The 72,089-nt window shown below is 34.9% G+C and overlaps 4 protein-coding genes across 4 annotated transcripts; all 4 read left to right on the top strand.

Moving 5' to 3' along the window:
- The first annotated feature begins 11,043 nt into the window (after positions 1 to 11,043).
- On the top strand, positions 11,044 to 13,671 carry LOC141660305 (uncharacterized). Its single transcript, XM_074467280.1, has 6 exons — positions 11,044 to 11,089; positions 11,170 to 11,239; positions 11,296 to 11,388; positions 12,111 to 12,735; positions 13,001 to 13,136; positions 13,241 to 13,671. The coding sequence occupies exons 1-6, from the start codon at positions 11,044 to 11,046 to the stop codon at positions 13,669 to 13,671; spliced, it is 1,401 nt and encodes a 466-aa protein (XP_074323381.1).
- A 266-nt stretch (positions 13,672 to 13,937) lies between these two features.
- Positions 13,938 to 14,891, top strand: LOC141660304 (uncharacterized). The gene has a single exon (XM_074467279.1). It carries the CDS (start codon positions 13,938 to 13,940, stop codon positions 14,889 to 14,891), a length of 954 nt encoding a protein of 317 aa, XP_074323380.1.
- Positions 14,892 to 28,425: 13,534 nt separating this feature from the next.
- On the top strand, positions 28,426 to 48,021 carry LOC141660303 (uncharacterized). The gene is made up of 15 exons (XM_074467278.1): positions 28,426 to 28,566; positions 28,731 to 29,022; positions 29,100 to 29,196; positions 29,275 to 29,380; positions 45,294 to 45,335; positions 45,434 to 45,568; positions 45,682 to 45,970; positions 46,098 to 46,194; positions 46,294 to 46,436; positions 46,526 to 46,607; positions 46,708 to 46,846; positions 46,993 to 47,153; positions 47,276 to 47,396; positions 47,501 to 47,695; positions 48,013 to 48,021. The coding sequence occupies exons 1-15, from the start codon at positions 28,426 to 28,428 to the stop codon at positions 48,019 to 48,021; spliced, it is 2,049 nt and encodes a 682-aa protein (XP_074323379.1).
- Positions 48,022 to 53,186: 5,165 nt separating this feature from the next.
- On the top strand, positions 53,187 to 55,822 carry LOC141661407 (cell division control protein 48 homolog D-like). Its single transcript, XM_074468411.1, has one exon. The coding sequence runs from the start codon at positions 53,355 to 53,357 to the stop codon at positions 55,725 to 55,727; it is 2,373 nt and encodes a 790-aa protein (XP_074324512.1). The 5' UTR covers positions 53,187 to 53,354; the 3' UTR covers positions 55,728 to 55,822.
- Positions 55,823 to 72,089: the final 16,267 nt, after the last annotated feature.

Below are 72,089 nucleotides of genomic sequence, written 5' to 3'. Positions count from 1 at the left end.
TACATAAACTTTTGACTTGTCGATATCTTTAGTTCTCTACATGAGGATTTGACTTGTCAATATCCCTAGTTCTCTACATGAAAAATTAACTTGTCAATATCTCCAGTTCTCTACATGGACTTTTTGACTTGCCGATATCTCAGTTTTCTAGATGTAGATTGACTTGTCAATATCTTTTGGAACTTCTTTACAAGTAATTTTAGACTTCTCGACATACTTCTCGATATTTCTTGATCTGTGACTTGTCGATATCTGACTTAAAATATTTTTCCTACAACAACATTATTCAACTTCAAGATTCTACACTTCTCTCTGAGGCATGATCAGTAATGATCTTCTTCCAGATTTTATTCCTTAGCTTGATGGTTTTTCATGAAGGGTTTCTCTAGCACATAAACGCAATGAAAAATGTAATCTTAAAAATCGAAACCCTCCGCAGGATCCATGCGAAAAATAATATTTAATTCGTAGTTCAGTATGTTTACCTTAAGAAGCTTTACGTTAATGTAAAGATGGGGGTCTTGAATGATCACCATGTAGCCCGTCGCTGGAACGATATACGCCATGAAGGTATCCACACGAATGATCGGCCAGAGGATGGGTGTGTACTAGCACATTCTTGAGGCCGCCTTCTTGCTCTCTCTATCTCTCTTCAAGCTGCTAGGGTTTATGTTTTATCAAATAAAACGTGTAACCCTAATTCTATTAAGAAAAGATATTATGTAGGCAAGAGCTAATGGGTCTCCAACCCTAAACTGAATTTTGGAGTTATTATTATTATTAAATTCAAAATTCTAATTATTGTATTATTAAGTCTCACTTAATCATCCAATAATGTAATTTCGGATTTAATATTAAATTTGAATTTCCTATTTATTTAATTAATTAAGTCACACTTAATTAATAATAAATAATTTGAATTACTTACATTTAATTTAAATCCATTTAAATTAAATAATCCTCCAGTCATTCTTTGTGCGACCCTTTAGGTTATTATTATGTTGGCAATAATTTTAAATCTAATTTAAAATCATAAATAATGAGCGGCATCTAGTAATACATCATTATTATCCAAGTAATAATAATTAAATCGGTGATCAATTAAACCTTTCGTGAATAATGTACAATGTAATATAATCCCTTTAGCCTTATATTATAGATCAAACTCGAGGCATGCATTATGTCATCCTCTGCTAACGTTCAATCCTTCTTTCCTTGATCAATGAGTAAACTATTAAACAAATCAGTTTGAGCACGACCATGCATTTTATAGTCTTACTCAATCAAGAGGCCAATAATATCACTCCTTTAATAAAGGAGGGCTAAATCCCATCTAGATCATTCATATTTCTCATACGATTCATAATGTACCCAATGTCTACTTATATTATTACCCGGTCAAGGATTACTTTTAATAGTATCAAAGTATATTAATTCTCGTATAGAAATATAACGATTTCAGGTCAAAGGACCAATACATCATTATCACTGTGAGATTAACTTATGACACTATAAACATGTAGTATCTCACAACGGGTCAATCTAGCACCATGTATTTAATACATGTGCCTGTGTTTTGACTTTAGTATCACCATACCTATGATCAATGAGATGTGATCATCAGCCAACAAACACACTACTCTCAATGTATTTATTATCGTCCCTTAACAATAATACTTGACTAGGGACCTTTAGGAATATCAATATTATTCTCATAATCTCATTTCTAAGTCATGTACTTAGAGATATAGATTTACATATCATATTCCAAGAACATTTATTAATCTAACATCTTATCGCAGAAAATAAAGATATAATAAATTACTAAAGAATAATCTATATAATCATAATTAATTATCCAAATGTTTCATAATATAAACATAATAGTGTTGTCTCTAGGACACAAACACTAACAATCTCCCACTTGCACTAGAGCCAATCACCTATATATCTAATACCCATGGAACTAGTATGACCTTCGTGCTTTTGCTGCGACAAAGCCTTAGTCAGTGGGTCTGCAACATTATCATCAGTATGCACTTTACATATATGTATATCTCCTCTTTCATTAATCTCTCGAAGGAGGTGATATCTCCTACGTATATGCTTTGCCCGCGAATGGGACCTTGGTTCTTTAGCCTGCGTGATGGCTCCATTATTATCACAGTAAAGATCAACGGGATCTGTGATCGATGGAACCACACCAAGTCCCGTTATGAATTTCCGTATCAAAACAGCCTCTTTGGCTGCTTCACTGGCAGCAATATACTCAGCTTCCATTGTAGAATCAGCTACTATCTCTTGCTTTGAACTCTTCCAGCTTATAGTACCTCCATTAAAGCAAAACATAAAACCTGACTGAGATACTGAATTGTCTCTATCTGTCTGAAAGATGGCGTCAGTGTAACCCTTTACAACCAGCTTCTCATCTCCTCCATACACCAAGAATGAATCTTTAGTCCTTTTCAAGTACTTAAGAATATTCTTGACAACTGTCCAGTGACACTCACCAAGATTAGACTGGTATCTGCTCATCATGCTCAAGGCATACAAAACATCAGGATGAGTACATATCATCGCATACATTATAGATCCAATTGTCGAAGCATATGGAATTTTGCTCATACGGCCCTTATCATCTAATGATTTAGGGTAGTTGTCTTTTGAGATCAATATCCCATGAGACATTAGGACATATCCTCTTTTTGCCTCTTGCATCCCGAAATGATGCAATACTTTGTCAATGTATGTACTCTGACTTAGGCCGATTAATTTCCTTGATCTATCTCTATAGATCTTGATCCCTAATATATAGGTAGCATCACCTAAGTCCTTCATCGAGAAACTATTTCCCAACCAAGTCTTAACAGCCTGTAGAGAAGGTATACCATTCCCTATTAGTAATATGTCATCTACATATAGTACTAGGAATGCCGCATGGCTCCCACTAACCTTCTTGTAAACACATGGTTCATCTTCATTTTGAATAAAGCCAAATTCTTTGACTGTTTCATCAAAATGATGATTCTATCTCCTTGAGGCTTGCTTCAATACATAAATAGATCGAAGCAACTTACAAACAATCTTAGCAAACTTGGGATCGACAAAACCCTCAGGTTGTATCATGTATACATCCTCTTCAAGGCTCCCATTTAAGAAAGTGGTTTTGACATCTATTTGCCAAATCTCATAGTCGTAGTAAGCAGCTATTGCTAGCAAAATCCTGATGGACTTGACCATAGCAACTGGTGAAAAGGTCTCATTATAGTCTATACCATGAACTTGTTTGAAACCTTTTGCCACCAGTCGCGCTTTATAGGTCTGTACTTTACCATCCATGTTAGTTTTCTTCTAGAAAACCCACTTGCATCCTATAGGTTTTACCCTTTCAGGTGGATCAACTAAAGTCCATACTTTATTTTGATACATGGATTCCATTTCGGATTTCATGGCCTCTAGCCATCTCTCGGAGTCTGGACTGTTCATAGCATCTTGGTAGATAAGAGGCTCATCATTATCTATGAGCATTACATCATCATCTTGAGTCAAGAGAAATCCATAATATCTCTCTGGCTCATGACGAGCCCTACTAGATCTATGAACAACTTGTGTTTCTGAAGCAGGAACATCTTGATGTACTTCCTGCCCATTTTCCAACTCTGGTTCAATATTATTTTGTACAATTCGATCTTCATCGAGATCTATAGTCCTCCCACTAATTTTATTTGAAATTAACTCTCTTTCAAGAAATACAGCAGTTCGAGCAACAAACACTTTGTTCTCGGTAGGATTATAGAAATTATACCATATAGTATCTTCAGGATATCCCACAAAATAACATTTATCCGATTTTGGTCCCAGCTTGTCATACACCAAGCGTTTCATAAATGATTCGCATCCCCATACTTCCATAAAAGACATGTTGTGATGTTTCTCAGTCCACATCTCATATGGAGTCTTTTGAACCGATTTAGTTGGAACTCATTTTAATGTATATGCAGCTGTTTCTGGAGAATAACCCCAGAAACTTATTGGAAGATCTGCTAGACTCATCATCGATCGCACCATGTCCAACAAGGTACGGTTTCTCCTCTCAGAAACTCCATTCCATTGAGGCGTTCCAGGAGGAGTAAGTTGTGATACGATACCACACTCTTTCAAGAAACCTTTAAACTCGAGGCTTAAGTATTCTCATCCACAGTATGATCGTAGAACTTTTATATTTTCCCCTGTTTGCTTTTCCACTTCAGCCTTGTATTCTTTGAACTTTTCAAAAGAATCAGATTTGTTCTTCAAAAGATACACATATCCATATCTACTAAAATCATCAGTAAAAGTAATGAAGTAGTAAAAGCCACCTCTTGCCATCGTACGTATTGGACCACATACATCACTATGTATAAGTCCTAATCGTTCGGTGGCCCTTTAACCTTGTCCGGTAAAAGGAGCTTTAGCCATTTTTCCAATGAGACAAGATTTGCATTCTTCGTATGATTCAAAATCAAACTTATCCAAGTAACCATCTTTATATAATTTGGAAATGTGTTTCTCATTTATGTGACCTAAACGACAATGCCAAAGGTATGTTTGATTTGAGTCTTTCATCTTAACACGTTTATTATCATTATTTATGTTATAGACAGGAGTATCTATATCAAGAACATATAAACCATTAAACAAATGTGCAACCTCGTAGGTAACATTATTGAATGAAAAGCAACAACTATTGTTCTGAATCAAAAATAAAAAACCTTTCTTGTCCAAACAAGAAACTGAAATAATGTTTCTGCAAATCGCAGGAATGTAAAAACAATTATCTAGTTCTAAAACAAGCCTAGTAGGAAACGATAAACGATAAGTCCCTACAGCTAAAACAGCAACCTTTGCTCCATTGCCAACTCGTAGGTTAACTTTTCCCTTCGCCAATGTCCTACTTCCCTGCAGTTCCTGCATATTTATACAAATTTGAGAACCACATCCAGTATCTAATACCCAAGATATAGAAGTAGATAAATTGACTTCTATAACATAAATACCTGAATCAGAAGCAGTAACAACAGCCTTCTTCTTCAGATCCTCCAAATAAACATGACAGTTCCTCTTCCAATGACCTGGTTTCTTGCAATAGTGACAATCACCAACCTTTGTAACACCACCTTTAGGCTTCAAAGCCTTGGTCGGATCAGGTTTCGGATTGGCATTTGATTTAGATCCCATCTTCCTCTTGCCTTTCCATTTACCCTTTCCTTTGGCCTTCCCCTTATTCACCATCAACTTGGGAGCAGGGGATGCCTTCTGAACATTGGTCTCAACAGTTTTCAACATAGCCAACAGTTCAGTGGGGTTCTTATCTATTTCATTCATATTATAATTCATCACAAATTGAGAATATCTGCTGTTTAAATATTGTAAATTTAGGTCAATCTGGTGCTCCACAGCGATCGGGGCACCCAACTTGGCAAGGTACTCAATATACCCAATCATCCTTAGAATATGCGGTCCAACCAGATCACGTTCTCCCTGCTTACATGCATGGAACGATTTGAAAATATCAAACCTCTCCTGACGAGCCTGTCCTTCAAACATACGTTTAAGGTGCTCAATCATATCATAAAAATCCATATTCTCATGTTGTTTCTGAAGTTCAGCACTCATGGTCGCTAATATGAGACATTAAACATCCGTATCATCATCGATATGTTTCTGATAAACATTATGTTGAGCACGGGATGCTCCTTCAGGGAGAGGTGCAGGGCGAGGGATATCTATGACATAGAGCTTGCGCTCTTGTTTGAGGACAATCCTCAAGTTCCTCTGCTAGTCAAGGAAGTTTGTTCCTGTCAGCTTGTCCTTCTCAAGGACTGATCACACAGAGAAGTTGTTTGAATCGATTGCCATTTGATATCTAAAATGTTTAAAATGCATAAGATAAGTTAGTTTACAGATAATTATTAAATTATGTTCAAGTGATTATTCATATATATTTAAAATATATATCTCCCACTATTTTATCATATTAATAGCCCTAACTATTAATTCGGAAAGATTATCTTCTATATACTTTCTAGTGAGCCAAGATCCAAATTTTCACAACATTTTAGTTCAGCTTTGGCTTTACTCCTAAAACATGATTCAATAAGGTAGACAACATTTGTTAATTATATCAACTATATAACTCTTGGATAGTTTAGTGGAACAACATTTATTCTTATTTATCCAATAAATCTCACCAGACTATATGCCTCTAAGTTCACAATCCTATTGTGGTAACTTTGTTAAGTTAAACCCAAAGGTCTAAAAAGTATCATATACTTCAACACGCCATCCCACGATAGATGGGAGTACTTCGCTCTGGCAAACCCACTCCTTATCGATCTAGGGCTTAACGCGTTGGACATATTGGAAGGCATCTATATAACTTAATATAAACATTATGGTTTTGTTATTATTATAACGACCATGATCCCATCATAAAGAGATTTCCAATTTTTCCTTGAATAAAATACTTCAAATCAATACTCGTCAATGGTTTGATTTCCAGGTAGTGGAGGAGTCACATCGGTCTCGCTTAAAACCCACAGCCTTACAAGTTCTATAAACCCGTTGTTGACAAAATCACCCCATATCGGAAATAAAGAAGATTCGTATTTCATAAACACGAGAATCTCATAATCGTTTATAAATTTTAAAATCTTGAGTCTTTACAGATTTTATCTTGTTTAGGCATGGCATGTGTGACGTATCTAATACATACATTCATGCATCATTAATCAAATTAAAGCATGCATCATTAACTATTCTAAACATACATTCATACATCAATATGTCAAGTGCAATAAAGTAAATTTGTTTGGTTATGGCCCCATCCTATGTGATCTTTATCAAGCTCATGATAAAGATCAAGGTCAATCTAATGTGGTGATGGAAATAAATACAACTACTCATTACATAAGTCTTCTTCTTTGTTTAGACTTCTTGTATGCCTCGTCTTCTTCTTTGAATCACCTCCATTGGATAGCCTTCTTGAGTCTTCAATTACATTAAATGATTGAAAGTAAAACTAATCTATTGAACTTACAAGAATAACTCGAGTTACATTCGAGATTTATGAGTACAAAGATTGACGACATGCAAGTCGTATTTAAAATCAAAACCAAAACCATTACATTAAGGTCGAAAGGCCATAACCATCCACCATGCTCATAAAACACATAAAAGCATGTTAAAACACATAATCTGATCTTAATATATCATATTATCCATGATCTAATCATAAAAAGAAATATGACAAAAATCAGAAAAATCAGAATCAAATCAGAAAAACAAGAATCACTGTTTACGGGTAGTAAACGGCGTCAAACGCCTTACAGACGAGTCGATGATAGTTTTAGCTATCAGTTGTGTTCAGACGCTCGTTTACCTATCGAATAGGGTATTCGTTTGCGTAAATCGGACACCAGACCCAGATTTCAGCAAATCTGCAGCAGCAATTCAGAATCCATATCTAATATGATTCTCATAATTAGAACAAACATAAATCATGTATATATCAGTATATATATAGATTATATAATCATCTTATGATTATACAACTCACATGAATATCATCAATATATTCCTAAACTTTGCTAGCAAAGAAAAAAGCAAATTACACTAAATACCCTCCCATCCAATAAAAATTATACTACTCTATGCCCATTTTGGTAAATATACTTTCAGTTATGGATAGTCCAACTTTAAATGGGTAAACCAGCTCTTATATTTTTACACTTTTTTGGGTTAAAAGATGGATAATCTGGTTTCATAAATAAAACCCATGTCTATTAATGTAAAATCATATAAAATATTATGTAACAAATAACAAGATCATGCCTAAGATTACTCCTCAATTTAAGTTACATTCAAATTCAAAATACACTAAAGCTTCAATCAAGTTTAAACATATAATTCAAATTCAAATGTATTCTTTTTTCATATCAATTAACAATACATCAGTTACAATATTTGATTTTTTTGGATTCTATGACACAGTAACATATTGCCATGATTAAAGAGGGTAATTCAACTGCACAGAAACGGCGTAACAATGGTCCATTATCTCCTTCTTTTGCACAGAAAGGTAGTACTCTCTTGCCCGTTAAAATCATAATTGAATTATCATGTTTTGAATTTATTTATGGCATGATCTGTTGTAGGTTCTAGGAGAAAAACAACCAGTCAGTTATTTACATTTTTAGTTGGTAAAGAGAACTCTTCTATTAATTCTAAGGTTCGTGAGAAACACAATCACAATGTTCAAGGATCTTCTGTTTCACGTATGTCTAATTCATATTCTGTTTTGTGGCAATCTTAAATGATCTAATTCGTGTTCTGTTTTTGTAGGTATTAAACAAAATCCTCTTGGCCCGCTGTCTCAGACATATTCATCAAAAGGTTTGGTTATGATCTAATTCGTGTTCTGTTTTTTTAGGTTTGGGTATTCATCAAAATTCTCAGCATTTATAACTGAATTTTTGTAGGCTTGGACGAACGCTTCTTGCATGCCAACCACTCTGGAACAACTCAATTAACAGGTTCCAAAAAGGAAGGACATGTGAATCATGAATAATCATCAGGTTTGTTAGATGATATGTTGTTTACAATTTGTTTGCAAATTAATAATCTTCCTCCCTTTTACAATATGTCATAAGCAAATTTGTTTATAATAGGTCATAAGCGGATCTCTCCTGGACCATTGTCTCCTTCGTCTGCTCCTAAAGGTCTGCCATTTTTTAAACGTAGTAATGCAACTAACCTAGATTAATTCACAAATCAAACTAAAGAAACATTTTGGGCATATTTTCAACTTCGAGGAAAAAAACTCTGCAATCTTCTGAATAATCTAAATTGTTCAGTCAACGTTCACTTAATGAGAATGCAGACCCCAATGTTTCAGCATTAACTAAAAACGGTAAATATAGTATTCCATTCACTTGCATTTTGTTTGCCAACATATATCTTGCCCGTTCACGCATGTTTGACAATATTCGTATGTTAGGTTTTCTCCGTCATGCAAGTAATCCTGCAGTTACTACTACACTATCATAACGAAGGCTTAATTTATTTGATTTAACACCTCAATCTGGATTGACGCACATAAACTCATCGGCTACAACATATAGTCCTAAACAGTCATCGTCTTCAGGTATAACTATTACTTTTTAAAAACTTTATAACTTTCAGATAGTTAGTAGTAGTACTTTTAACTTTTTCAATCCATGTTTGTCAAGTCTTGCAACAAAGTCCAGTAGCTCGAATATTACAGAATAGGCCAACAATGGCTAAGAAATACAGTATGTTTGAGCTCCCTACATCTAGGATAATACCAAGCAATAATCTAAACTTAAATATGAACAATCCAGTTCATTTTGGTAAAAATATACGATCCCCGTCAAAGTTACACAATAAAGACAAAAAGGAGCAGATTGATGCTCGCATTACTGAAAATTCTATCATGGCTAAGAAAAGAGAACGACGAAATACAATATCAGTTACAATTCCGGAGACTGAGGATCTTGTTATTCCACTATAGGTCATTTTTAATATTAATATATTAATCATTTTATCTGTAGTTCTTTCATTATTTTTATATTGATATTGTTAAATTTAAAAATTGTCTGCAGACTGGTTTCCCCGTAATGAAGGTTAGTTATGTCTGAATATCTTTTTATTTTTAAAGGCATTTATTTTAGCATGATTTTTGTTTTTTCGGCAAATTTTCTCGAAGTGAATGTTTGATACAGAAGGAACCTCACAAGCAGAGTAAATTTGATGGATGCTTTCAATGATGCAAGTGATGTAGTACTGGAAGATATGCCGGAATATGAGCAATACGTAACTGGTAATGTCACATTCACAGATTGAATATTCTTCGAATAATTTTAGAAACATCCATGAAAGATGAATGTTGATAATTTTACATCCTGAATTTTTTTACAGATGATGAACTTGATACAACTGAACACCAAGGTGAAGATTTATCAGACTATAACGATGAATATATAGATGAGGATTTAGGTATATGGCAATTCAATTAATTCACCTATCCACTTTATACAAAGAAATTGATGTAAACATATACTAAGCTTTTTATATATTTTTTCCAGAATTTTGGAAAGAATACATAGATCTTGGACCACCATCGAAAATATGTGGAAAATGTAAAGCAATGATGTGGAATGAAGAGAGGAACAACAAATCAAATAAAAATAATCCACCTACATTCTCAATTTGCTGCAAAAATGGTCAGGTTGAACTTACTAAAGAACGTCCTCCTCCTCCTTTCCTCTACTATTTGCTTTCTGGAGGTGAAAAGACTGCTCATTTCCTGAAAAATATAAGGACATACAACTCCTTATTTCAATTTACCTCACTTGGAGGTAAAATAGATCGTAAAATCAACAATGGAGGAGGTCCGTATTGCTTTAAACTGAATCGTCAAAATTATCATCTGATTGGAAGTCTTAAACCAAAGGAAGGACAATCACCAAAGTTTGCTCAACTCTATGTGTATAACACTGACAATGAAATCCAGAATCGGATGAACGCGGTCCCTGGATCTGATGGTCTTGATCCAGAGATCGTCGAATGACTCTTAAAGATGTTGGATGAGAATAATAAGCTCTCTGATGGATTCGGTTATGCACGTGATCGCCTTAATATTACAGATACAGATGATTTTAGTTTGATTCTGGTATCTTCAAAATCTGCATCCGGCAGAAAAAATCAGGTTGGACTATCCAATGAAGTAGTTGCGTTAATATTGGTGACAATGATGATACGTGTCCATTCTGAGATATTGTAGTTGAGACAAAGCAAAAATTTCTTAAGAGAGTTTATGAAACATGCAAGCATTTCATGTCTCTGCAGTATCCGTTACTTTTTCCGTATGGTGATGATGGATTCCATCTCAATATACCGTTGAAGAACAAGAAGCAGAATGTGCCTGCTGAAGCGATTAATGATCAACATCCTGATGAAACCAAACACTGAACTATAATCACAATGAGGGAATACTATGCCTATAAGCTTATGATACGTCCTGATGAAGGTATTATCCGTTAAATTTTAATTCATGTTAAATCCAGGGAACATAATATTTCATACGTTATACTATATATATTGTTTTAGGAATGAATCTACATCTTGGTGGTCGTCTTTGGCAACAATTTGTTGTCGACACATTTGCTGCGGTAGAACAGTACAGATTGGACTGGATTAAAACCACCAAAGCACCATTCGTTCTGATTTGTACAGGTCTATTCGTGATTCCCTTACTAAAGGTGATACAAATCTTGGAAACATTGGTAAGAATGTCATATTACCAGCAACCAATTCAGGTTCTCAACGGTACATGAACCAGTATTTCAAAGATTCTTTGGCTATTTATCGTATGATTGGACATCCATCATTATTCTTGACAATGACATGTAATACTCAATGGCCGAAAATTAAAAAAATGATGGAATATCTTCCCGGAGTGGATGTAGCTAACAAACCCGATGTGATAGCTAGAGTGTTTAAGCTGAAACTTGATCAACTCCTAGACCTTATAAAGAATAAGAACTACTTTGGAAATGCATTGGAGGTTAGGCACAATTTTTTAAGTTCGCATGACACACACTCATTATGCCTAAACAAATTTAAATTTAACAGTAGTCTTTTATGCATTTAACATGATTTTTTTTATTTTTAATATCTGTTATGCATGTTATTGAGTTCCAAAAGCGTGGACTTCCTCATTTTCATATGTTAATATGGTTGCACCCGCAAAGCAGGCCAATGTGTAACAGATTGATCAATTGATATCAGCCGAAATACCAGACAAAAATATGGATCCTATCGGCTACAACGTAGTTTAAGCGCATATGATACATGGACCATATGGTAAAGATTTTTCTTATTCTCATTGTATGGTGCAAGGAAAGCGTGGATGTCATTTTCCTAAAAAGTAAGTGTGTATTAAAAATATTACAATCCAAGCAATGATTTTAATTTTAATTGAATACTACAATTTATCATATACGCGGAATCATGCATCACTTAATTTAGTCTTTTTTCTCTGCTTAAAGGTATAACGTGAACACTTTCTTTGATGATTGTGGATTTCCGGTGTATCGTAGAAGGCAGACTGAAGCAAGTGTTTTGAAGAAAAGAGTTCTTCTTGACAACCAGTATGTTGTACCATACAATAGAGATTTGTTGTTGCGCTTTCATTGTCATATAAATCTCGAGGTCTGTAACTCCTCGCGATCTTTGAAATATCTTTTTAAATACTGCTTGAAAGGTCATGATACTGCAACAATGCTTCTTAGAAAGAAAAATAAAAAAGATATACCGGATGAAACGACTACCAAAGTAAAGTCAACGGATGAGATCAAAAATTTCCTTGATGGTTGTTATATATGTGCTTCGGAAGCAGCTTGGAGATTGCTAGGTTTTGACATACACCATCGTTTCCCTTCTGTTGAGCGCTTACCGGTACACATTGAAGATGAGAAAAGTGTTCCGTTTAAGCCACATGATGATCTTGGAGATGTTGTTGAAAGAGCCAAAATTCGATTTACCAAACTTGAAGGCTGGTTTGAAGCAAATAAAACTTTCCCAGAGGCAAGACAATACACTTATACTGAATTTCCAACATATTTTACTTGGAAGGAAGACTTATGTAAGTGGAAGCCACGACAACGTGGTCAGGTGTTTGGTCGATTATCAGATGTTCACTCACATTCCGGTGAAACATTTTTTTAGGATGTTACTCATGCACATCAAAGGTGCCACATCATACCAAGATCTCAAGACTATCAATGGATTTGTTCATAATTTGTTTCAAGAAGCGTATGACACACTTGGACTTCTAAAGGACGATAGACAGTGGGATGTTGCTATGTTAGAAAATGCAGTTCATGCAATGCCACGTCAACTCAGGCAGTTATTTGTGCATATATTATGAAACAATCAGGTTGCTGACCCTTTAAAACTATGGGAGAAACATTGGGAATCCATGTCTGAGGATATTCTGTTGACCCGAAGATGGATAACCAACAACAATGAACTGCATCTTAATCAATCAGACATTCAGAATTTTGCTTTGGCAGGTATCTTCTAAATTAGTTATACTTCAACAAAATTCATTTTTAAAGGTATACGATACAATAACCTGTTTATCTTTTCATTAATTCCATGTGTAAATACATTGCAGAAATTGAAAAACTCTTTAACGATGTTGGGAAAAGTCTTAAAGAATACAATTCGATGCCTTTTCCTGATGACAGCTTTATGCATGGACTCAATAACAGATTACTATCTGATAAACTTTCTTACAACAAGGAACACGAGCATGAGGAACATGACAAACTTTATAAATCACTTAATAAAGAGCAGCTTCATGCCTACACTTCTATTATTGACAGCGTTGAAAATGGCAAAGGAGGTATTTTCTTTGTATACGGCAGTGGAGGACGTGAAAAAACTCTCCTGTGGAATACTCTTTGCTGTAAACTACATAGTGTTGGAAGGGTAGTTCTTCCTGTTGCCTCTTCCGACATTGCAGCTACGCTGCTTCCCGGGGGAAGAATAACTCATTCAAGGTTTCACATTCCGTTGAAGGTTGATGAGTACTGGGTTTCCTGAATCAAGCATGGTACTGAACTTGGTAAATTATTGAAGCAGACCAGTTTGATTATATGGGATGAAGCTCCCATGTAGCACCGACATGCTGCCAAAAGTGTTGATCGCAGTTTACGAGATATTATGACATCATTGGATCCTGAAAGAGCCAACCTACCATTTGCCGGTATAACTATTGTTTTTGGAGGAGACTTTCGGCAAATCCTCCCTGTGATACCAAAAGTTTCAAGAACACAGGTTGTGAGTGCTTCTTTAAATAGTTCAAAGATATGGGATCATTGTCGGGTATTCTTACTAGAAAAAATATGTGTCTTTCTTCTGCGAAAACAGAACAAGAAAAATGTGAAATTACAGAATTTAGCAAGTGGGTACTTGATGTTGGTAATGGTACTCTTCCTAATGTTCATCCAGATGATATAATCAGTGATCCGGAAGTAGTGATTCCGGATAAATTTCTGATTAGAGCAAGAGAGAACCCACTAAAGGTTGTTGTTGACGTAGTTTATCCCGATCTTACAAAGAACATAAAGAATGCCGACTATTTGAGGGAAAGATCAATTCTTACTCCAACGAATACCATTGTGGGTGATATAAATTCATACATTCTTGATCAGGTTCCAGGAAAGGAGAACTCTTATTTTAGTCAAGATTCCTTGGTAGACAGTGAAGGTGATAACAATGATTTTGGTTCTGCTTTTCCAATTGAATACTTGAATTCCATTAATATGCCTTGCCTGCCAAAATATCATTTGAAAATTAAAGAAGGATGCGTGATTATGCTTATGAGAAACCTCAATCAGATCACGGGAATTTGTAATGGGACAAGAGTGATTGTCAAAAGGGGTTTGCCCAATAGTATAGTATGTGATATACTTACTGGTTCTCAAGTTGGAACAACTCACATTATTCCACGGATAGAAATGGAACCTTCAGATACTCAATGGCCATTTGAGTTTAAAAGAGTTCAATTTCCAGTCCAGTTGTGTTATGCTATGACGATTAATAATAGTCAGGGACAGTCGCTTCACAAGGTTGGACTTTATTTGCCGAGATCCGTGTTTACACATGGACAACTTTATGTTGCTGTATCGAGAGTTACTTCTCCTTCAGGCTTCCATATTCTGATTGACAGTGACAGTGGAGGATATATAAATGTTACAACTAATGTAATTTTTGAAGAAGTTTTCTACAATTTGCCGAGCAAAGATAATCAAAATCGGTAACTGCACAATTTGCATTTATCTCTAATAACAACTTTTGTTAAAGAATATCTTGTTAATTTATAGGTTGGATATGTATCACTTAATTTCCTAATCTTTAAGTTATTCATAATTGCCATATTTAAAGCCTAATTTATAGTAATGTGAAATCGATATTTGATCTTCCATATGTAAAGTATTTTTATTGAGATTTGAACTTAATTCTTCCACTTTTTACTTATAGTGTTGATAAATATTTCTCTATCTTTCTACGAATAGTTAAAAAATATGTGTTATTCTATTATACATTTAATTTAGACAAAATAATCCATTGTGAGCTGCCTCCATACGCTAATCAAAATTAAACAAAGTAATCGAATGTAACATGATTTCAATTGACAATGCATAAAAATTTCTACAACATTCATAAAATGACAAATAAGCGGAGTATAATACTCGCACTTAGCAACATACTTTGAAATACTTGATAGAATTAGAACATAGTTTATGGAAATTTGTGAAATGCTAAAGTAATAGAAACCTTCACAACGTCTTTTCGAAATACCGTACATGACAAAAGCAAGTTCAATCAGCTTAAGAGATAACTTGTTACTTAATTTCTACCGGGAAAGCTAACAAGAAATACGATAGCATCTTCTTCCAAAAGGGTGAAAACCAGAGTTTCATTCAAAGATACATGGTTACCTCTTGCAAACTGGTTCTATCATCCTGACATCCTAAAAGTTCTACCAGATATCACAATCGCAACACTCCATTCACCGTCTGGAGTCCTCAGGACAACTCTGTCGCCAACTTCGAAAGACCGATTTCGTGGACTGATGTGTTTTGGGATATACTACAAAAAGAGAGTTTTTTATGAAACTGATCAATCTAACACAATATCAACAGCGAACTATAATTGTTATTTATAGAATCTTAGAATAATACAAATAGTATGATGTTACAGTGAACTATATTATTAACAGATTTATACATTTCACTTACCGGTCCATGAGTTGTGTTGTCCACTTGGATTGGCTCATCACAGCAGTAAAATTAATAGGATCAATGTTTAATCCTACTTGCTGTATTCCTGCTGCAATGTGCTCCATGCAAGCCTCCAGATCAAGCTCATCGTTTTCTGGTTCCTCAGGTTCGATATCATTTTCCATTTATGTCACATTCAAATAAACATTGATTAATCAATTTAAGTAAACAATGGTCATATTAATTATATCTAAAAAAATAATTAAGCAAATTGATAGATGAAAATAGATATATTCGTATAATGCAAATTCAGAATTTAAAATGAGTACAATGACCTGTATCACTTGAACGGTTGTCCATCGGCATAACTTTGACGTCTGAACTGTTAAATACCTTGATTAAAAAGTTCCCATTGCCAAAGTAAGTAAGTAGGATTTTATCAGACTCGGTTAAGCTATAAGATCCGTTATGCCATATATTTTCCGAATATTTGGGAAACAGGTTTCGTCATACTGATCTCCATTTCTCAGAAAAAATGATAAATTAGATGGAAGCACTTTTCCAAACTGTCTCTAGAATCGTCCCGGAATTGGCTGAAAAACACAGAGTTGTTAAAGCGCATTATACAACCTAGACAATATAATCCAACAAACAAATATTATGGTAGTTTTACACTAAAATTAATATTTAAAATCTTAAAAATATATGAAATCTTAAAATTTAGTTACATGAACACTTGCTGACAAAAACAACACAGAAAACACTGCTTTTCAGTTACTTATTATTTCTCCAAATTTAATTTCCTCACTGTTGAGAAACATAAGTATCTTCCATCCAAACCCATTTGTGAGATCTGAAATTACAATTTAATTGAAATTACAGGTTGAAAAGTATACTACTATAATAAAGAAGGTACAAATATAATTGAGTTTTGGAATTGAGAATGAGAAAGTCACCTTGATCATAAAATGTGCCACGTGGTATAATTCGATTCAGGAAATAAATCACCTCACTGAAGTCATCTTTCAAAAAACTTGCAAAGAACTTTCCATTTCCATTATAAGAGAAAATCATTATTGATCCAAACAAACCACGACAATCCCTATTAAATTCTGACATATGACAAAGAGATTGTTCTGTTTTCCTAAATCGAACATGTGACTCATGTCCATTGGCTATTTGTATTATAACAGTTCCCGGTATCATTGACCGAACAGCCGTAATGAAACTTTCCGGTAGCCTCTGCGATAGGATTAAATTTTTTTATAATTTAATATGGCATATGTATCAAAGACTTAATATGTTCCGAACATAATAAGAATTAAAATAAATCTCACCACAAGATCAACCTCTCTGTCCTCTCTAAATCCCGGCAGAAAAACAAGGAATGAATGATAGTCCTTGCTATAGTACTTGAGCTATAATGTAAAACATAAATTATAGAAAAAACTTCAAGTTGATTTGTGAAACCGATCTTACGGTTAAATGAGGTTAAACTATATATATATATATACTGTTAGGTCCCAATGTGTTTGTAGAAGGGGGGTTGAATACAAACAATACCGAATAATCGAATTTAGTGCGGAATAAAAAATTGAAACAAAATTCAAGTTAAATAAAAATATTATTAAACTTGAAAGGTGTTACAACAACGGTATCGATTACAAGGGATTAATCTCAAATTAATTATCACAAATCTAGAATAAATTCGACATGAACTTTTTCTATTTTTGCAATAAAAAGATTCAAATGCTAAACGCAATTTGAGATTAAGTTCTAGGGATTTTGATCCGCTAGATAGTTACACAAGAACAAGAGAATGATTTCTAGTTGTTTGGATTTAACTTTAAAACTAGAAATTGTGATCTTGAAATATGCAGATGAAAAGATGAAATATTGCTTCTGCTTCTTTTCTTTTTGTTCTTGGTTGGTTGACTTGTGTTCTGTTAGATAATTGTTTCTTCTGCTGCTTCTGTCTTTTTAATTCAATCAACAGAATCACTTGAACTAGAATGACAATCAGTTGAACTAGCAAGACAATCTGCTGAACCAGTAGAACTTTCGGTATGACAATCAGTTTAAGTTAGTATGACTTTCGGCAAGACTATCTGTTGAACTAGTATGACAATCTGTTGAACTAGTATGACAATCTGTTGAAATAGCAAGACAATCTGCTGAACCAGTAGAACTTTCGGTGAGACAATTGAAATGACCTGGCATGACAATTGGTATGACAATCCAGATTATCATGCTAGTTCAATTTCAATTGTCTTGCTGAATTAAAACTGATTTTAATCCAATTAAAATTCTGAAAATTCTTAATATTAATTCAGAATTAATTAATCAATTAATTCAATTAATCAATAAATTAATCTTTGCAGATATAATTTATTTTCTTAATTAAACTATATGACTTAATTAATTAATAGAGAATTAATACTAATCTTGAACATCAACCATTCTTCTGAAAATCTTCTGAAAATCACTGAGAATTATGAATCAATTCCACCACTTCAATATTGACACTCGATGTACTGTCTGGTTCATGAGTGACTAACTTCCGTGACGTTTCTTCATGTCTTGACTTTGATACTTGATTTTCTTCATATTAAATCCTTGTAATTCTCTGATACCCTAACAAGATCTCTGTCACTTGATTAAATCCACAATCTTGATTTGTATCACTGAGTCTTGATCAATTTCTTGAACTTCTTCCAGTGAATTAATTCCTCAAGTCTGTAGATGAACGTTGTTTCTGAATCCTTTGACAGATGTTACTTTGGGAGATCTCTTTGACGGTAGATCCACTATTTACTTGTTACATTCTTATTTGAGTTGAGTTAAATCCTCGAATATACAAATAGGCTATGACATATGCCTAACAATCTCCCCCTATTTGTTTGTTAGACAATAACAACAAATACCTAGAGGATAACTCAACTAACAAATAAGAAAAAGATATAAACATAAATGCAAAGTAAATAGCAGAAAAGTTCTGGATTAAATTTAACATTTTCCAGATTCCAAATAGATGTTCCTCTAGACTGAACATGTCTTCAAGTAGTTTCATCTTCTTTTGTACAACCACATTTCCTGTTGAGAAGAACATATCTCTCTTGCTTCTCCCCCTATGATAATTAACTGATTAAAGAAGATCACCTTCGTTTACCACATGTCCCGTACAATAGGATCCGCAGATAAAAACCAATGGTACTCCCCTTTTGGAAAAAAGCTTCTCCCCTTACTAGAAAATCACCTTGTGTTTACCACCTCTCCCGTACAATAGGATCCGTAGTTACAAACAACAATGGTGTGGTGTAGTGTACATATGTAGGATCTTTTTCTTCCTCCCTGCTATTTCTCCCCCTTAGTTGAGGAACCCTCCAAACTATTACTTAAGCTTTTATCTTCCCCTTTGAGAAGGAATGTATGCCGTTGTCTGAAGGAGTTCTCATGTTTCACTTGGTTGGAAAAGAAATAACAAGTAGTTTCTCTTTCTTCCTCACTGTGAGTGTGTGATTCTGTTTTAGTGTACCTCACATGTGTTTCACTCTTCTCTCCACTCGTGTTTACACTCATTCTCACAAGTGTATCACTCCTCTCATAGCTCCAAAAATCAGCTGTACCTGCAAGGAAAATCACCTTAGCCGTCCTTAAGGAGGTCATAGGTGGTGCAATAGGAGTTCGCAAATCCCCATCCTTGTTAAACTCGTCAGATGAATTTGAATTCTGGGAAGGTAAACAATGATCCAAATAATTTAGCATAAGGATCAAAGTTCCCTTCTAATGTCTGTGAAGACATTTCCTTGTGACTCATCAGGTAATATATGAATCATTGTCAACAAGTTGTCGATCTGCACCTATATCAGATCCACTATCCACAGATGCATCCAGGGGATTTAAGCCTGGGGAGGTAGACACTGACCACTGACATATGGCTTTTAGATCAGTATCCTCTCCTAACACCTGTAAAGGCAATTGGTCCATTAAAGAACTTTGAACAATCGAATCTGACCTTAAAATGGACGAAACTCTTGTTTCCGTCAACTCATCCTTTATGTGTTTAACCTTTCCTTGTACATCAAGAATTGTTTATATTTGAGGTGGTGACACTACATCAGATACCCTGGCCGACAGGAAAATTTCAATAGACACACCCTTTTGAGAGAATGAATCTAGTAACTGTTTTTGAGCCTTTTCAGCCATTACATCTTTTTGAGAAGATGTATCGGGGCTAGCAGTTGTCTCGGTTTAAAAACTACTCATCTTTGTAAGAGACAGAGCTGCTGGGTTGACTACAGAACCTTCCTTATGTGGTGCACTAGGGCACTATCTCCCTCACGCTCATTCTTACTTCATTTTAGTGGTAAGAGAGGGTTGGTTGGTTCTGTTTTTGTGTTTGTCTTTACAGTCTGGGATAGATGTTGTGGGTTTTCAACCTCATGACTGTCAATGAAAGAAAGCCATTGGAGACTGAACCTGTACCACAGAACATATGGCAATAGAGAGATAAAATGTACTTAAGATCTATAAAGAATGAAAATTATACATTTAATCTTTTGAGAGAAATGATGTACAATAGTCATTTCAAAAGATTTTAAATGAAATAAGAAATCACTAATGTTGAAAGAAGTTTGAGTTCAATGATAACATTATCAATATATCACTGCACATATAAAACAATATGTTTGTGCCTAGTGATAAGAGAGTTATAAATATGACGACTCTACTAGTTCATATTAAACTATAACTTCAGTTAGAGTGCCATACCATGTCCTTGATGATTGCTTGAGTAGTACACTAGTTCATACCAACCTGAAGTGAGATTGTGAAGAAGAGATTGCATAGTCCAATAGATCTGCAACTGGAAATTCCATGAACTGTGGTGCATTGACTTCCTCTTTTGACTCACCAACCAGGAGTACACTTGTACACATCTTACTAGAGTCCAATTCCAAGTGTAATGTGTATCAGGTGCCTGATATGTCGTAATATTCTCAAGTCTCGTCACTGGTGCTATATGTTAGATCCTGCTTCCTGATAATAACCTAGCACAATATACACATTTTCAATGATAACATTTCCAGCTTGCAAACAGCCATATCCCTCAGTTAAACCTTTGCTGTTATCTCCAAAGGTAACTAGTGGGCCAGCTTTCTCAACCACATTTGATAGCAGGGCTCTATCTCCGGTCATATGTCTTGACGATCCACTGTCAAGAATCCACACTACCGGTTCCACCTATTTACTACCCTGCACTATAAATGGATTAGACCTTCTTCGGAACCCAAACTTGGTTGGGCCCAACATACTTGTAGAATTGTCCTTTGTCAGGCAAAACAACATTTTTAATTTTAATGGTCTCAACTTTCTCAATGAATGAACATTTGACCTTGTAAACAGCCTTAACAAATTTCTGTTTAGGCTTAGGCACAAATGTCTCCTTTCTAGCCTTAGAAGGACTAACAGTCTTAGACCTATCATGCTTTCTATTATTCTCATGCTGACGAGGAGTAGTCTTATCACTAGAAACATGCTTACCATTAAAATAAGCATACATCAAATTGAAAGCACAAGACATACAATTAGCAACACCACATGCTTTATGAGAGGGATTAACAACAGGAAAATTATGCATGGTAGACATGGCAGTTTTGTTATCCAACTCATGTGTGTCTGAGTTAGTCTCAGTTGCTTTCACAACTTTGACTGGAACTTTCGACACACTTGACTTGGAAACAACCTTCTCATTATCAAGATCTTTAGCACGCATTTCTTCTTGAATAATAGAGGAGGTCGTATCAAATGGTTCAGCAATTGATCTTTTATAGAGGGGTTTATCAACACCCTTAAGCACATGTGGTACTTCCCTACCTTTAGCACATACATGAGGAGGGGAATTTATGCCTAATTCTCCAATAGCAACATTGTAATCATAACCTATTCCAGATGTTTGATTAACAACTTGCTTACTGTAGAACTCTTTAGCCTTCAAACAAGAATTGAAGTAGGCTCTAACCTTAGTCTCAAGACCGGTGATCTTGTCTTTGAGAATAGTTTCGAGTTGTCTATAACAGTTAACTCTATTCTCTAGAAAGGATACTTGTTCTTTTAACTTGTCTTAATTAATGTGCACAAGTCTTAATTCATTGACCTCTTTCTCAAGGTCTTTGATCTGCTGACTTAACAGTTCATTATCATGACGAGCACAATCTAAGGAACCTCCTAGATGATAAACTAATTCAGCATCAGTAAATTTTACCTCTTTTCTTGACGATGAAGCTTTTCTATCAATAGTCTCATCTTCTTCATCTTCACTATCATTATCATCCCAGCTTCTTCCCTTTGCCAGGTACGCCCTTTCAGAGTTACTCTTCTGATTTGAATCATAAGAGTTCTTCCTTACTTGCTTTGGCTTCCTGCATTCTGTGGCAAAGTGTCCCAACTCATTGCAGTTATAGTATCTAATGGTGCTCCGATCAACCATCCCTGTTTTGTATCCACCACTACTGGTGTTAGAGGATGAAGATCCACCTGTCTGGAATCTGTTGTAGTTGGACTTGTACTTGAACTTGGGATTTCTCTTGAATCTGACATTGGAGAATCTCTTGACAATCTGGGCCATTGACTCATCTTCCAATTTCTCCAACTCTTCCAAGGAATAAAAATCATCACTGGATTGATTTGTAGTAGGAGGATCATATTCTGCTACTAACACATTTTCCTCAGCCTTGAAAAACTGTACCATTCTCTTCGACTGTTGAGATTGTTGTTGTTGTTGTTATTGACCTTCAGCTACAAGAGCAGTAGATGTGATGACCATTCTATCTTTTCCGTAGACTTCCTTCTGCTGAATCTGCTCCAACTCATAGGTTTTTAACACACCATAGAGTCTATCCAAAGAAATCTCACTCAGATCTCTAGCTTCTCTTATGGCAGTGATTCTATGTTCAAGATGAGTTGGCAGTGTTAAAAGGAACTTTTTGTTGACCTCCCTGATTGAATAATATTTTTCATTTATGTTCAGGTTGTTGATCAATGCATTGTACTACTCAAACACTTCAGTAATTCCTTCTCCTGGATTGGATTTAAAATGTTCATACTCAGAGGTTAGGATCTCCAACTTGTTCTCCCTAACTTCCTCTGTACCTTCATTAATCACCTCAATAGTTTCCCAGATGTGTTTGGAATTTTTACAGTTCATCACATGTCTGTTCATCAAGGGATCGAGGGATCCAACTAAAATTAACTGAAGGCTGGCATCCAAGGAGGCTTCTTCTTTTTCAGCAGGAGAAAAATCTTCAGGTTCTTTTGGATAGGTTCTAGCTTTGGTAATCACAACATCATCTACTATCACCTCTGGTTCAATAACCATCGGAGTTTTTGGACCCTTCTTTAACAAGTTCAGATATTTGAGATTTGCAACTTGTAAAAACAAGAGCATCTTCTTCTTCCACATGATATAATTTTTTTATCAAATAGTGGAATTTTAACGGTTCCAACTTTTTGTGAAGTCATTATGAATTTTTGAATAAATAAAAAATTCAAGGAGTTGAAAAATCACAAAAGTCTAGGATCTTGATTTGTTCGTTAATCATAAGGCTCTAATACCAATTGTTAGGTCCCAATGTGTTTGTAGAATGGGGGTTGAATACAAACAATACCGAATAATCGAATTTAGTGCGGAATAAAAAATTGAAACAAAATTCAAGTTAAATAAAAATATTATTAAACTTGAAAGGTGTTACAACAACGGTATCGATTATAAGGGATTAATCTCAAATTAATTATCACAAATCTAGAATAAATTCGACATGAACTTTTTCTATTTTTGCAATAAAAAGATTCAAATGCTAAACGCAATTTGAGATTAAGTTCTAGGGATTTTGATATGCTAGATAGTTACACAAGAACAAGAGAATGATTTCTAGTTATTTGGATTTAACTTTAAAACTAGAAATTGTGATCTTGAAATATGCAGATGAAAAGATGAAATATTACTTCTGCTTCTTTTCTTTTTGTTCGTGGTTGGTTGACTTGTGTTCAGTTGGATAATTGTTTCTTCTGCTGCTTCTGTCTTTTTAATTCAATCAACAGAATCACTTGAACTGGAATGACAATCGGTTGAACTAGAAAGACAATCTGCTGAACCATTAGAACTTTCGGTATGATAATCAGTTTAAGCTAGTATGACTTTCGGCAAGACTATCTGTTGAACTAGTATGAAAATCTGTTGAACTAGCAAGACAATCTGCTGAACCAGTAGAACTTTCGGTAAGACAATTGAAATGACCTGGCATGACAATCGGTATAACAATCCAGATTGTCATGCTAGTTCAATTTCAATTGTCTTGCTGAATTAAAACTGATTTTAATCCAATTAAAATTCTGAAAATTCTTAATATTAATTCAGAATTAATTAATCAATTAATTCAATTAATCAATAAATTAATCTTTGCAGATATAATTTATTTTCTTAATTAGACTATATGACTTAATTAATAGAGAATTAATATTAATCTTGAACAGCAACCATTCTTCTGAAAATCTTCTGAAAATCACTGAGAATTATGAATCAATTCCACCACTTCAATGTTGACACTCGATGTACTGTCTGGTTCATGAGTGACTAACTTTCTTGACGTTTCTTCATGTCTTGACTTTGATACTTGATTTTCTTCAGAATAAATCCTTGTAATTCTCTGATACCCTAACAAGATCTCTGTCACTTGATTAAATCCACAATCTTCATTTGTATCACTGAGGCTTGATCAATTTCTTGAACTTCTTCCAGTGAATTAATTCCTCAAGTCTGTAGATGAACGTTGTTTCTGAATCCTTTGACATATGTTACTTTGAGAGATCTCTTTGACGGTAGATCCACTATTTAGTTGTTACATTCTTATTTGAGTTGAGTTAAATCCTCGAATATACAAATAGGCTATGACATATGCCTAACATATACATAAAAGGACTGTTAAAAAATGAAAATAATAGCTTTACTAAAGATGTTTGAATCTTCCAGTAACTTTATGTTTGTTCATCGTGCTTCCATTTGTTCACGGGTATCTGTCATATACATATTGAGTAATATATTAGATTATTAATTGATTAAACATTATATGAATCTAATCCCAAACTGTTCACCAGTTTGTACATTTGTCTACTGCTCTCGCATAAGAGTTTGTTCCAACAATTAACTATAATCGTCTTAATACATATCACAAGTACAAACATTAGTATACAAATTCTACAACATACATAAGAACTTAAACATACACAAAACATATAAAGATGCAGAACATACATAATCTACAAACATACCTAACAGAGTGTATACAAACAATACTCACAATACTCACAATACTCACTATTTTTCAGTGATAATCTAGCCCGTGCATACAATACTCACAACTTCAATCCTATTGTCAATACCAATTAACAATATTCATGGGTCAATAGAACACATTGAGCAATTATACAAACTTATTGATATTACCGAACCAGATGAAGTTAAATCAAACTCAATTAGTGATAAAATTGAGTGTTAATTGAAAGATAAACCTTGAAGAAACGCAAACCTGATTAATCGAAGTGAAATTTGTTCGTGCAGCCGCTTTTTTCCCTCTTCTCCCTCTTTTCCTGTCGTTTTCTCTTAGATCTGTATGCAACGGTTTTGTGTCCCAATGTTTTGGGATATAAATATGTAAGATATTTTAAAAGTAAATATAAATATAAAATATAAGGTAGTTTAAAAACAAATATAAAATATGTAAGATATTTTAAAAATAAATGTAAAAATAGTTTTCTCAACTAACATAAATTTTTTGTCATTAATGAAATTTAATGATATTATAATTTTAAAAAATATAGGTCAAATTAATATTCTAAGGATCGTAATATTTTCATCATTATCAACCAAAATGAACCAAAAGGAGAAGTATCAAGTAGAGTACAGTACAATTAAATTAATATGTGAGATTATTTAAATTATTTATTATATTTTTAAATAACACTTTATTATTTAATATATAATGAAAATATATTATGAATATCCTATATTTTTAGATGTAAGATAATTTACTCAACTAACATAAAACCTGTGTCATTAATGGATTTTACTGATAATAATTTCAAGAAATATACATTACCATCAGATTATACGGATACGTTATATAACCGCGGTAGAACGTAATATTTTTTTATCATTATCCACTCAAATGAACAAGAAGTGTTGAACTATAACTTTATAGAACAAAAAGTGCTCAAAAACTTTCTATCATTAAAAAATTACTTGAAATAAAATAAAATAAATAAAATATTGAGAAAGAGTCAGGTGTCTGCTTAATTGTTTCCTCTCCAATTTTCACTATTTCTACATGTTTCTACAATGTAAATGCAACTATTATAATACGACTGATAATATGATATTATTAATGTCTCAAGAATTTAAATTAATAAATTTAAATTAAATAAATTAAAATTAATTTTTTGGAGTCCATAATAATCATTATTCCGATTGTTGTCTGTTGTTGGTTCGTATCCATTTTGTGTGTTTTCTCCATAGATTACGATTGAAATGCAACTGTTATATTACAACTGCCAATTTGATATGTTATTTGCAGAAACAAGCATCTATTGACATAAGCGGTATTCTGTCACAACAATACTTATCCAATATTTTTGTTTGTACGTTCTACCATTACTCCTTTCATGTCGAATACTAATTATAAAATATCATGAGTAGCAAGATGTTTAGTTATGAAGTAAGTGAAATATATCAGATGGAAAATGACAGAACTAATTAAATTTTACGAAATAACACAATCTTAAATTTTTTATTGTCAAATTTTTCATTAATACTCATGTCTATAACACAATTCACATTTTAGCCATATCTAGACTTATAAAACAATTAAAATTCAATAAAATGATGTACAACACAATTCTAAATCTTATTATCTTTAATAATATTTCAAGAAATTAAATTAATAAAATAAAATAGTTATGGTGGCTGCTGCTATTTATCCTCTCCATTTTTCATATTTTCTACCTTTATATACTTTAAATGTAACTATTATATCCCAACAGACAATATGATATTACTTTCTCAAAAATTTGAAAAAATAATAAAAAAAAATTAAGTAAGGTCCATAATAATAATCATAAACGACATGATGTTCGTTGCTTCTTATCCTATTCATTTTTTTGTGTTTTCTCAATATTAGATGATATAAATGCAACTATTATATTATAATAATAACTGACAATATGATATAATATAAATGGAACCAAGTATGTATTGACAAATAATGAAACTTATAATATAAATCATCGACCTAAATTTATTCTTATTATAACAATGCTGTAAATCCTGGACTTTGCATCAACGGCTTTCTGTCACAGCTGAAGTTATTTGTTCGCACGTTCTACCATTGCTCTGTTCATGTCTAATACTAATCGTAAAACAGCAAACGGAAAAAGTATATTCAGCTATGAAATAAGTGTTATTTATTAAGTTTAGGATAACAAAATATATCACAAATTATAATAGAAATGTGAAATATATAATATGGTAAATCATAAAACATTTTTAACGTGTATAAATTAAATAATATTTCAAGAAATTAAATAAATTAAATAAAATAGATATAATAATTAGGAACTACATGGTCTCTGCTGCTATGTATCCTCTATAATCGATTTAAATGCAAGTGAGGTAATACAACCATAAATATAACATGTTATTTGTATAATCAAGTATTTGTTGACATATAAAATAATATTTTAAAAATTGTTCGATTAGGTTCAAAGTATCATTTTAAACAATATGCCTTATGAGGTTTTTCCAATATATATGTTATTAATAACTTAATAATATTCTACATTTTTATTTAATATTTAATATGTAAAGCGATTTTATCAAGAAGCCTAATGAAGTCATATTATATATATAGAGCGCTCTCATGGATGTAGATCACATACGATCACATGATTTAAGTTTATTATTACTTATTTATTATTGATAAATAATATATTTTGGACTTTAACAAAATCATGTTACATTCTTATTACCTAATCAAAGTTAGGTATATGGTAATTTCTCAATTTCCATATGATTAGCACAATCAAATATTTATAACGATTTGCATATATAAGACAAACAATGCAAATCTACCTAATTACGTGGATTAAGGTATACAAAAATGGAAGGTAAAATGTGTTTGGAACAAATTTATTTTAAAATATATACAAAGATATCTGATTGCCCCTTATCAGTTTATTTGTTAAGGAATGTTTAGCTGTTAATTTGTATAGATAAATTAGAATAATGCAGGATTATAGGATCAATCAATATCCTAACAATCAGTAGTGAACCATGATACGTGGCAAGATGGTAGTTAAATAGAACACAATCACATCATTTATATGATACTAAAACATCACGCAGACCTATTTCACTACCACTGATCCATAGCTTCTCTGCAACCGGTAAAACAACCATTATAAACACATTAGTGTTTTCTTATGGAGCCTTTTATACTCATTATTTGTTGAACATTTTGCAGATATGGATATGCAAAGTCATTTGTCTACTTTGAATGAGACTAGGAACGACTGGTTCCTGAGAATTCGTGTCACCAGGATTTGGAACAATACTACTAGCTCTGGCATTTTGATTCATTATAATATGATTTTGTTAGATTGTGAGGTTAGTTACAATAAATCTGTATATTTGGAACAATACTACTAACTCTTTCATTTTGATTCGTTACAATATGATTCATTACAACAATGCATAAACTATCATATTTTCTAAATATGGCATTTAGTTTTATATAAATACATTACCCATTTCTGTTATTCAATTTCCAGAATAACCATATGCACGCGTTCGTTACTCCAGAGCTTTGGAATCTCTTTGCTGGTATGATTACTCCAGGTACCATCTATTGCATTAGAAATATGAATGTTTCCCCATCTACTAGTTTGTTTAGGCCTATACATTCGAAGGATATGATCCATTTTACTGCTTCCACCATTGTTGTATTGGACCTGAACAATGATCTCTTCATCCCGAGGCATAAGTTTCATATCACACCATTGAACGAGCTTCGCGATTCTTTCTATTTTTATGGATCTGAAAACCAGCCTGTGTACTCTACAGGTAACTTATAAGATTTAGCAAGACCAACTGGTAGTATATTATGTTTTGAACTTATGGCTAAATGTCAAAATTAACAGATGTCGTTGGAGTTGTTGAGAATCTAGAAGCCATGAGGACTGTGCAGACCCGACATGGTTCAAGGGATCTTATGCGCTTCAATATTAGTGACAGACGGTAAGTGTGATTTACATCAGTGTGTCTTAGTTTCTTATATTCAATGTTATAACTCCTTATACTTTACACAATTCACAGGAATAGGCACTGTGTATCCTTTTATTATACATTTCCTGAACATTATGAAGCATTGTATGAAACTCAGTTGGAGAATCCTGTTATTGTTATAATGGCATCAACCAGTGTAACACCCCCAGATCCGGGGTCGGGGATCCGGGTCGTCACGAGTTCCATTTCCCTTAATAACACCCAATCTTAATAATTACTCAACTACTCTGTACTGTGACCCCACAATAAACACACACACCACACGTTATAGTCTCAGAGATGAACATCCAAAAATAACCACAAGTCATTTTATTCCACAATTATCTGCCAATACACCTTAAAAGGTTTTCTGAATAAATTTACATTTCTTTGCCATTATTACAATTCATAAATATACATAAATATGGTACATCAAAAGTTGAAAGCCTAGCCTATTGGTAGTTCCTACCTCAGCTACGGCGGCATCAATGCTTCTAGAAAACTGCGGAACGTCTCCTAATCGCTTGCGAATCAGGAGCTTGGTCCTGTTCATCTTTTCTATCTGTTGTTGTGTGATGAAAGAAGAAAGCAAGGGTGAGCAGCAAGCCCACCAAAATAATGTGTATAATGATTAATAGTATATGAGCCTTCTCATAGTACTCATGAAAGTCTTGGTCAAAAGAAATGAACCAAGTTTGATATCTTAATGCGATGAAGTCGCAAAATATTCAGTATATATACATATATACTTTTCAAAATCTTGGAAGTCCTCTTCCATGCATAATATACACAGAGTTCCAGTGTATGACTGTATAAAAATATCGTTGCAAGGTGATCTCATATATCTAACCTTGTCTCAACGTTTTTCTGAAAATCTTTGTCATGCATAAGATAATCATTTACTAGATATAAGTTTAAAAGATGAAGTTACAAGATACTCCAATATACTTATATCTTTTCCAAATACTACTTGAACTACCACTGTTCAAATTATAATTAGTTTCAAAAGTTCATCACGTAGATGAGACTACAAGACCAGATTTGAATAGATTAAATCTTTAAAATATCATCCAAATAAAATGAAGTTACGAGATACTTCATTTGATGCAAACATCATTTTGAAAACTTGACCCTGCCAACACTCAACAATCGCCCAACCGTAGCCTTTCTATCGAAGTGCTCTGGGTAGTGTTGCAGAAATATCCAATTGGATGATGAACTCATTACGGGAGTTTGCCGCACCAGGAAGACCACTTACGATGATCAGTCGTAGTAGTGCAACCCCACCATTTTCTACATGTAGAGGAGAACCTGTCGGATTTACTTGTCAACCGAACACTGAACTCCTAAGGAATGGACCGCCTTAGCGGAACTTCCAGGCCATTTGGGCCAATATAATAAGGCTGGGCCGGCGCCACTCGACCACTTACGCCACTCCTAGTTCAGATGAAATCCATGACTCTGAAACGTAAAGCTCGTTCCCACTTTCCCCAAGTAGAAACTTGTTGATACGGCTCCACCAAGAAGTCGTATCTAGTTGGAAAGGAAAACTCACCAATATTTCCCAGGCGATGCCTGTTAATGGATTAACTTGTTCCAAGAATTTTACTTCCCGAGTGTTGGGTAAGTAATCAATTCATTTATCAAAACAGCAACCTTGTTGCGAATATAAAACACACCACAGAGCCGGATCCCTCAGGTTTTGAGCGAGTATTTAAATCCCCTTCGAAAGGAGGATCTTAAATATAAAAATGAGTTTTGGGATCCGCTCTAACTTTTAAAAATCATTTTGAAGACTCGCAAAACATTTTTAAGAATGTTGGAGTGATGCTGATTTAACAAAATAAATCAGTCCCAATATATTAGAAAATATCTGAATATTATTATTTAAATAATATTTCCATAAAGAATAATCTTTATAAAAATAATTGAAGTAGAAGTTTTGAAACTTATACCTGAAATGAATATTAAATATCCAAAGATATACTTATACGAAAGTACTATCTTTATTTGAATAATCAAAAGTGAGTTTGATTAGCGACACCTTATTCTTTAATAAAATAAAGAATATATCTCAGCAAATAATCGGAGTCATAGATCCTCAAATAAATATTCAAATAATATTCAATAAATAAAATAAGCTGAGTTATAAGCCCTCGAATGAATATTCGAAATAATATTCATTAAATAATAAGCTGAGTCATAATACCTCGAATGAATATTATAAATAATATTCATTAAATAAAATAAAGGAGTCATACATCCTCAAATGAATATCCAAGTAATATTCAATAAATAATATAAAGGAGTCATAAGTCCTCGAATGAATATTCAAGATAATATTCATTAATAAAATAAAGTTATCGAATAAACCTTATTCGATTAATAGTTTTGAAAACTATAACCATATATATATATAAATATATATATATATAAAATCTACTCGGGATCCTCGACTCCCGGTTTTAGAAAATGTTTTCACCTTTGGGTCCCTATACTAAGGGTATATGCAAATTATCGATATTCTCTAGCATAGGTATTATCAACTGAACCAACAGATATATATGGCAAGAATACGAAACAAGCATGCATATATATACCATATCAGCATGCTTCAATATATCGCAAAATTTGCTAATTAATCAACATGCATCTATCACAAGATAATGCATATACATTTATACATCACAATAACAGTATAACGGGTAGAAAACTTGCCTGAGCGACTGGGGGTTACGAATGGCTCGGGACGAGTCTGGTAACCTATAAATAACAAGTAAGTTGGAATTAAACCAAAGTCACTTGTAAATCTATACTCTAACCAACTCAGACTCTAACGCTCGTTTTGCGCTTACTGATTCTCTTAAGTCACTCGAGTGTCCTCGGCTCCACCATTTTTAATAAATTAACCATTACGAGTTTTAAAGAGATTCCTTCGCGGGTGTCTTACCAACTTCCTAACACACTTACCATAAATGTTTCTCACCCCAATTAGTCATTTAAGGTCTTTAACCTATGTTTCAAAGTAAGACGAGGGGAAAAGTTTCGTTCGCGAAACGCCGTTACTTGAAACGGTCGTTTCTCCTAAACCGTGCATCGGAATCGAACGAACTACATATCAAAACGAAGCTCGTAACATGAGCTATCTAAACATGGCAATGGTCATAATCTACCAGGGGGTTATCGGGTCCTAATGTTATGCACAAAAACAGTCTAAAGAAAATCGGACGTTACGACGGCTATGATTACGCGATTTCCCAATTTTAAACCATTCAAAACCAACCACAAACCAACCTCAAATCCAACATACAACCAACATCCATCCTTATCACATCATAACAACCCCAACAAATTCAATTTTAACATTCATACTTATGCCTAAGCTTGAATTTAACTATACTACATTCTTTTAACCAAAACAACAAGATTTACCAATCCGATTCAATACCATTTCATCCCCAAACTCTAACTCACAACATTAAGCTACAATATCACCCTACTAATAAAAATCATCTTATAATACATAGGAATCTAGGGTTTGGAGATGATATACCTTCCTTGAAGTGGTGGGAGGAGCTAGGAAGCCTTAAGAAGCTTTGAGAAGTCTTAGGAATGCTTGGATCTTCAAGGAAATCAAGAAAAATTTCAAGTTAAAAACTTGAAAACACTATTCATTGTCTTCTTCTTTGATTAAATGAAGAAGATTGAGAAAGAATTTATGGCTTAAACTCATGATATAGCCCTAACTATGCATAAGGATGATTAGGGAATTAACTCACCAATTTAGGAAGCTTGGATCTTTGATTTTGAATTTCTTGCCCTTTTGAAATAGTAAAAGCCGAGAGCATGAAGAACAATGCCTTGGTTTCTTTTTTATTTTGATGAAAAATGATTTTCTTGGCTTGGTTGGTTTGATTTTTGTGTTTGTTTTAGTAAATTACCTAGTTGCCCTTGATTTTATGTGGTTAAAAAGTCACCACATCTCCTTCCTTGCCATGTCATGCTTGTGTCATCCTCATGATGTCATCCTCCCCTCCTTATCCTCTTCTCATTGGTTGGGTGACATCATCCTCTCTAATCCCTTGGATTAACTTCCTAATTGTTTGCCTAATGACCGCTGATCTGTTATACGGTTCGCTTAACTTTCGTTTTCGTTTATCGTTTGAGGGATCATACCCGGGATCTTATTACTTAGGTTCCCTTAACCTTTCTCAATACATTATATTCCTTTTTATGATCCTCTATTATAATCCTTTAATTTAAATCCTTTTATCCTGTTACCTTATACTCAATTCTTTCCGTATCTATTGGATTTCCGGGAAAAATCAAAGTGTTCGGATTTGGAATTCTGACGATCTTTGCATACACTTATATCCCATATAAAGTACTAATAAAATCTCAGAATATCCATATCAGAACCCCTACATAGTGTGGCTTGAAAAGTTTTCTCATTCAGCAAAAACACTATTCATAAGGGTTTCAAAATTTCCCAAAAATTGGGGTTATTACAGTCTCCCCTCCTTAAAAGGATTCCGTCCCGGAATCAAATTGAAAATAAATAGGGATACTCTCTTAGCATTGCACTTTCTAACTCTCGAGTAAATTTTTCCACATTGTGGTCCTACCACCAAACTCCGCCTAGTTTGATAACCCTTCTCCTAAGTGCTTGTTCCTTTTCACTCTATAACCCTTCCTGGTTGCTCCATATAGGTTACGTCTGGTTTCATGTCTATGCGCTCATATGCCCCTAATTATCTGGCATCCGAATTACACTTCCTTAACATTGATACGTGAAACACGTTATGACTTGCTACATGTGCTGGGGTAAGGCTAGCTCGTATGCTAATTTCCCAATACTTCTTAATATATCCAAGGGTCCAGCAATTAGTGGACTTAGCTTTCCTTTCTTTCCGAATCTCATTAACCCCTTCCAAGGGAATACCTATAACAACACTAGGTCCCCTACTTCATACTCTTTGTCCTTTTTTGAGTCAAATCAGCATACCTCTTATGTCCATCTTGGGTTACTACCAGCCGTCCTCTGATTAGATCTATTATATCCCTGGTCCTTTGGACTACTGCGGGTCCGAGCATCTTGCGCTCTACAACTTCATCCTAACATAAGGGAGATCGACATTGTCTTCCCTCAAGGATCTCATAAGGCGATATCTCAATACTGACGTATGATCTATTGTCGTAAGAAAACTCAATCCGTGTTAAGTGATCATTCCAATTTCTTTCAAGTCTATTGCACAGACTCTCATTATAGCTTTTAACATTAGAGCTTTTGCTTCTCAATAAATACCCATTCTTTTCCAGTTCGTAATCGCTACTACCTTCCGTTCCTAATATTATACTGGTTATACTTCTGCTCGTTAGTGTTCTATAACCTTTTAATAACCACGTCAACCTTAGTATCACGAATGTGTTTCCATTCCGAATACTACCACAACTTTATTACTCCTTTTTCAGCTGTTTCTATTTCCCAAAGTTTGATCAATCATATAGAAGTAAAGGAATTTGTTGAGAGATCACTATGATCATGAACACTTGTTATATCGCATAGTTAGTACAGAAGGTGGCCAGCCTTTAGTACTTGACAAGCAATTAAACAATAGATGGTATCCTACTAGGCTTCTATCACACAGATAGATAGTCATTCGGCAATACCTCCCCTTTCTGGAAGGGTTGTTCTTCTCAGCTTACATGAAATGAAAAGAAGAGAAAATAATGAATTGAAGAGAATTGTATATATGAAAAATATACTGCCACAAAATATCTGGCTTGGAACCTACCTCTGAACTATAGAGGTTTGTCATAGGAGAACAAAACATAAACGTATTTATATCAGCATCAAGTATTATAGCATCGTATTTCCCATGCCTAAATATTTTCGCCATTCCGTCCATCATTCTATAGACCCATGCTCTTCCTCGAGCTTATACACAATCACCTTTGAAACTCCCTCGATATCAAAAATCGAATCTGGGATCTCATTCTAGACATCATCGTTACTAGAATCCTATGTTTGCACTGCAACCTTCCTCGTATAGTAATACGACTCTCTATTGATAAGAAAGAATAAATATTCAACAGGTAGATACTCTACTTAATTAGTCTATCAATGATAACTTATACACTACCACGACCCGTTTAGTGGTACTCAATCTCAACATCCATTCCAATACAACTCTCACGGTTGTAACCAGCTCATTACTCGCAGAATCATTGCTGCATTACTATGGTCCACTTCTGACCTACTATCGTCATTCACGTTCCATGAAATCTTAATATCTAACCATACGGAGTCCATACATGTCGTATCAAATCCTTCTAAGGAGGTAACATAATCACCATTCATGATTCATGAAGAACACTCCTGATCCTGACATACATACATGACATGAAGCAGATAAAATTGCAGAAGAGTTTCAATCAAAGCAACGGTAGCAGGTTAGTACCATTCTAAACCATATGCCTTAAATAGAAGACTTACTCAAAGGTTCGTCTAGTCCTTTTTGAAACATGGTCCTGGCTTATCTCAAGATAGGACCTTCTAAGATAGATAGCCCGTTCATGGCGATTACACGAATTAAACCTTTACCAACTACTATTACGGTTGGGTATTGCACAGTCATCCAGAAGGAATGTCAATCTTCCAACCCATAATACAACCTTCACAGTTTTAACCATCATCACTATATTCTTTTGGCACAAGCGCCTATAATTATCCTCTTACCTTTAAAGTGTCGGCCACCTCTTTGGCCTTTCCTGATAGTAAAATTTCCTTACAGTCAATGTCATTTTAACCACCTCCAAATAAATTTTCTACCTTATTCCAATCACAGCTTATGTGAAAATGCTTTCCTTAAAATCTGATGAGTAAAAAAAAATCACCATTTTTCCATAAGTTATTGCCTCAGTCTTTAGAGGTTAATCACTGTCATGACTGACTCTCAATCATAATTAGAACATCTTTTATCTTAAGTCCTAATTGCCCTGAACAATTTCGACCATTACTGGTTCGGTCCATACCTTCTCGTGGTTTAACACGTGCCCCACTTGGCATCATTATAATTACGTCATATTTCCTTTATCAACATTTCTATTCTTGAGAATTTTGAATATTACCTTTCTCCTTGTAAAACCTCTAAGGTTATCCTCGATTCGTTCCTCCTGTATTCCCTAGATACAGGGCATATCAAAATACCCTTTACTAATACTAGAACCATTATCTATATGTTTCTGAAAAATTTTCTCCACTGATACTTAAAGGTCATCATTACCTTAATATTTTCCAATTCATACTGTCAAAACTCATACTATCCCTATTAAGGGTGAAATGCCCACCTTTATGCATTCCCCTAGGATTCATTTTAAGTTACCGATGTTCTATCCTTAATTCGACCTTTAAAAGGTACCTGCCTTCTTTCATGGATAAATCAAGTCATATCTCCCTGATAAGGGTGTCTTATTCAATCATTCCCACCTCGATAGTACATGTCTAATTTCACAATAACATCTGTATTCAAAATGGGGTCGATCAATATGGCCTCCAAAAGATAACAACGGTTATCCGCTTGTCTTGCCTAATTTGGTAACGATAACAAGGATGTTCTGGAAGATATTGGTCGTGTTCAACGTGAACTTCTTCTTAATAATTCCTTATTTACTTTTGTTGTTTATCTCAACAGTCATCTGAATGTTGGGATATCTCTCATACCTGGCGTCTCCCTGTCTGGGTATCAAGCCACCGGTCTTACACTTTACATTCTTGAAGGTCACTTCCTTCATCCGATTTTTCTAATTTCTTACTTCCTTGTCTCCTTAGTCTATCCGCGTCTCATTATTTATCCTTCGAACTATCTCAAGGTTTCCTTGAGTCCTCCCAATTTACAGGGGATAAAATATATGTATCTCTTATACCTTCAACCATCTATTTTAACTCATGGTGAATCACCCTCATCCTGACGATTACATACTTTTCTATTTCTATTGCTACGAGTCTTTAGGGTTTCCTCATACCCAACTCCCTTATCATTCCTCAAACTCTATTGCCTTTATATTCCTTTCCACTTCAGTTTCTTTTCATTTTCCTTTCTCTTATCGTTAATTCATGAACCAACACAACATAAGCATTGATTTCAAACATCTCGTCATTCTGGATTCGTGTCCTCAGAACGAATCTTGACAACTTTTACAACTTAGATTCATAATTCATCATACTCATCCGCTTTTGTTCTAGCTCTAAAGCTTTTACACTACCTCCATAACCTTGGGAAGTACTTTCCCGAAAATAATTGTCTGAACTTAAATCAGTTTATTATAATCTCTTGCTCTGTGCCTTCCTTGGCCTTTCACCAGCGGGTGGCCTCTCTCTTAGGAGGGTAAGTGACAAAAATAGTCTTTTGTGATTCGTCAATCATTTAGAATCTCAAATGATTCCTGTATTTCCTTTAGCCAGGCACTTGCCTCGACTGGGTCAGCTTGTTCCTTGGAACTCTGAGAGCTTAGCGACTTAAAGGTCCTGAAAGAATTTCTCACGGCATTGTTTCCTAAGGGTGGTGGTTGGGGATAATAGTCTAAGTCCTTTTTTAGACAGGTCCATGAATTGCCGTATAGGGGTACCATCTCGGGTCTCCTTTCCTTACTCGACTTTCTGTTTCCTTAATATGAAATGTTTCATCCTTCTCCCATACTTGGGGTTATCTTATACATTAAAAACCTTGTTTTCCACTCTATTATGTTATGGGTTCTTTCTTTCTTGATGGCAACCTCCCTGACTATCACATTCAGGGTTTGCCCTAAATCTTATTCCTCAAACTATGACTCTCATCTAAGTTCTCATCCTTAAGCTCTTGAACTTTTGGAACCCAATTTCTGTAGGAACACCTCACTATCCCCTTATCATCTTTCTCGGTGTGGATCTCTTCTCCAGTCATTGACTCTCTGCAATCATTCATCACTTTTCTGTCACAATATGTTCTTTTCCAAAAATTCGGTCTGTATTGCAATCTCAAACAGCTTTTTGGTACCGGCTCCGGTTACCTTCACTTCTATTTCCATTTTCTCAAAATCTCTTATAAACTATCCCAAAGACATTATCATCTTGGGTCTCTCCTTTTTACTAAGGGCATCAGCCACCACATTGGCTTTCCCCGAATGATAAAGAATCTTCCAATCATAATTCTTGATTAGCTCTAACCGCCTCCTCTGGCGTATGTTGAGCTCCTTCTACGCTAAAATGCACTAGAGCACTTATGGCTTGTGTAAATCTCGCACTTCTCTCAATACAAGTAGTGCCTCCAATCTTAAGGGCAAAACTATTGCCACGAGCCTAAGCTCATGGGTGGGGATATCGAATTTTATATTCCCTTAATTGTCTTGACGCGTACGCGATTACCTTGCTGTGCTGTATATGAAGCGCCCTAATTCCTTATGCGAAGCGTCACTACATTTCACAAAATCTCATTTTCCATCCGGCAACGCCAACATAGGGAACGCCACCAACCTTTGCTTCGGTTCTTAAAAGTTGTTCTCGCATTTCTCTGTCCATTCGAACTTCTCAGTCTTACGAGTAAGCCGCGTTAAAGGGGCTACTATCTTTAAAAACTTGAACGAACCTCCGGTAGTGACCGACCAATCCTACCTCTGGTAGTCGACCTAACCATGGTCATCAATTCATCAGTGGTCCTTTATCCAATCTTGTCAGGATCCTCCTTGGGATCCTCCTCAACAACTATCCCTTCTAGGACAACCTCCTCAACCGCTACATCCTCAATATCAACATCATCCGGTCCTGCGTTAGGACGCTCTATCGGATCCATAATCTGATCTCCAATGAGTAATAAAACATCATCGCGTTGTTGCTCCTCAACCTCAGGGTTCGGAGTCCCGCTACTATATACGATAACGAACTACGCTTCTATCGCTACATTTATAAGGGTTCCCATAAGGGTTTTAACTGTCAGTACTACGTTAGGTAGTTCGACTATGAACTTGGCAAGAGTTCTTATTATCTTAGTTATTATCTTAACGTCACATCATCTCTGAGGTTTATAACGCTTAGCTCTGATACCACTTCTGTAACACCCCCAGATCCGGGGTCGGGGATCCGGGTCGTCACGAGTTCCATTTCCCTTAATAACACCCAATCTTAATAATTACTCAACTACTCTGTACTGTGACCCCACAATAAACACACACACCACACGTTATAGTCTCAGAGATGAACATCCAAAAATAACCACAAGTCATTTTATTCCATAATTATCTGCCAATACACCTTAAAAGGTTTTCTGAATAAATTTACATTTCTTTGCCATTATTACAATTCATAAATATACATAAATATGGTACATCAAAAGTTGAAAGCCTAGCCTATTGGTAGTTCCTACCTCAGCTACGGCGGCATCAATGCTTCTAGAAAACTGCGGAACGTCTCCTAATCGCTTGCGAATCAGGAGCTTGGTCCTGTTCATCTTTTCTATCTGTTGTTGTGTGATGAAAGAAGAAAGCAAGGGTGAGCAGCAAGCCCACCAAAATAATGTGTATAATGATTAATAGTATATGAGCCTTCTCATAGTACTCATGAAAGTCTTGGTCAAAAGAAATGAACCAAGTTTGATATATTAATGCGATGAAGTCGCAAAATATTCAGTATATATACATATATACTTTTCAAAATCTTGGAAGTCCTCTTCCATGCATAATATACACAGAGTTCTAGTGTATGACTGTATAAAAATATCGTTGCAAGGTGATCTCATATATCTAACCTTGTCTCAACATTTTTCTGAAAATCTTTGTCATGCATAAGATAATCATTTACTAGATATAAGTTTAAAAGATGAAGTTACAAGATACTCCAATATACTTATATCTTTTCCAAATACTACTTGAACTACCACTGTTCAAATTATAATTAGTTTCAAAAGTTCATCACGTAGATGAGACTACAAGACCAGATTTGAATAGATTAAATCTTTAAAATATCATCCAAATAAAATGAAGTTACGAGATACTTCATTTGATGCAAACATCATTTTGAAAACTTGACCCTGCCAACACTCAACAATCGCCCAACCGTAGCCTTTCTATCGAAGTGCTCTGGGTAGTGTTGCAGAAATATCCAATTGGATGATGAACTCATTACGGGAGTTTGCCGCGCCAGGAAGTCCACTTACGATGATCAGTCGTAGTAGTGCAACCCCACCATTTTCTACATGTAGAGGAGAACCTGTCGGATTTACTTGTCAACCGAACACTGAACTCCTAAGGAATGGACCGCCTTAGCGGAACTTCCAGGCCATTTGGGCCAATATAATAAGGCTGGGCCGGCGCCACTCGACCACTTACGCCACTCCTAGTTTAGATGAAATCCATGACTCTGAAATGTAAAGCTCGTTCCCACTTTCCCCAAGTAGAAACTTGTTGATACGGCTCCACCAAGAAGTCGTATCTAGTTGGAAAGGAAAACTCACCAATATTTCCCAGGCGATGCCTGTTAATGGATTAACTTGTTCCAAGAATTTTACTTCCCGAGTGTTGGGTAAGTAATCAATTCATTTATCAAAACAGCAACCTTGTTGCGAATATAAAACACACCACAGAGCCGGATCCCTCAGGTTTTGAGCGAGTATTTAAATCCCCTTCGAAAGGAGGATCTTAAATATAAAAATGAGTTTTGGGATCCGCTCTAACTTTTAAAAATCATTTTGAAGACTCGCAAAACATTTTTAAGAATGTTGGAGTGATGCTGATTTAACAAAATAAATCAGTCCCAATATATTAGAAAATATCTGAATATTATTATTTAAATAATATTTCCATAAAGAATAATCTTTATAAAAATAATTGAAGTAGAAGTTTTGAAACTTATACCTGAAATGAATATTAAATATCCAAAGATATACTTATACGAAAGTACTATCTTTATTTGAATAATCAAAAGTGAGTTTGATTAGCGACACCTTATTCTTTAATAAAATAAAGAATATATCTCAGCAAATAATCGGAGTCATAGATCCTCAAATAAATATTCAAATAATATTCAATAAATAAAATAAGCCGAGTTATAAGCCCTCGAATGAATATTCGAAATAATATTCATTAAATAATAAGCTGAGTCATAATACCTCGAATGAATATTATAAATAATATTCATTAAATAAAATAAAGGAGTCATACATCCTCAAATGAATATCCAAGTAATATTCAATAAATAATATAAAGGAGTCATAAGTCCTCGAATGAATATTCAAGATAATATTCATTAATAAAATAAAGTTATCGAATAAACCTTATTCGATTAATAGTTTTGAAAACTATAACCATATATATATATATAAATATATATATATATAAAATCTACTCGGGATCCTCGACTCCCGGTTTTAGAAAATGTTTTCACCTTTGGGTCCCTATACTAAGGGTATATGCAAATTACCGATATTCTCTAGCATAGGTATTATCAACTGAACCAACAGATATATATGGCAAGAATACGAAACAAGCATGCATATATATACCATATCAGCATGCTTCAATATATCGCAAAATTTGCTAATTAACCAACATGCATCTATCACAAGATAATGCATATACATATATACATCACAACAACAGTATAACGGGTAGAAAACTTGCCTAAGCGACTGGGAGTTACGAATGGCTCGGGACGAGTCTGGTAACCTATAAACAACAAGTAAGTTGGAATTAAACCAAAGTCACTTGTAAATCTATACTCTAACCAACTCAGACTCTAATGCTCGTTTTGCGCTTACTGATTCTCTTAAGTCACTCTAGTACCCTCGGCTCCACCATTTTTAATAAATTAACCATTACGAGTTTTAAAGCGATTCCTTCGCGGGTGTCTTACCAACTGCCTAACACACTTACCATAAATGTTTCTCACCCCAATTAGTCATTTAAGGTCTTTAACCTATGTTTTAAAGTAAGACGAGGGGAAAAGTTTCGTTCGCGAAACGTCGTTACTTGAAACGGTCGTTTCTCCTAAACCGTGCATCGGAATCGAACGAACTACATATCAAAACGAAGCTCGTAACATGAGCTATCTAAACATGGCAATGGTCATAATCTAGCAGGGGGTTCTCGGGTCCTAATGTTATGCACAAAAACAGTCTAAAGAAAATCGGACGTTACGACGGCTATGATTACGCGATTTCCCAATTTTAAACCATTCAAAACCAACCACAAACCAACCTGAAATCCAACATACAACCAACATCCATCCTTATCACATCATAAAAACCCCAACCAATTCAATTTTAACATTCATACTTATGCCTAAGCTTGAATTTAACTATACTACATTCTTTTAACCAAAACAACAAGATTTACCAATCCGATTCAATACCATTTCATCCCCAAACTCTAACTCACAACATTAAGCTACAATATCACCCTACTAATCAAAATCATCTTATAATACATAGGAATCTAGGGTTTGGAGATGATATACCTTCCTTGAAGTGGTGGGAGGAGCTAGGAAGCCTTAAAAAGCTTTGAGAAGTCTTAGGAATGCTTGGATCTTCAAGGAAATCAAGAAAAATTTCAAGTTAAAAACTTGAAAACACTATTCATTGTCTTCTTCTTTGATTAAATGAAGAATATTGAGAAAGAATTTATGGCTTAAACTCATGATATAGCCCTAACTATGCATAAGGATGATTAGGGAATTAACTCACCAATTTAGGAAGCTTGGATCTTTGATTTTGAATTTCTTGCCCTTTTGAAATAGTAAAAGCCGAGAGCATGAAGAACAATGCCTTGGTTTCTTTTTGATTTTGATGAAAAATGATTTGCTTGGCTTGGTTGGTTTGATTTTTGTGTTTGTTTTAGTAAATTACCTAGTTGCCCTTGATTTTGTGTGGTTAAAAAGTCACCACATCTCCTTCCTTCCCATGTCATGCTTGTGTCATCCTCATGATGTCATCCTCCCCTCCTTGTCCTCTTCTCATTGGTTGGGTGACATCATCCTCTCTAATCCCTTGGATTAACTTCCTAATTGTTTGCCTAATGACCGCTGATCTGTTATACGGTTCGCTTAACTTTCATTTTCGTTTATCGTTTGAGGGATCATACCCGGGATCTTATTACTTAGGTTCCCTTAACCTTTCTCAATACATTATATTCCTTTTTATGATCCTTTATTATAATCCTTTAATTTAAATCCTTTTATCCTGTTACCTTATACTCAATTCTTTCCGTATCTATTGGATTTCCGGGAAAAATCAAAGTGTTCGGATTTGGAATTCTGACGATCTTTACATACACTTATATCCCATATAAAGTACTAATAAAATCTCAGAATATCCATATCAGAACCCCTACATAGTGTGGCATGAAAAGTTTTCTCATTCAGCAAAAATACTATTCATAAGGGTTTCAAAATTTCCCAAAAATTGGGGTTATTACAACCAGAGTCTCATTATTTCGAAGTAAATTATTGCATTCCATACCTATTTTCAATGTTTTGAAAAGTTCACATGCATTATTCTATTCATGAGTTAACTATGATTTGGAATATTTTAGATACATATGTAATTGGTAATTTGCCGTCTACCAAGATTTATATCAACATTGATGATCCATAAGTTTTTCTCATGCGATAGAGGTACATTAAAATTTTAACGATACTTAATGTAGTTAAGCAAGATAATAAGACAACTCAAATATTTTTTCAATGATTTTTTTCTGAATTATTTAAGAATATCGTGTAGGTTGGAGGATATGGCTTACCTTGCTGCCCACGCACCTTGATGATGAAATATCTCGAAGAAAGATACGGCTGCTGGAATTTACTATTCTATTCATTAATAAGACACTATTTCATCTGTTTTATTATTTAATTCTGAAAATTCTTTCAATGTTAGGACATCCAGTCTTCGAATTTGGAACGAATATTAAATTTTATCCGTGAACTTATTGTCATTGTTAGCTTTTAATATTTTTCATATGGTTTTTTGTGTCCTCTTAACTTTAATTTGTCATTAGTTTTAATATGTCTCCCATTTAAATATCAACATTTGTGCGATCATTGAAAATCCTATATAACAGCAATGATAAATATATCTCCATATAAAAATTGTATTAACACGACAATAATGTTGGTGAATTATAAAGCGAAAATATCCAATTTCTAGGTGTACAACAATAATTTTAGAGACAACCCAATCTTTTTTTCAAGTATAGAGATCGAACCAATCTTTACAAGATGGCCTTTTGAATCTAAAATAAATAAATAATTTTATTGTCAACAAGTTTGCCTTTCTATGACAGTTTTTCTTTAACAACCATTCAGGATGCATGCTTGGAATTAATTTACAAAGACAATAAATCCATATGTAACAAATTTACTTAACATTAAAGTTATTTTAACGAAAGCCTTTTTTTTGTCTTGCCCAATTATAATATTTATATTATTAATGATAAATCTTCTATTAGTTCTAATTTATTGAAAAGATAATTCAGTTTTAGATGCCTGTCAATTACCTGCAAAGTAGTATATACGAAAAAATTCATGTAGAGGTGATAATTTATAATATATAATATATTTAAATAAAGCACCAAACATAATTGTCTAATATAACTTTAGGTTTTTATAATGTAACTTTAGATTTTTATAATAAGAATACATGTAAACGATACAACTATGATTTTTAAATATAATTTGATGAATTTTTCTTTGCACTATTGATTAAATCAATAACGTATACGTGAGTTGAATATTTAAATGATATTTTTAGTAATACAATAGTGCACTATATTAATATTGTTGCTTTTTATATTCATAAAACACGTTATATCTTTTTATTTTATACAGAGATCATAAAAATTAATTTGCCTCCTAATTTTATGTCTATATATTGATATAGGTATGTAATGTATATCATTAAAACAACTTTATAATAAATCAGTTTATCTGTCATATCTTATGATTTGTAACAAACATAAACTGATTACTCCTCCAAATTTTATGATTAGAGATATTTACTCCTACTTTTTCGTCCATCACTTTCTTCTATAAACTGCTTTTTTTTTGGCAGACCATATTTGGTTTCTACAGCATACAAATCGACTTCATACAGGTAAACAACCACATCCCACTGTCCTTTTCTTCTATCTTGCTATTGTACTTAATGTTTATGTTTTATGATACATATAACTATCCACAATGTTTGATCAGCTCTCTTCTATTGACGGTTCTAGAACCACATGGAAGATAAAGGCTAGAGTTACCAGAATGTGGCCTTCTGTTTCTGTCACAGACAATGGGACTGAAACAATGAAAGAATACAATTTAGTTTTACTGGATGACGATGTAAGCCTCTAAATTTATAATTTACTTTCTTACATTTTCCAATTTTCCAATTAATTAGACTCATATTGACTGATTTATATAATATTATTTTGTCTATTTTATTGTATGATCAGGACTGTCATGTTCATGTTTTTGTTTATGCTGATAACTGGAAATATCATGCTGACAAAATAGTAGAAGGTAGAGTCTTTATTTTTTCTAATTTTTACACAAAAGAAGGTTTGGGCTCTCTTAGACTAGTGAGCTCTAAATTTCGCATCAACTTCTCGCCATCGAATAATGTTGAAAGAGTTGAAGATGACTTCATGATAGCCAGACACAAGTTTGAATTTGTTGATTTGAGCGATTTGTTTGCTGTCACAAACGCATATGAAAAACCTGATTCTCCCGATTATTCAACAGGTTAAACTATTTTTCAAGTACTTACGTATCAATAAGTCGAACAAATTAAGTTTTTATATTAATCTCGCAAATTATTTCATTTTATACACTTATTAATCCAACATATATAATTGGTCTTCGTATGTAGATGTGATTGGTGTTTTAGTGGATTTTGAGCATGTATGGAAAATCAAAACTATGTACGGTCTGAAGGATATTTGCAAGTTCAGGATTACTGACGGAAGGTTTATACTGGACTTCTCATTGACTAATATTTATTGTTGATCAAACTCTATTTTTTTCGGCTATTGTATTATTTCATAATCTTGAACTTACATATACAGAGATTCTCATAAGGTCACTGTATGGGGTAATCTTTCCGTGACTACTGATGCATGTGTTAAAGAGGTTAAGGCAGGATTTAAAGATGGTGATGAGGATCCTATAATTTTTATAGCGTCAAGTACAAAGCTTAAGATTTGGAAGAGTAAGTCCTATAAAATTTAATATTAAAGTAGTAAAGTGTGAGGTTATTAACATGTACTCAACATGATTTTATTTCATATGTGTATACAGGTTCTGTTCAGATTAGCACACTACCCGCGTCGAAGATATACATCAATTTGGATCATAATTTTGTTTTTGCTATGAGACAGAGGTACACTCATTTTCATCAACTATATTTCATTTATATATCTTAGATGATTAGTTAGTTATTTTTTGAAGAGTTTAAAATCATTTATCCATATTTGCATCAGGCTTCGCGAAGAAGGTTATGTACCTTCTGACAAGACAACTTCTTCTCCAACTACTACAGATGTTAAGGAGGTGGTGCTTGTCATTGAAACGGTTACACTAAAGGAGTTAAGTGAGAAAACTTCTACTGATTTTCTGAAGGTATATTATCTATATACTGCCAATTTAAGATCAATGTGTAAGTTCACATATAATGCATTCTGTATTTGATTAATACTGCATGCATACATACGAAGTAGATTTTTTTGTGAATGTAATAAAATAAAATATGTTAATGAAATATGTAGATGAGTTTTATGTGCAAAGTAAAGGTTAAATCCGTTGAAGAAAGTGACAACTGGTGGTATGGTAGCTGCAATAAGAATGATTGTCACGAAGAAGTTATAAAGTTCGAAGGAAAGTATCGATGTGCCAGATGCCAAAAGAATTATCCAGTACCACAAAAGAGGTTATCTAGAAACAAATTCAGTCTCTACTCTTATCAATATAAATATGTAACGTTAAATGTATATATGAACAAATAACTGTATGACTAAACAATCACCAACAATTCATATATCTCATTTGCAGGTTCAAGATCGTTGTTCTTGCTGAAGATGACACAGAAGCTTTTAATATTTTTTTATATGATCGTGCTGTGAAACGAATGTTGGGTAAAACAGTAACTAAGCTGATGGTTGAAGGATACAATGTAAAGTACTTTAATCCCTTTAGTGAAAATTAATTGTTTTATCTGAAACATATGTTACTGTTTTTATGATTATATCAAGTTGTCTACTGATTGTAACTTTGTAGGATCCTGCATCATATCCTCCACCTTTGAAGCAAATTGCAGGAAGAGAAATTACTGTTAAAGTTGAGCTCACTGACGATAACATTTTAGTTAGCAGCATAATATATTATGCTCATAATGCATATGAATGTTCAGTTAGCACTTCTCCGGTGCTTGAAGACATTAATACTGGGGCTTCAGTTTCAAATTATACAAATGTGAGCTTCATGTTTCACATCTTAAAATTTCGTGCTTATTCCACAATATACCTACAATACTATATATCCTAAAGATATTTTTTAGCTCTTGACTTTACAAATGTTTTCATACTATATCCAAAATTGTAGATAAGTGTTCCCAGTTAATCAGATGGTGCAGGCACTCCAGGTTCAGCTCTATCGACTAGCAAACGAGTTAAAAAGGTCGGTAGATTGTATAATTACCCATTATTAGATATGATTTATCATACAACATATACGTACAGTTTTTTATTAAATCATGATGCATTAACATTATATAATATTCCATTATGCAGGAAAAGTAAAATGTTTTGGTAGCGGACTCAAGATTCATATAATCGCTTCGTTTCGATTAATCTTGAATGAAGATTATCCCATTTTTCCATTTCAGAACTTCAATAATTATGTTTGATTTTTATTTCCATTGTTGTTTACTGTTTTGCAAACAGTAACATTTTGCACGACGGTGAAATTGAAACTTTTGGATGTTGTTCATGTTTTTGCAAATTTTTAAATTAATGGACCAATAATTTTTAATGACATGTAGTTTGTCCAGTAATTTGATTATTATCCTTTCCGTTATGTGGTTAATATTTTATACTATAAACGTGCTTAAACTATATACAAAAAATAGAACTTTTCGTACTAATTGACTATAATACTATACAATTTCTTTGTCAAAGACAGAAAAAGGGAAGAGACGTTATCGAATGATTTGTTATTAGTGTTTACACATGATGATATTGGTGTAAAAATGTTGGTACAATCGCAACTTCAAGAATATATATCTTTAAAATTTAAAAAATGATCGTATATAACTAAACTCCGTGTGCGTAGCACGGGCAAGATAACTAGTATATTCAAAACCATACATATACAAGCATATTATATCAACATCAAATCATGGCGAATAACGTACATGCTCATATATCGAAAACGGTTAAACACATAAACGAATTAAAAACTTTTCGCAAGTAGCTCTAATGCCATTGAAGGGTTCCTCTAGCACATAAACGCAACAAAAAACGTAAATTTAAATCTTAAAAATCGAAACCCTCCGCATGATCCATGCGAAAAACAATATTTAATTCGTAGTTCAGTATGTTTACCTTAAGAAGTTTTACGTTAATGGAAAGATGGAGGTCTTGAATGATCACCATGTAGCCCATCGCTGGAACGATCTACGCCTTTAAGGTATCCACACGGATGATCTCCCGGAGGATGGGTGTGTACTAGCACATTCTTGAGGCCGCCTTCTTACTCTCTCTATCTCTCTTCAAGCTGCTAGGGTTTATGTTTTATCAAATAAAACGTGTAACCCTAATTCTATTAGTAAAAGATATTATATAGGCAAGAGCTAATGGGCCTCCAACCCTAAACTGAATTTTAGAGTTATTATTATTATTATTAAATTCGAAATTCTAATTATTGTATTATTAAGTCTCGCTTAATCATCCAATAACTTAATTTCAGATTTAATATTAAATTCGAATTTCCTATTTATTTAATTAATTAAGTCACACTTAATTAATAACAAATAATTCGAATTACTTACATTTAATTTAAATCCGAATTTAAATTAAATAAAACTCCAATCATTCTTTGTGCGACCCTTTAGGTTATTATTACGTTGGCAATAATTTTAAATCTAATTTAAAATCATAAATAATGAGCGGCATCTAGTAATACATCATTGTTACCCAAGTAATAATAATTAAATCGGTGATCAATTAAACCTTTCATGAATAATGTATAATGTAATATAATCCCTTTAGCCTTATATTATAGATCAAACTCGAGGCATGTATTATGTCATCCATTGCTAAGATTCAATCCTTCTTTTCTTGATCAATGAGTAAACTATTAAACAAATCAGTATTTGAGCATGACCATGCATTTTATAGTCTTACTCAATCAAGAGGCCAATAATATAACTCCTTTATAAAGGAGGGCTAAATCCCATCTAGATCATTCATATTTCGCATACGATTCACAATGTACCCAGTGTCTACTTTTATTATTACCCGGTCAAGGATAACTTTTAATAGTATCAAAGTATATTAATTCTCGTATAGAAATATAATAATTTCAGGTCAAAGGACCAATACATCATTATCATTGTGAGATTAACTTATGACACTATAAACATGTAGTATCTCACAACGAATCAATCCAGCACCATGTATTTAATATATGTTCCTGTGTTTTGACTTTAGTATCACCATACCTATGATCAATGAGATGTGATCATCAGCCAACAAACACACTAGTCTCAATGTATTTATTATCGTCCCTTAACAATAATACTTGACTAGGGACCTTTAGGAATATCAATACTATTCTCATAATCTCATTTCTAAGTCACGTACTTAGAGATATAGATTTACATATCATATTCCAAGGACATTTATTAATCTTACATCTTATCGCAGAAAATAAAGATATAATAAATTACTAAAGAATAATCCATATAATCATAATTAATAATCCAAATGTTTCATAATATAAACATAATAGTTTGTCTCTAGGGCATAAACACTAACAGTTCATAGAAAATTCCTCCAGTCTAATCTACTTAACATTTTTACAGACTCAAGAAATATAATTACAGAATACAAAATTAGATTATCATACAATTTATCATTAGGGTTGTCAAGATGACTTAGTCTTGTTATGTACAGGAATGTCTTGCACAACATACATAATAAAACAAAACGGCATACATAATTTTTCATGATACTACTTTATATCACATTTTCTTAAGTCGATAATAATTGTAGTAATTATGATACTTTGTTTGCCCGACGCCTATTTTAATAAAAAAGAGTACTTAGATAAATTCTAATATGAACTAATATTATATTTTAAATAAAAATTAGTTTGAGCCGCTCTCATATCAAACACAATACTAATAAAAATTTATTGTGATTTAAATAAAAATTAGTTTGAGTGAGCTTGTAGAGTATTGATGGGTGATTTTTCCCTCAGATGAGAAGGGCAGGTTGGGTGATGGTTTGGAGAGCGTGTGGAAGTCCCCTCCTTCTAGCGTCAAATGATAAGTCGTTCTACCGTCGGGTTCTACTTCCTTAGTGTTATCCTAAAATAAATGTGTGTTGGCTTGTTCATCCTGTTAACATTGTTGATCTTGTTGACCTTGTCTATCTTGTTGAACTTGTTGACCTTGTCTATCTTGTTGAGCTAGTTGATATTGTTGACCTTGTCTTTTCCATGCTCCCCGAAATGGAAATGTCCACGTGGGGTTATGACCACGTAGGTACCTCCGGTGTGAGAATAAGTATCCGGCATAAGATACTCATAATAAGTATATGATTGTGTATTTATTTCTAGAGAGATAAAGTAGAGAGAAGGTAGAGCAAACTTAACAGAAATTGAATGTAGTAGAAATGTAATGAATTTGTGAACCCTTTGCATTGAAGTGCCTAGGGGGTATATATGGGCACCTTCCATGTGCAAGGTACGTGCCATCTTATCCACGTGGTGGGACAAGGGCTACAAATCAGGATCTTGGTCGAGGGTCAATGTCAACTTTATGTCAGTTGTCGTTGTCCTAATGTCTAAATCATGTGCTTGTATTAGCTTTACTGCAGGTGTTAACGTCTTGTCCCTTTCTGTTTTATCTTGCACATTATCTCGTCCCTTACCATTTTGTCTTAGCACATACATGTCAACATCTTGTGGACCTTGTTTGCTTTGTTGACGATGTATGGACCTTGCATACAATTTGGACCTTGCAGGCCTTGTTTTGAACTTGGGCTTGACAGTTGTTTGCCAGTCGGGCTTTTTACAATAAAATACTACCAAATTTATTGTTGAAATTTTTATTATTTCAAATAATAAATTTATCCATTAAAGTATTATAGAGTTATAAAAGTTTTACATTCAGGAGTTGGAAATTACCATTTAATTACTTTCAAATATGAATTTTTATAAATATCTACAATTAATTTAGGACTGTGAACATATGGTTGGTAAGTTTAGCTATTTTTAAAATTTAGGTGGAGGTGTATATGACAATTTTAATTTAAAAGTAGAAATTTTGTTTGGTTACGTATTACACTAGATTTATTTAGTTTGGATTTATAAATCCAATCCAATTTTAATAATTTATTCAGTATAATTTATAAATTCCTGAATTGTTTTATTAAACTAGCCACATCCCGCCCTCAAAAAATTCATCAAATCTCAGTCTAGTTCGGGACCGGATCGGGTCGGGAGGGTACAATGTCATCCCTTTTCCAACGGTTCTTCTATTGATTCAAACTAGCTTTATAACCCATGTAAGGCACGAGCATGCTCTATTATGAAATATTTTAAAATTTGTATTAATAACCGAATTCATAAAATATATTAAACAACTCCAGTGGACAACTACAATTATAGTGGCCGCACTTTCAACTAATTTTATACAAAAAATCTTTAACGAATTTTGTACATCTTATACTGAATAGATTTATGGGCACGGGATAAACTATACTAATAGTATCTGTTTGGGTTTAGAATAATTGAAGTACAGAAGCTAAGGAGTCCAGTAAATAAGTTATGTTATAAGAATATTATACATTTCACGTGAACGTTTGTAATGTATAATTTATATATATATATATAATTATATATTAATATTAAAATATTTTTATTTTTTTTACCTATTAATCCCCAATTCACCGATTAATTCTTACAAGTTCACGTGACCGATCTTTTTCTGATTACCTACGTTGTTTATTAGATTTGACATATATGTGTTTAATTTTTAAGACTCTAAATTTGATGGAATTAGGTGTTTGATTGGTAAGACATAACAATTTAACACTTCGGTAAAGGTTTAATTATTAGATTTAGGTGTAACACTTATGACTTCATTTTTACTTTTCAGATTATATATGCTAATAATTATAAAATATAAACACTACGATAAATTCAATCCAATTTTAATGATTTATTCAGTATAATTTATAAATTCCTGAATTGTTTTATTAAACTAGCCCCATCCCGCCCTCAAAAAATTCATCAAATCCCAGCCTAGTTCGGGACAGGATCGGGTCGGGAGGGTAAAATGTCATCCCTATTCTAACGGTTCTTTTATTGATTCAAACTAACTCTATAACTCGTGCAACACACGAGCATGCTCTATTATGAAATATTTTAAAATTTGTATTAATAACCGAATTCATAAAATATATTAAACAACTCCGGTGGACATTTATAAGATATATTAAACAACTCCAGTGGACAACTATAATTATAGTGGCCGACAAAGCTGGCACTTTCAAATTATTTTATACAAAAAATATGCAACAAATTCTGTACATCTTAGTATTAATACAAATAGAAACTTTCAAGTCATTTTATACAAAAAATCTGTAACGAATTCTATACATCTCAGTATTAATCCAGATAGATAGATTCCATTATTGATTAGCATAATTCAAAAACCGAATAAACGTAGGCCTAGGAAATAAGAGGTTCCCTTTCCAACCAAGAAACCAGCAAACCATACCCTATATAAACACATACAAGCCCTTCCATACCTAAGCTTGCTACATATTTCAGCAAACACCACAGCTCTCTCTTATACCTTAATATTTTCTTGTCTTTTTCTAATCATTCGATATCAAAAGATATGAGTAATCATCCTGAACCACCACGCAAGAAGGCTGCTAATCGTTTAGTTGTTGATGAGGCCATCAGCGATGACAACTCTGTTGTTGCACTTCACCCGTTGACAATGGAGAAGCTTAATGTCTTTCGCGGTGACACAATTCTTATCAAGGGTAAAAAAAGAAAAAATACAGTCTGCCTGGCCTTGGCTGATGACACTTGTGATGAAGCAAAGATAAGGATGAACAAAGTCGCGAGATCAAACGTCAGGGTTAGGCTGGGAGACATGGTTTCTGTGCATCAATGTGCTGATATTAAGTATGGTAATCGCGTTCACGTGCTTCCGTTGGATGATACTATTGAAGGTATTACTGGTAATCTTTTTGATGCTTATTTGAAACCTTATTTTGTTGATGCATATCGTCCTGTTAGGAAGGGTGATTTGTTTGTTGTAAGGGGAGGTATGAGAAGCGTGGAGTTTAAGGTTGTTGAGATGGACCCTGATGAGTATTGTATTGTTGTTCCTGATACTGAGATCTTTTGTGAGGGAGAGCCTGTGAGGAGGGAAGACGAAGAGAGGCTGGATGATGTCGGATATAATGATGTTGGTGGTGTTCGTAAGCAGATGGTTCAGATTAGGGAGTTGGTGGAGTTGCCTTTAAGACATCCGCAGTTGTTCAAGTCCATAGGAGTTAAACCACCTAAAGGAATTTTATTATATGGACCTCCTGGAACCGGAAAGACTTTGATAGCCCGAGCTATTGCTAATGAAACTGGTGCATTCTTTTTGTGTATCAATGGACCCGGGATTATGTCAAAGATGGCTGGGGAGAGTGAGAGCAATCTTAGGAAAGCGTTTGAAGAAGCAGAGAAGAATGCGCCATCTATTATTTTCATTGATGAGATTGATTCGATTGCTCCCAAGCGAGACAAGACAAATGGAGAAGTAGAGAGGAGGATTGTTTCACAGCTATTGACACTTATGGATGGACTTAAATCTCGTGCACATGTCATTGTCATGGGCGCTACGAATCGTCCTAATAGTATTGACCCTGCTCTGAGACGATTTGGTAGGTTTGACAGAGAAATAGATATTGGTGTACCTGATGATGTTGGACGACTTGAGGTTCTACGTATTCATACAAAGAACATGAAGCTCGCTGAAGATGTTGACTTGGAAAGAGTTTCAAGGGATACTCATGGTTATGTAGGTGCTGATTTGGCAGCTCTGTGTACTGAGGCTGCTCTTGGATGCATTCGGGAGAAGATGGATGTTATTGACGTGGAGGATGAAACAATAGATGCAGAGATACTAAACTCTATGGCTGTTACTAATGATCACTTTCAGGCCGCTCTAGGAACTAGCAACCCCTCTGCTCTACGTGAAACAGTTGTTGAAGTTCCTAATGTTAGTTGGGAAGATATTGGTGGTTTGGAGACTGTTAAGAGGGAATTACAAGAAACTGTTCAATATCCGGTGGAGCATCCTGACAAGTTCGAGAAATTTGGTATGTCTCCCTCAAAGGGTGTCCTCTTCTATGGACCACCTGGATGTGGAAAAACTCTACTGGCGAAGGCAATTGCTAATGAATGTCAAGCAAATTTTATCAGTATTAAAGGACCTGAGTTACTTACCATGTGGTTTGGAGAGAGTGAAGCGAATGTACGGGAAATATTTGACAAAGCACGCACGTCTGCACCTTGTGTCCTCTTCTTTGATGAACTTGACTCAATTGCTACTCAGAGAGGGAGCAGTGTTGGAGATGCTGGAGGAGCAGCTGATAGAGTTTTGAATCAACTGTTGACCGAAATGGATGGCATGACAGCCAAGAAGACTGTTTTCATTATTGGAGCTACAAACAGGCCTGATATCATTGACCCTGCACTTTTGAGACCAGGCCGTCTTGATCAATTAATTTACATTCCTCTCCCTGACGAGCAATCTCGCCATTCCATATTCAAGTCATGCCTTAGAAAGTCTCCAGTGTCCAAACATGTTGATCTGGAAGCACTTGCAAAGTACACTAAAGGGTTCAGTGGTGCTGATATAACAGAAATATGCCAACGTGCATGCAAATATGCCATCAGGGAGAATATTGAGATGGACATTGAGAAGGAAAAGAGGAGAAGCATGGATCCCGAGGCTATGGAAGAAGATGAGAATGTTGTACATGAGATTAAGGCTTCTCACTTTGAAGAATCAATGAAATATGCACGCCGAAGTGTCAGTGACGCTGATATTAGAAAATATCAGGCATTTGCTCACACATTGCAGCAGTCTAGAGGCATGGGTTCAGAGTTTCGATTTTCAGAGACTAGTGGTACTGCTGCTACTGCCTCTAATCCATTGACATCTTCTGCAAGTGTTGATGATGAAGAAGATATGTATAGTTAGTAGGTCCTTTCATTGTTTGCCTTACCTTTGGCTGCATTTTGGTATTTTCATTGTGTTAGTACTGTTCTTTGATTGTCATTTAATTGCTTATTTTAAGGAGGTTCTTGTTATAATTTCCAGTGTGTGGGTCTTTGTTGGCTGTTGGGAGAAATATAAATTCAAAATGCTTATTGATTCAATCTTTTGATCATATAATGCACAAAGTTAGTTAATATAATATGACTATACTTATGAGACAAAAATGCCATCAAAATTCAAAACGATGTAATTACTCTATTTGATTTAATGACATTATCCTATGAGGAAGAAATTTTACAACCAACGGGGGCACCTAGTTAGTTTGTTTAATGGATTTTGTGGACAACTTTCTCTTTATCAAATGGACCGATTATATGATCCAACATATACCTTAAGATCACCTGGCTCCAAGACCTGGATGAGACCATTGTCACATTGCACAATTTCCCTCAGCCTGCTAAGGTTGCTGCCTGGAATCCGAGGGAAATCGTGATGCTCGCTGTTGAATCCATCGTTCCATGTCACAAGATTTACCGGACCATAGAAACAATAGGTTACTTGTTCTTTCTTGGATACATAACATAATGTTCTGAGATGAAATGACCAGCCATTGTGCAATCTGGACACTCAGACATGATCAGATACACCAACGCTTTTCATCGCCAGAAGCAAACAATTACAGTAAGTTAGGGATCATGATTCGAGTAGGAAAATAATAATTCTGAAAGAATTTATATGTAGTATGCGGATTCAAAGAAAATTGGGATCATCCAAACTGTTTCACTTATACATATTTTTTTGAATTATTAAAAGTTTCCAGATTTGTATCCGATTTGGATCAGAACTATTGTTTCACCTAATAATAATATACTACTTATCTGAGGAGTTTTTAGATATTTAGAGTTGAGTGACACGCACAAGAGAGAGGATTTTTACCAAATTCATATGCGATTCAAAATAGATTAGGATGGGAACAATTGGTTTACATGTAAAAATATTTGTATGTCAAGTTTTTTGATATTGTGAGTTGAGTGACACGTACGTTCAGAAGAGCAAGTGTTTTTAGGTAAATTGTACTTGAAGGTTGTTAAGGTTGGGATCTCTTGTAAGGGCATCAATAGACATCCCACACATCTCAACTTGGGACGATGATAACTGTATTAATCTCCGATCTAACTACGAAAATTTGTATAAGTAAATAGAATATGACACAAAATTCACAAGGTCAGTTGGTTTTAATGGCCGTGGGTTGGATACAGAGGGGGCGCGCCGGGAGCTGGGTAAGTAAGGGCTCCAAATAATATAGGACCCCTAAAATTTAGAAATCTTTAAAAGCAAAACATAATTTCTTTTGATCAGTCGGTTAACATCTTCTTTTAAGCGAAATATAATTTCGTTTGTTCGATTGGTTAACACCTTCATAAAAAAATATGTTAACATCTTCTAAAATAAAATTTAAACAAATATAATTTTATTAAAAAAATAAACCAAATATCCAATATAATTACAAACTATATGAATTTTTATCCAACTTAATTTCTAATTGAACTCAACTTCTTTTTTACCTCTTTTGTAAACTAAACACTTTCAAACTTAATTTTAATAATTCAAATTATAATATAATAATATAATTAATAAATCAAGAAAAAAATAAAATTTTAAAAATAATAGTATCAATCTATATATTTATACTATATTATTATAAGCAAAATATGGGTTTGTTTGGTTGATTAACACTTTCCAAAAAACAGCCTAACACTTAACATTTTTTATTAAAAAATAAAAAATAAATTTCTACGCTACAAAGTACGCCGACTCAATGTATGCCACTTTTCGTTCACCCCGCGGACTAAAAAATTATATAATTAATTTTAAAAAATGCCATATAAACAAGTTATATATCCATTAGTCTGCCAAAGTTACCACACTCCGGAGACTTTGCATGTCGTTATCACATGACTCACTACTAAAAATCTACTTCATTGGCCATTTATATCAAAAATATATTAGGATCGCAAAATTAATAAATAAATTTGAAAAAAAAATGATTAAATAATTATATTAAAATTAATATCATAAATTTCAAAAACTTATTTATTTTATTTCATATTTTATCTTTTATAATAAAAAATAAATATAATAATAATAATAATAATAATAATATGATAATAAATATTAAAATTAAACCATATATCGCCTAAGTTATATTCTATTTTGTAATAAGCTATTTTAAGCGTAATAGGTTATGATTGGTTGTTTCGTTAATAGCTTCTTAAAAAGTTGTTAACACGGCTTTTAAGAATATTATTAAAATTAAAAAAAAAAAAAACATGCATCTTTGGCTTTTCTAAAATTAATTTAAATTATAATTCTCTCCGAGTTGCAGACCAAATAATCTCATAATTAATTAATTCTTAATTATTAATACATATCACAAGAACACAAATACTATATTAAAAAATTAAATTATAAAATACATGAAATTGAAAAAACACAAAACCTGCATTCTCTTACGGTCTTACATAGGCCAATATGAAATATGATTCCTTATGTTGAAATAAGATTTCTTATGTTTAAGAAACAACGATAACTAAAAAATGGATGTTTTCGAAGTAAAAAAAATTGAATTTAGGGTTTGTACACTAAAATTTTAGTTATAAAAGTTATAAGGTAAGTATTAAAATATGAATAACCATGTCACGTTTTTAATATCTTTTGATTTTAATAATATAACATTGATATGTAATTGAATTATTAAATTTTAAATATAAATATGTGAGAATCTTTATATTCAATATTAACAATATTCTAAAACTTAATATTTTAACTATCCAAATTTAAATCTGTCAAAAATATAATATAAAATAAATATATTTCATTAATTTTAATAATACATAAATATTATATTAAATTATATTTTATAATTTTTTATTTTTACAAGAATTATTATATAAATAATAATATTAAGTTATAATTAGCCCGTGCATGGCACATGTTATAAACTAGTATTATATATGTTTATAAACAATAATATCATAATTATATATTTATAATTAGCCCGTGCATGGCACGGGTTATAAGCACGGGTTATAAGTAAGGTGTGACAACTGTCAATCAAATCAATCACGTCGATCACGATTCCCGAGAAAGAAGAGGAACCATTTTGAACCGTTTTGAAATCCAAAGGACGTGCCCTCTTAAAGGCGCGCCCTCTCTGATAATCATAGATTCGAATTTTGAATAAAAGCAAAGTAATGTGTTCTCGAGGCGCGGCCTGATGAAGGCGCGACCTGATGAAGGCGCGCCATGTAAGATAATACATAAGTTTACACAAATTTTGATAAAGACGGGTAAAAATTCCAATCCCATTTTTCAATAGCATATGGAATTTGGGGGTAGTTGTTATGCCTAAAATTTAGTATAAACATTATTCGGGTCAAAGCCGGGTCAATTGCTCCACATCGATATATTTGCTCCTGAAATTAAGAAAATACAGATTTATTGTTAAAGAAGGATCAAGACGCGCCCTATAGGAAGGGAGTGAAGGCGCGCCTTTATATTGAAAAAGAAGAAGATGTTGTCTAAATGCCCTGAAAGTTTGGGGGTAACCCTGAACCTATGATAGGCACACCTTTTCTAATAAAGGAAGCGCGCCCTGTTCAAGAGGTTTTGTATGGTATCTCATGGTTGATCCCTTACTTATGGTAGATCTTAGAACGCGTCCAAAGTAGAAGAGATGATTTCTATAGGATTTCAGCATGGTTACTTGGACAGATTATTTGGATGATTCAAGCAAGAAAGAGATGATTATTACTAATGTATTTGCTTCATGTACTCTATTGAAGAACTCCTTCCTGTAATGCAACCACAGGAAGGCGGTGTCCGTGATCAATGACCTCCAGGGGTATGCGTGGATGGAAGGCCTCCTCCTGTAGTCAATGAGTGTCCTCATTAGGGATGTGGGGTAAATTTTGGTGTGTGCTTTAGGAGCTCTGTCTCTATAGTCAACAGGTGTCCTCGTTCGGAGACTTCGGAGTATCCTGCACTTTGCACCCAAAAGTTTGGAATCACTTGTCCTGTAATCTGGTAGGGGCTCCTTATCCGGGGACAAGGATGCGTCCAACATCTGGGGTGAACCACGGCCATACCTGCGTCCACGGATTAGAGAAACAACTGGTAGCGGAGGGTTATCCTTGGCCAGGGAGATGCCTTATCCGTAAAGTCTTGAAGCCGCGGACAAGCCTTGGGCCTTTGTGGTTGGGCCTCATCTGCGGATATTCCTAAGCCTAGTAGAAGATGGTTTCTAGTAGGTTTCTTACTTGTCCTCAGGACAAAAGATATAAGCCAATTAGGTTTCTTGTTCCCCAAGAACTATGTTGGCTTGATTCCCTATAAATAGGGATACGTAGGAAAATTGTAAGGGGTCAGAAGCGAGAGCGTAAAAGAGCCACCACTAAACCTAAGCAATCTCAGCCACCAATAATCACAAACACCGAGCACTGTTCAAAAATTCTGACGATTACTGTTCACGTTTTCTAACAAAAAACCACCGTCACAGATCTTATTTACGGCTACGAACCTCAAACTTTATTCCTACCAAATTCCTCCGTCAACAAATTGACGCTAGAAGGAGGGGCTAATCGAGATCTGCATCTAGGAGGAGAGATGTCTCAATATCGTGATGGAAGTTTTTATGATGAAAATTTTGAATAGGAGTCTGATCATGGCTATGACCGCCATGAACCTTATGTTCCTCCTACGATTGATCGCCCCACTCCAGACGTTGAAGTTCAACAACCAGTTCTGATCAGTAACGCTGATTTGCTAGAGAAACTATACTGCATGGGAGATGCTCTAAATGGATTCGACTCAAGGCTGAACATAGTGGAGCGGCGCAAGACCAGAAGAGGCCTTCATCATAATCGTCTTGTCCACGCACCAGTAAAAGCTCCTATGACTGAGAGAAATGCATTGGTCGTTCGTGGCCGAACTGAAGGCTAGCATATACCAATAACCCCATGATGCTTGAATTACTCCAATGACACAGCCCCAATCATTGAACTCGTTGATGGAGATACTGATGGGTGAGAGGTGGTACATGCTGATAACCGAGCTGTGACTTACCCACACCAGTCCAGACGTACTCTAGGAGAGCGACGACAAGCGGAATCAATGTCAGCTAACGAGCAGCGAGGCTTTACTGCTCTGAAAGATCGTCTAGGGATCTGCCTCGGAGATGATGATTTGTGAATGTTACTTTTGGAATGAAAGAGAGATGCCGATCGCGGAGATATGATGCCCCATAATTCAACGCGTGTGCCCCTGAATCCTACGGATAATCAGGAGCGACACCGCGACCATGAGAGAGCTCCTCCCCGCGGATCGATGGATAGATATGGTCAAAACTATGGAAGTGATCGCTGGAGAAGGCCCCAATAGCGTGGAGGGGCCAAGGATGTGGCAGATATTTGGAAGGAAATCACTGTAACAACTATCTTGATGCTCGTTGGAACGATCAAATTGAGGGCAATGATTGTATGGGAGGAAACGGTCGAAGGGATATGCAAGTTGATGACCGAGATATTCTAGATGGCCGCGGCGGAGGACAAGATAGAAACCTGGAAGGAAATCAAGGGCGAAATCAAATACCAATAATACCGGGAGGAGGGCAAACTGAGGCTCAGAATACTAATCAGCAGTGGCTCCTCTGGGTGGAAACCAGGTAATGATGCCTCCGTCTCAACCTCAGAATCTGCATCCTCATTTGCAAACCATCCCAGGTGTAGGAACTTTTAATGTGGATGACCTGAAAAAATTACTTAATCACTTGGAAGGAGGAAGAGTAACGGCGACAGCCAAAACCCCTTCACCATTCTCTAAGGCTGTAAGGGGGGCTCAATTGTCGGTCGGGTATCGTAACACAACTAGTGATCTCCGTTTCCATGGGAGCTCAGACCCAGTGGAATTTCTGGTTCGATTCAACATAGAGATGGATGTATATCAAGTTTCAGACTTGGCCAGGTGTAGACTCTTGGCCACAACTTTTAGAGAAAATGCACAGTAATGGTTCCAAAAGCTTGGACCAGGAGTGATCACTTCCTAGGATCAGATAAAAACCTTATTCTTGACAAAGTTTCAAGCAGCTGTGAGATACGCTCCATCGGTCACAACTTTGGCCAATGTCAAGCAGAGGGAAAATGAAATTCTAACATCTTACTTCAAAAGTTTCAACGCTGAGTCTACTGGCGTAAGAGGTACCTCCGACGAAGCCTTGAAAAGTTTCTTGATAGCAGGGTTAAGGGTTGGCTCAGAAGCACTTACAAGGAAAGCATCCGACCACATTGGCAGATGTCTTGGCCTTGACGAAATTATTTAAGGCCATAGAACAATCTTTAGCAGGGGTCCAACCAGCCTCGCAAACAAGCCAGAGGGGTAGAGCAAGAAAGAGAGGTAGATTCCCAAGCCCGAGATATTGAAGGCATAGTCGAAGCCCAAATTGGGTGAATGCCATGACTGTATGGAGGGAATGAAGCCCTCCCTCAAGTTATGACAACAGAACTAGTGGGTACACTCATCTGGCTGTATCTATTGAACATATCTTTGAAGTGAACAAAAAAAGGGGGCTTTTCAGGAATCCAGAAGCTCTGCCGTCTTAAGAAAAGGAAGAAGTATTGTGAGTTTCATAAATTATCCGGACATAACACCCACGAATGCCGACAGTTGAAAGATGAGATCGAGGCTCTAATCAAAGAGGGGTACCTTGGCGAATGGATAGTAAAGGAAGTAAGGAAACACAAAAGTATTTCTAACAAAGTAAAAGAGGAAGGTAGACGTACTCCTCATGGCTCTAAAAATGAGACCTTGGATGAAAATAAATTTGTCAGGGACGGTAGTATCCGAGCAATATTTGGAGGAGATCCCGGGATGGAATGCAGTAATCGAGCCTTGGAAAAATACGCAAGGGAAGCCCGGTTTCGACCATTGACTGACATCCACAGGGTGGAAGCTCATCCACCCAAAATATTCAATAGAGAATCGATGGATATCACTTTCTGAGAGGCAGATGCCAGTGGGTATAGCACCCCCACAATAATGCCTTGGTCATTTCTCTCCAAATCGAAACTAAAAACTTCTACAGAGCCTTCGTGGATAATGGGAGCTCGACAAACATCCTTCACTACAACACTTTTAAGAAGATGGGTTTCCCTGATTGAGATATGCCAGGAGAGGATTCTTGGGTCTATGGTTTTTCTGGTGAAGGAGTTAGAGTCATGGGATCAATTCGATTGCCGCCCACCCTGGGATAAAGTCTGATGTCTATAACGAAGATGCTCAAGTTTAAGGTCCTAAATCATGAGTCGTCCCACAATGTGCTGCTGGGACGACCTTTTCTCAGTAAAATGAGGGTCATCACTTTGATCCACCATCTTACAATCAAATTTACAACCCCGAATGGGGTTGGTAGCATAAAAGGCTCTCAATATGACTCCCAGGAATTTTACCGACAGGCTATGCGGGGTTTTAGGAAAAAGGATGTCCAAGTCGGAGATGCCTCGGATGATGAACTGGAAGGAAGTATCGAACAGCCAATTGAGGAGATTCGTGTCCATTATTATGTTGAAAAGGAAAATAAACACTCCTTCAAGTTGCCTTCAACAACGTTTTTCTTAGAAGACACTATCAGGATTTAAATGTTGGAAGAAGAAGAGCCCCAAATGACATAATCCAAGGAAATTTTAATGGAGAATGGCTCGAGGGGAGAATCGATATTTTGCAAAGCCTGAGATAAGATATATATAAAGTGGATGCCCCTCTTCCCGAGGGCTCGCCCTTATCACCAAGTGTTTCGAAAGAAATTGATGCCCCTGTACCTCAGGGCGCGCCTTCTCCCATTCCAAAATTGAAAGAAGTTGATGCCCCTGTAATGCAAGGCGCGCCTTCACTTAGAAAAGAAGTCGATGCTCCTCCTCTAGGGATGCGCCTTCTAAACAATGTGATAAGGATTAAAATCAGCTCGATTTGGATCCACAAATTCAAATGCCAGCAGAGAAAATGGGGCCAACTAAAGATACGATTGAAATCCCTATCAACAAGAAGGATCCAAGCAAAGTTATGAAGATTGGATCTCAAATGACTCCAAGGCTGAAGGAAGGACTTCCAATCTTTCTTTTGGAAAATCTTGATATATTTGCGTGGAGCCACTCAGATATGGTTGGGATTGATCCAGAAGTCATGTGTCACTGATTGAATATCGATCCCAAACATAAAGGGATTCGATAAAAGTGCAGAGCTGTAAGTGGAGAAAGGGTTGTAGCATTGGCGGAGGAAGTAGATAGACTCTTGGATGTCGGGCTAATCAGAGAATCTTTCCACCCGAAATGGTTGGCAAATCTGGTATTAGTGAAAAACCTAATGGGAAGTGGAGAACTTGTGTGGACTTCAATGATCTAAATAAAGCTTACCCAAAGGATAACTTTCCTTAGCCAAGAATTGATCAGTTGGTTGATGCAACGGCCGGACATGCTTTGCTAAGTTTCAAGGACGCGTACTCTAGATATAATCAAATTCCCATGTATGAACCTAATCAAGAGCATACCTCCTTCATCATTGACATGGGTCCTTATTGCTACATCGGTATGCCATTTGGTTAATCAATATTGGGGCAACTTACCAAAGGCTGGTAAACAAGATGTTTAAAAAGAAGATCGTAAAAACAATGAAAGTGTACGTGGATGATATGCTGGTAAATTCAAAAGAGCAGAGGATCATATAGTGGATTTGGCTGAAATGTTCCACATTCTAAAAAAATATAGGATGAAGCCGAATCCTCAGAAATATATATTTGGCATGGAGTCAGGGAAATTCTTAGGGTTCATGGTAAACCACTGAGGAATTGAGGCAAATCCCGCGAAAATCAAGGTCCTGTTGGACATGAAATCTCCCACCAGTATTAAGCAAGTGTAGAGTTTAATGGGAAGAATTGCAGCATTGAATCGATTAATGTCAAAATCTTCAAACAGATGTAAGGAATTCTTTAAGCAGATTAAAGGCATGGGAAAGGATTTCATATGGAATTCGGATTGTGAGGAAGCTTTTCAGAAAATCAAAGAACAGTTGGGGAATCCCCCTATGTTGGTAAATCTAGAGGATGGGGAAACGTTGATTCTCTACTTGGCAGTCTCAGAATATTCCATCAGCGCGGCATTGGTAAGAGAGGAAGAAGGCCGCTAGTCACCAGTGTATTATGTGAGTAAGATATTGTTGGATGCAGAAATTAGATACACCAGCATGGAAAAGTTAGTGTGCCCTTGTCCTTGTAAAACGAAATCTAAGGACATATTTCCAAGCTCACCGGATAGAGGTCCGCACCGGTTATCCTCTCAGACACGTCTTACATAAACCAGAATCATCAGGAAGAATGCTAAAGTGGGCAGTAGAGTTGGGGTAATTCGATCTGGAATATTGTCCTCGCACAGCAATCAAGGGGCAGGCATTGGCCGATTTCATACTTGAGTTTGATTCCGAGGTAAACGAGAAGGATATAGTGTTGGAAGAACCTTTCTCACAGGGAAACACCCCTATTGAAGTAAGAGAAGAGTTCTCGCACCTTTGGTGGATCCTACATGTCGATTGGGCTGTGAATAATAGCGGAGCAGGAGCCGGGATTATTTTGGTTACCCCAGAGGGACATTATTTGATGAGTGCTATCCATTTCAAGTTTTATGTCACCAACAATGACGCTGAGTATGGAGTACTAATCAATGGCCTAAAGATAGCTTTATAAGTAGGGGTCGTGAATTTGATAGCTCGGAGTGACTCGGAGTTGGTAGTAAATTAAGTCAATGGAGGATTCCAGGCCTGAGGTCCTTGAACTGAATTATATATGAGATGCGTGCAGTGTTTACTCAAAGATTTAGTAGCGCCAAGTTGGAAGGCGTGCCAAGAGAACAAAACAGCAATGCGGATGCCTTGGAAAAAATGGATTCACAGATGGACAACGTGTTTCTAGGAAAAAATTCCTTGGGAATTTAGGAAATTCCAAGTATTTCAGAAGTAAGTGTGTTTCAGATGCAAGAGGTCCCGCAGGAGACTTGGATGACCCTTATTCACGACTATATCCACACGAGGACTTTGCCGGAAGACAAGCTACAGGCTCGACACCTTCGTTATCAGGCTGCGAAATATGTTGAGTATGATGGGGGTGCTATATAAGTGAGGGTTTGATAAACCGCTTTTACGATGTGTAGATCTGGAAGAAGGAAATTATATTCTTAGAGAAGTACACGAAGGTATTTGCGGCAACCACTCGGGGGGTGGTTTATTGGCATTAAAAGTGAAAGAGATATGTCCCAAGTCCAATCATGTATGAGGATTTAGGAATAACTTTTATATAATCTGTTTCGATTTCACTGATATTAATAAAAGACTTGTTTTGTTTTTATTACGGGCTCTATCTATTTTAAGTGTTTAAATAAGATATACCACATTTTAGAGTAAAGCTTTTTATGGATTGTGATGAGATCATAATAATGAGACCGAAAAGATGATAACTCTAAACTTAAATAGTTCCTGGTCGTAGGATTACTAACTAGTAATTAATAATCCGCAAAGATCGGTACATACTATGATTGCTTCATTATGAAGGATGTCTGTTCTCATAGACATTTGTGTGGTGACACTATAGCTAGTATATAGGTGCTTATTATAGAATAAGTTCACTGAACATGACTCACACAGCTGAACAACTGATGGAGTTCACTCACGTGTCAGCAGTTGTTCATATAGTGATAGTTGTACAAGTATCCTTAGACTTGAGGTCATCATAGTCATCTTGTGTACACTGAACTATGCTTTGGTTTAGTTCTTAGTCTCCAGGGACAATTATAAGGGCTCTACTGGGTATAGGAATTTGTACACAAAGATAGTGTATGATCAATAAAGGATCTACCCCTTCCAGTGAAGGAAGAGAAAGTTCAATGCTGATCCACTTATGCTAGTTCAGGAATTTCTGGCCAGAGTGAATGAAATTAGAAAGGAGTTTCTAATTTACATTAAATATAACTAAGCATAGTAAATGGGAAAGCAAATTATTAAATAAGATAGGCTTGACACGAGTTCCATGCCTTATATTTAATCATGATATTGCAGGGTAGAAGGAATTAATTGTACGGTAACTATTCACTGAATAGGCTCTTGGTATTCTCAGCAGTGAATTCGTATTATCCGGATAGTCGCAATATGATGAGAGGTATCCCTCACGATGTAGAATAAATATGATTAATTAATTAATCATATTTAATGAATTAGAGAATTTATATAAATAATGATAAAATAGTTTTATTATTATTTATTTCTACTACCGGCTTAATATTGAACCTAAAGGGTCACACCATAAAAGAGAATGATTTAATGGTGGAGGAATTAATTAATAATGGCTGATAATTATTTATTTGAGAAACAAATAATTAATTAGAAAATTTAATGATTATTTAAATGAGATTTAATTAATTATAAATTAATTAAGAAAAGTTCTTAATATTATTAATTAAGAATTTAATTTTGGAAATTAAATTAAGTGAGAGAATTATTTCTAAAGTGTTTAGAAAAAGAATTAATAATTAAAAGTTGTTTTAATTATTAATTAATAGGTTTAATAAAAATAAAGGGCTAATAATAATATTTTATGGGAAAATTTTCAGCTGAAAATTTTGCCTATAAATATACAATTATAAACCCTTATTTTACCTTAACCCTAAAATTTTCAAAACCCTAATTCTCTGCACCTCCTCCTCCATTACATCGATTTCTTGGTGGATACCGGTGGAATTCTTCACACTTGAGGAGCAGCTGCTAGGGACCTCCGCTCGTGGTTCTTGGATCGCTTTTAAAGGTTAGAAACGATCCCTCGATTTAATTTACGATCTGTATGCATATTATATGGATTTTATATCATGAAAATTGTTTTACCATGCTTCCGTGATAGATAAAATCCTTCAATGGTATCAGAGCATAAGTTGTATGCATATAGATCTGTGATAAAAATTTCAGAATTTTATGTGCTTGTATGAATTAATTATGATTTTTACAAGTTATATCATGAATTAATTATGACTGATTAGAAATTGTTTCTCAGAATTATTTTGACTGTAGATATGGGTTCTACAAGTATTGTAGATCGTCTGGGTATTTTTTCATAATTTTATGATGAATGGATTAATTATTATGAATTTTTGAAATTGTTTTAATTAAATTCGTAATTATATATATAATCTATTAGTATATATATATATATATATTTTCTGGCTGTTGTGCTTTTCAAGAGCACTGTTATGGTGTACTGTTATGGTGGTGGCACGAAAGAAGAAATAACGGCAGAAGTTATTAGTACGGCGGCGACTGTCAGGAACAAAGGGGATGACCGCGCGTCTGGCATGCGCGCATGGGGCTCACGTGCTCGTGTGTCACGCGCGGCGCGTGTGAGACACGCGCGGGTCAACGGTCAGCGTAGTTCTGATGTCGTGCTGACGTCATCAGATGACGTCATGCTGACGTCAGCTCAAGGTTTTAGGCGCGTGTGTGCGTGGGGGCGCGTGGAAGACAGTCAGACACGCGCCTGACAGCGCGTGTGCGCGTGGCGGCGCGTGGGTTTTCTTCTCGGGGCGCGTGTGGGCATGTGCTTGGTCAGAATGGGGCGTGCTTGGTGCCGTTGGATTCGTCTTTTCAAGACGCATCTAATGGTATATTATATTGTATTTTCTGAAATTGTTTCGGACTGTTTATAGCTAACAGAAGTGTTTTAAAGCTGTTTTTGACTGTTTTAATTGCTTTTAAATACCTCATGTGTAACATAGAGATATATAATGCTTAGAGTAATATGCTACATGATTTAACATGCCTACCTTTACGTTTATCCATGCTTATATATGTGACATATGCTTAGTTTATCATGTGATGAGAGATTTAGGTGAACTTAATTAACATAAGGCGTTTGTTAGACAATCTAGTATAGTGAAATTATTTCATGACCTTAATATAAATATTATGAATATGATCATGAGATTCTTGTGTTTATGAAACACGTAATTGAATATGAATTTTCAATATTGAGAGAAAGGATGATTCTGTCAACAACAGATTTCTATCTGTAAGAAAGGGTTATTAAGTGACGCCTCTTGACAATGCTCCACCCGATCTGGGAATCATCTGATTATCGATTATTGATTTAAAATATTTAATTTAAAAGGAAGAATATCTTTATAATATGATTATAATTGTAACATAATATAATCCCTCTAAAATTAAATAATATCATGTAGTAATTGGCCAATGACACAACGGGCTTGTGTCGGTCATAGCCTTCCAACATGGTAGAAAGTGTTTCTTATTTTTAAATCATTGTCGTTTCGTGCTACAGCCGAGGGCTTTGATTTCGAAATAAGAAATACTTGTCTATTACCTAGAGATGTGTACACTGAATTAGAATCTAAAGGTCGTTACGTGCTACAGCCGTGGGCCGTTGGAGACTGATTCAATTGTACGAAATGTTAGGTTAAACTTGACTTAGAATATTGAGTTTGTCATGCTACAGCCGTGACTCAATTATTCAAGAGGCTAAATTTTTATTAGGGAATAACATAAGATATAATTGACAAGAGTTGTCTGCCTATTGAACATCACATGAAGTTTCGTGCTACAGCCGAGGTTGTGTGATGGAATGTAGGATCCCTATTCCCACTAGCACTAGGAATGCTTAATTTTCACTTAGGGGTTGTATAAATTAGATAAACTAGTGGGATCCACTTATGAATAAAGACCCGATTCATATAGTGTTTTGAAATGAAATTGAATATTTGCTAAGTGTTGTTATGTGTTTATCATTTACAGATTTACTATATTCGTTATGTCTTCTGCACTATCACTCCGGAGCATACTAGATGCTCACAAGTTGACTGGTCCTAATTTAGCTGTTTGCTTTCACTGTAACAAGGAGGGACACTGGAAGAGGAACTGCAAGGTTTACCTTGCAGAATTGAAGAAGAAGAAGGGTAGTGAGACTACCGCTTCTGATTCAGGCATGTTCATGATCGAAGTTAATATGTCACTAGGTCAAATTTCTACTTGGGTATTAGATATAGCCTGTGGTTCTCATATTTGCAATTCGTTGCAAGGACTAAAGGGAAGTAGGACTCTTGAAAAAGATGAGGTGATTCTACGTATGGGCAATGGAGCAAGGGTTGCGGCCATATCTGTAGGATCATTTAGTTTACATATGCCTACGGGCAAGACTATTATTCTGAATAATTGTTATTATGTTCCCTCTATTGTGAGGAATATTGTTTATATTCCTATGTTGGATTTGGATGGTTTTTCATTTATTATTAAGAATAATGAATGTTCTATCCTTAGAGATAATGTTCTTTATGGACGTGGTATTTTAAATAATGGTCTGTATGTATGTGACGTAGAGCATGATTTACTTCAGATTGAACAAACTAATAAAAGAAAACGAGATGATGAAAATCTGACCTATTTATGGCACTGTAGGCTAGGTCATATTAGTGAAAATAGACTGCGGACATTGCATAAGGAAGGGTTACTTGACCCCTTTGATTTTGAATCATATCCTACATGCGAGACTTGTCTATTGGTTAAAATGACCAAATCTCCATTTAGTGGACATGGAGAGAGGGCTGCAGATTTGCTAGGATTGGTACACACAGATGTATGAGGCATTGGCTCACACCAACAACTGGCACATGCTCTACACCAACAGACAGACTTGCTTGACGGCCATCCTTCGTTTGCTTTTACACGGCCGTCGAGAAACCGCCCCTTTTACAGCTAGGTTCTGAAAGAACTATGGTATGGCCGGGAAACTGCTTAGCCACGTTATAACACTAGAAAATCTAACTACATCTTTTCAGAGGGATACGGGACAGAGCAACTTGAAGTGAAGTAAACTGGTTCGTCGGCGGGACAGCGCGCCAAGATCCGATTCGGACCAATGTCTACGCAAGCCATGGGTGGATTTTCATACTTCATTACTTTCATAGATGATAAATCTAGATTCGTATATGTGTATTTAATGAAACACAAGTCTGAAGCCTTTGAAAAGTTCAAAGAATATAAACATGAAGTGGGGAAACAAACCAAACACAATATTATAACTCTTCGATCAGATCGAGGTGGTGAATACTTGAATGGAGAGTTTCTAGATTGTCTCAAAGAAAATGGTATAGTCTCCCAGTGGACTCCTCCATATACTCAACAGTTGAATGGGGTATCTGAAAGGAGAAATCAAACTTTGTTAGACATGGTTCGGTCCATGATGAGCTATGCGAATCTTCCAGTATTCCTATGGGGTTATGTATTGGAAACCTCAGCATATTTACTGAATAAGGTGCCTTCCAAATCTGTTCCTCAAACTCCATATGAGATATGGAAAGAAAGGAAACCGAGTCTTAAACACGTTAAGATTTGGGGATGTCTAGCTTATGTCAAGAAAGTTGACCCAGATAAGTTGGAATCTCGATCCGTAAAAAGTAATTTTGTGGGATATCCTAAAGAGACTTTGGGGTATTACTTTTACACCGATCATCGGGTGTTTGTCTCCAGACATGCCACCTTCTTGAAAAAGCAGTTTATCCTTGAAGGAAACAGTGGCAGCAAAATTGAACTTGATGAAGTTCAAGAAGCACAAACTACTACGGATTAAGTGGAAACACCTGTTCAGACTGAACAACCTTTTGTGGAACAACCCATTCGTAGGACAGGGAGAGTGTCTCGCCAACCTGAGAGGTATTATGGCCTTGTCATTGAGAATGGCAATGAGTTGTCAATCATTGATGATGACGACCCTGTGACCTATAATGAGGCTATGAGTAGTGTTGACTCAGAGAAATGGCATAGTGTCATGAAATCCGAAATGGAATCTATGTAAACCAACCAAGTATGGACTCTGGTTGAGGCGCCTGAAGGTGTTAAGCCTATTGGGTGCAAGTGGGTATACAAAAGAAAGATTGGAGCAGATGGCCAGGTGGAGACCTATAAGGCCAGGCTCGTGGCAAAAGGATTCAAACAAAGAGAATGTCGGATTTTTAACGCAGCGGGGGCATGGAAAAACACTTTTACACATACAAAATCCAAATAAAAGCATACAGATCATGAATAAAAATTCGAGTGATCGAATCTAACCTTTTAAAATAATTCAGAGACAACGATCAGAGATCCTTAGCAGTTGCTCCTCAAGTGTGAAGCACTCCACCGGTATCCACCAAGAAAACGATGTTAATGAGGATGAAGGAGGTGGAGAGAATTGGGTTTTCCAAACTTTTTGGGTTTTCG

Source organism: Apium graveolens, chromosome 5, assembly GCF_009905375.1.
Source record: "Apium graveolens cultivar Ventura chromosome 5, ASM990537v1, whole genome shotgun sequence".
NCBI lineage: Eukaryota > Viridiplantae > Streptophyta > Magnoliopsida > Apiales > Apiaceae > Apium > Apium graveolens.
Note: the sequence above shows the minus strand (reverse complement) of the source record. Positions and strands in the feature narration are given on the sequence as shown.

Excerpts from the sequence above, each read along its gene's own strand:
- LOC141661407 (XM_074468411.1), top strand. The coding sequence starts at position 53,355 with ATGAGTAATCATCCTGAACCACCACGCAAGAAGGCTGCTAATCGTTTA.
- LOC141660305 (XM_074467280.1), top strand. The coding sequence starts at position 11,044 with ATGAGGGAATACTATGCCTATAAGCTTATGATACGTCCTGATGAAG. Across the intron at positions 11,090-11,169 it reads TATGATACGTCCTGATGAAG|GAATGAATCTACATCTTGGT; the intron begins GTATTATCCGTT and ends ATATTGTTTTAG. Across the intron at positions 11,389-12,110 it reads ACCAATTCAGGTTCTCAACG|GTATAACGTGAACACTTTCT; the intron begins GTACATGAACCA and ends CTCTGCTTAAAG.
- LOC141660304 (XM_074467279.1), top strand. The coding sequence starts at position 13,938 with ATGGGATCATTGTCGGGTATTCTTACTAGAAAAAATATGTGTCTTTCT.
- LOC141660303 (XM_074467278.1), top strand. The coding sequence starts at position 28,426 with ATGGATATGCAAAGTCATTTGTCTACTTTGAATGAGACTAGGAACGAC. Across the intron at positions 29,381-45,293 it reads TTATAATGGCATCAACCAGT|ACCATATTTGGTTTCTACAG; the intron begins GTAACACCCCCA and ends TTTTTTTGGCAG. Across the intron at positions 47,397-47,500 it reads TGATGGTTGAAGGATACAAT|GATCCTGCATCATATCCTCC; the intron begins GTAAAGTACTTT and ends GTAACTTTGTAG.